The 60,948-nt window shown below is 36.5% G+C and overlaps 1 protein-coding gene across 8 annotated transcripts; it reads right to left on the reverse strand.

Annotated features, from left to right (window-relative positions):
* Window positions 1–10,688: 10,688 nt before the first annotated feature.
* On the reverse strand, window positions 10,689–60,417 carry TMEM144 (transmembrane protein 144). Of its 8 annotated transcripts, none has more exons than XM_019441149.2 (16): window positions 60,305–60,417; window positions 51,299–51,356; window positions 49,447–49,597; window positions 48,987–49,128; window positions 48,631–48,764; window positions 45,094–45,265; window positions 42,606–42,728; window positions 40,519–40,618; window positions 38,490–38,570; window positions 32,312–32,393; window positions 30,323–30,399; window positions 28,009–28,127; window positions 25,336–25,455; window positions 24,119–24,216; window positions 20,746–20,799; window positions 10,689–14,785 (listed from the first exon to the last, which is right to left on the reverse strand). In XM_019441149.2, exons 6-16 carry the CDS (start codon window positions 45,200–45,202, stop codon window positions 14,702–14,704), a joined length of 1,047 nt encoding a protein of 348 aa, XP_019296694.1. In that variant the 5' UTR covers window positions 45,203–45,265; window positions 48,631–48,764; window positions 48,987–49,128; window positions 49,447–49,597; window positions 51,299–51,356; window positions 60,305–60,417; the 3' UTR covers window positions 10,689–14,701. The 8 variants fall into 8 exon arrangements, with proteins under 8 accessions (XP_019296694.1, XP_053757144.1, XP_053757146.1 ...); XM_053901169.1 differs by having other exon boundaries at window positions 60,139–60,407; XM_053901171.1 differs by lacking the exon at window positions 60,305–60,417 and adding an exon at window positions 51,464–51,479.
* Window positions 60,418–60,948: the final 531 nt, after the last annotated feature.

Raw genomic sequence — 60,948 nt, forward strand, 5'->3', positions numbered from 1 at the left:
AGAGTTGATTAATTCTGCTCACAAACTAATGCACACTTAGACACACTTGGATGTCTAGATGCCATTTTAATCTAATCACACTGGGAAATAATTAAGAAAGTGATAAAAATCATTTGGGCAGTGTGTAGAGAATCTGTTAGCAGGGTTAAAATATAGTTACAACTTTTGCTGAGCATTATGGGAATATCTATCAAGATTTAAAATAAGATAGATATCTTATGATACAATAATTCTAGTAGGAATAAACATACACAAAAAAGCACAAAATATATATGTATAAACATTAATAGCAGCATTTAATTAAATTTTTTAGTAACAAATATAAGAGATGATGTCTAAGACCGTGTGTGTGTGTATGAAAGATAAAAATTGAGAGATAGGGAGAGAATGAGAGAATCAATCAGGTGCAATTTAATTTTCAGTTTTATACTTTTGTTTTTAAATTTTTTAAAAGAAACTTGTTTTATTGGTAAGCCAATTTAAACTACATCTTTGTCCATTTCAGTGAGAATGTACATGGGCATCATAATGTTAAAAAAACAACAAATTCTCGTTCTATAAAAAGTTTTATTTTTTAATTAATTATTTTTGTTTCTAAAGTTTATTTATTCTGAGACAGAGAGAGAGAAGGGGGGAGAGAGAGATTGAGAGAGAGAGAGAGAGAGAGAGAGAGAGAATCCCAAGTAGGCTCCCTGCTGCCAGTGCAGAGTCCGACATTGGGCTCGAACCCATTAATGGTGAGGTCATGACCTGAGCTGAAATCAAGAGTTGGACGCACAACCAACTGAGCCACCCAGGCACCCCTAAAGAATTTTCTTTTAGTGTAGTTTAAACCTCAACCAATATGAATAACAATTTATGTTGATGAGTTTCTTGCTTTCCCTTCTTTTCTCTCTCTTTTTCTCTTTCACACACACACACACACACACACACACACACACACACAACTAAACTTCATAGGAATGGGGCCATTTTGGCCCTTTGGATTTCTGAGAGACTTTTCTGAAAAGTTTGCCTGAATGAATAGTAGGTCAAACAGCTGGGGCTGCAGAACCCAGTAAAACCACACAAAAGCTGAGGGAAATTATGTTTTCTTCCTTTGATTTATGATCTTGAAACATCTTTTCAGGAGGAGAAATCAATCCCACAAAGCACTGAAGTTAAGAAATAATTAGGCATTTTGAATTTTTCAACAGCCACAGAAGAGATCCACATTTACATAAAATAGTGTAGCATGTAGAGAGAGCCTGGTTTCTGCAGAAAATCCCTCCTATATGGAAGTGTTCAATTCCATATTGCCTTCCAATTGCTCCTGCACCTCCCAAATAAAATGCACAAAAATCTATTGGAATATATTGTGAGATTTAGATTTTCATATATTTTCTTACCACTTATTGAAGAATATGTCACATTCCCATATTAAAGTTGATGGTTTTATTACCAAGACAATACATATATGTGATTTTGAATTTCAGACCTGAGGTCCTCAATAAAAAGTATCACAATTAAGATGATGCAAGTGAAGAGACAGGATTCTAAATGACTTTGTTGTGTAAATGAAGAGAAATGAAGAAGGTTCTGGAAAATATCTCAGCTTATGATCTGAGTATTTTAGACATGTCCAACTTTCCTATCTCCATGGAATTTGCTTCTTGGTAATTTTCCACTAAGAATTTCAGTGCTGAAACAAACAGGATCATTTGGTACCCCACTTTACATCAGACGTTTTCCTTAGTAAAACATCATTCTGAACCCAGGAAATAGGAACTGAGGACACACATTTCTTTAGCCAGTCCACCCAGTGATGGTAAGAACCCATAAGAATCCATATCCAGAATCTATCCAATTACAGCAAATGATTACTTAATAGCCTATTGGGAAAACATTTCCGCCTCTGGGTTGCAAAAAGGTCTTCAAAAATAGCAGGGCAGATAGTCCCAGGTCTCTGTGACCTAAAATGTCTAATGAAGCTGAAGAATTATTAGAGCATCTTAGAGAAACCTGAAGCCATTCAGCCTAATGATTTAGTAATGATGTCTCTGTCATCTGGTCAGAGAATAATGTGGCTTCTAGCTTAGTATTTATTCAGCCACATTTACCAGTGCCAGTAGCACTGGCTTTGAGAAATTTTCTATGCCCTGGATATTCTCAGGCAACACACTCTTCTTGTTAAATAACTCTAGAAATGGATTTATTTTGTGATGTGTTCCACTTCTAGGAAATTAAATGATGAAGTCTAACTAATAAAGTCAAATGTAATAAAGAACCAAGACTGAAAAGCAGACATCACGCTGAAAATTCGACTTGTGTGTATGAGGTATAAGAAAAGTTTTTTCTTACTTCAAATTTAAAAAATCCATATATGGCAAAGTACAATCATTTCAGAGGAGAGATGCAGGGAAGGGGGAGAAAGAAAGGAAGCCCAAACTTAAAAAAAAAAAATCTACATTTTTTTTTAAACATAAAGACTATCACAATTAAACCTGCACTGGCCTCTGGTGGTCAAAATGGAAAATGTATTTGTACAGATGGATTACATGAATGACTGTTTAATATACATTAATAACTAAAGGTGAGACAACCAGACATTTCACTTTGAGTAAATACTTCATTTTAACCAACTCACTTGGCTACAACATTTCTCCTAATTATTAAAATTGAATGATTCCTCTTAGGAGAGGTTTCAGTTCTAAAGTTTTCGACTTTAATGCAGGCACTATAAGCAGTAAGTTGATTGGCTGACACCACTCATAAACTTGGGATATAAGTATTCACATGTGTTACAATTTATGTATAGGAAAGAACATTTTCCTGGATTTCTTAGGCTACTTCATTTTAGGAAAGTAGCCTATGAATTATTTAATGCCTTATTTTATCATGCACACTAAAAGAACACTATTAGGAACATAGAAACATACATGATTGTCAAAGAATATAAGGATATAGAATCTTATCCCAGCAACTAAACTTAATGCTTTTTTAGTGGTTACTGTATGTAATATTAGAGACATCTTAGAGTACTGATCCTTAAGCAAAACAAAACAAAACAAAACAAAAGATGTATAATTCATTACAGCTCTAAGAAATATAAGATTTTTAATTCCAAGCTTACTTAGAATATTAATTTTTCTATTTCAAGAAAATTAAAGCCTGCATTTTCCTGGCTGTTTACTTTAACATCTTCTTGGATAATTTCATGTGGAAGCCAACAGATTTTTTTACTAATATGTTCCTTGAGCTTAAAAAAACCCACCAAAATGTATAAATCATTTTATCTGGCTCCTCTTCTTATTTTAATAGCAAGGCATGTTTTTTACAAAGGAAGATATGACAGAAACTGTGTTTTACTTTTGTTCTTTCCAATAATTAGAACATTTAAAATGATTTCCTGTTAAACTTTGTAAATTGTATCTACTGTATTAATTGGATATGAGCTATTATTAAAAGACAGCAGCAACACAGTGAAATTATAAATGGTCTTGAATTTTAACATCTTAAATTTTCTCAAATAAACTTATCTCAATATAAAACCTAAATATGTGATAGAAGATAATTTTAGCACCAAACAAGGCCTTTGGGATTTAGCTTATTTCAATTCATTCAATAAACATTCATTGTGCACCTATTTTATAAAAATATTGTGTCGGCTACTTAAATCAGTGAAGGAAAACTACAAAGATAAAAATGTATCTTGAGATTAAGATGCTTGTAGTTTTTTAAGTTTATTTATTTATTTTTGGGAGGGAGAGAGAGAGAGAGAGAGAGAGCGAGCCAGCGGGGTAGGGCAGAGAGAGAGGGAGAGGGAGAGAATCCACTGCTCTTAGCGTGGAGCCCTACATGGGGCTCATTCTCACAAACTGTGAGATCATGACCTGACCTGAAAGCAAGAGACGGACACTTACCAACTGAGCCACCCAGACACCCCTGATGCTTATAGCTTTGAGGAAAGACAAAGAGGGTTTAAAGAAAGTGAGATTGTGAAGTGAAATGTGAAGACATGCATTGTATCAAAGAAATGACACATAGCACACTTAAGCTGAAATAAAGGCTCCTTTGAGGAGAGGGGCAGATGATAAACTAGAAAGAGGAGCATTATTTACAATTTTTAGAGAGATAGAGACAGCAGCATTTAAAAAAATATATGGAATGGGACACCTGGGTGGCTCAGTTGGTTAAGCGTCTGACTTCAGCTCAGATCATGATCTCCCAGTTCATGGGTTTGAGCCTGGTTGTTGGGCTCTGTGCTGACAGCTCAGAGCCCGGAGCCTGCTTTGGATTCTGTGTCTCCTTATCTCTCTCTCTGCCCCTCCTCTCTACTTGTGCTGTCTCTCTCTTTCTCTCTTAAACATAAATAATAAAAAAAAATTTAAAAAATATGGAATACATTTAAACCAGAAGAAAAAATTAACAATTTAATAGTGATATGGGTGATAGAAGCAAGGCTTTAAAACTTGATTTGTGTGATGGCAGGTCAAATGTACAACTTTGTAAAAATTTATCAGCATGTGCATTTATTGCATATAAATTGTGCCTCAAAAAAGTAAGGGTCGTATTCAATTAAATGTTTTCTATTAGTTGGGCTCTTATTATTGTCTCTTCAACTCCTCTTATCCATGTTCTATCAACTTGCAAATTTCATAAATTGCTTCAAATAAGTGTAATCCTCAAAGTTCCCTCAAAACTTCTCTGTCTTACTAAATCATAGTCTTAACATGTTTTCCCCTCAAAATTTATGGAAGTTTATCACATAATAAAACATTTTATGTATTTTTAAAATTTATCATGAATGAATTGACCACCAACCTCATAATGCTGTGCCCAGTCAAGTAAATGACAACTTACCTTACTTCTTCTATTAAAAGAATTCTTTTTGTGTTTATTCATTTTTGAGAGAGAGAGAGAGAAAGGGAGATGGAGAGAGAGAGAGAATGACAGAGTGTGAGTGGGGAAGGGGCAGAGGGAGAGAGAGGGAGACATAGAATCTGAAGCAGGCTCCAGGCTCTGAGCTGTCAGCACAGAGCCTGATGTGGGACTTGAACCCATGAACCGTGAGATCAGGACCTGAGCCAAAGTCAGATACTCAACCAACTGAGTCACCCAATGACCCCTACTGCTTTGATTTTTAAGAGGTATATGTTGGGTTTCAATTTAGAGATACATTATATATGTGGAAAGAATACATTGAGTTTCCTTCCTCAGAGTGTATATAATGATTTATTTATTTATTTATTTATTTATTTATTTATTTATGGGAGAGTACAAATGGGGAAGGGCAGAGAGAAGGGGACAGAGGATCTGAAGTGGGCTCTGCACTGAGAGGCTGACAGCAGCAGCTTGATGTGGAGCTTGAACTCACAACCCCGAGATCATGACCTGACCCAAAGTCCATTGCTCAACTGACTGAGCCACCCAGATGCCCCATGCATAACGTTTTTAAGAGTTGGAACCATATTTTTATTAGGCTCCTTATCGCTACACTGCCCCCGACCCATGCTTTTACTTAGTTTGACTAGAGCTTACTTTGATTTCAATAGAAGTGAGTGAAATTCTAATGTCAGACTAGGTACGACCCAGAGGAAAACTTCCTAAGAATTGCATGTTCTTTTGTGTGTCTATAATAAACAAGGTTTTACTATAGTCTCAGACACATTCTAAAACAATTTCCACAAATAATACCAAGGAGTGTATTTAAGGGTTTAAACTCAAATTCTTTTTATGGTTGAAGAGCTAATTACCACAAAATGGCCTACCATACATGTGATGGTTGATTTTATGTGTCACTTGAATGGGTCACAAGGTGTCCTGATATTTGGTTAAACATTATTCCTGGTGCGTGTATGTGAGTGTTTTGGGAAGAGATTAACAATTGAATTGGTAGACCGAGTCCAACAGATTGCCATCTGCAATGTCAGAGGCCTCATCCAATTCATTAAAGGCTGAGTAAGAGGGGATTCACTCACAGTCAGCCTGACCGTTTTTGAGCTGAAATGTGGGTTTTCTCCTACCTTTGGGGGACCTGGACTCAGAGCAGAACTTAGAGCATTGGTTCTCCTGGTTCTCAGGCCTTCAAACTCAGACAGGAATTTAGGAATTTACACCATCAAGCTCTCCTTCTCAGGTTTGTGACTCGGATTACAACTATATCATGAGCTCTCCCAGGGCTGCAGACTGCCAACTGCAGATCTCAAGACTTCTCAACCTCCATAATGATGTGAGCCAATTGCTTATAATAATTTTCTTCATATATATATATATATATATATATATACACATTTATATATATAGGTTCATATATATATATACACATATATGTATACATATGGTTCATATACATACATATATATATAGCTTCATATATATGTAGGTTCATATATGTATAGGTTCCTATACATATATGCGTGTGTATATATGTATATATATGTATATATGTATGCATATGTATATATGTATATATGTATACATATGTATATATGTATATGTATATATGTATACACATATATACATATACACATATATATTATATATATATATTATATATATATAATATATATATATATAAAGCTTCAGTGTAAACAAGTGATAAGTAAGTCACAGCACACATATTGAAATTCTCTGTTCAATTTTATTTTTCACTTTCCTCAGGATGCTTAAAAGATAGGAGTTTAACTGTCGTCCAGAGAGTTTGTCTTCAACAGGAGAAAAGTGAGATGACTTCCACATAAGGAGCCCAGTAGCTAAAAAAACAATTGAGTTAACTCTGATATCCTTGGTGTGCTAGAAAAATCTTACTGTAAATATCAAGAAAGTTAATAAAAAATCCTACTCTTTTTCTTATCTAATTCCTGTCACAGCTTTTTCTACACAGAGATGTGTGCCTAAAAGGCTTTATACAACATTCCAGGTCATATGATTTATTTCTTTCTTAAAAATAAAAAAAAAAACAAATGAATATTACTTGACATATTCTACTTCATGGAGGAAGAGAGTATGCCCCATCCTGTACTATCTAAAGATGAAATGCTCAACTTTTTGAGGCAAAAAAAGCCACTTTTTGAGATCTTCACAACATGTAATTGTTCTACTTATTCTATGTTTGCTTTGTAACTCAGCCAATATCTTTATCTGAGCAGTAGTACTGCTAGGACTAAAGGTTTTGGGTTGCATTTGTGCATCTTATTTTGTGCAATGTCTTGTATGCTCATTGGATTAGTTTCCTAGGGATGGGACAGCAAATTACCACAAACTTGGTAGCTTAAAACAACAGAAATTTATTCTCTCACTGTTATAGTGGCTAAAAAGTCTGGCAAGAGGGTCTGAGGGAGAACTCCTTTCTATGCCTGTCTCCCAGCTTCTAGTGGCTTCCTGAAATCCTTGGCATTCCTTGGCTTGTAGTTCCATCACTCCAATCTCTGCCTTCATCTTCATGTGGCCCTCTTCTCTGTGTCTCTGTGACAAATATCTCTTTCCTTTCTCTTATAAGGATACTGGTCATTGGATTTAGAGTCCATCCAAGATGATACAGAGATCCTTAATTTAATTATATCTGTAAAGACCCTATTTCCAAATAAGGTCATATTCACAGGTACTGGAAATTAGGACTTAGACATATTTCTTGAGGAACTATATTCACGCAAGGATAATGTTTAATTATTCTTTGGTGTTGCTGTTCATGAAAATGTGACAAAAGAGAAATTGAAATTAAAATGTAACAAAATGTTAATCAGAGGATTTATGCTTCTTCCAAAGATGGAGTAATAAGAACCAGGCGAATCCTTCTACATTAAAGAAACTGCAAAATGGGTAAAATATATGAAACACTGGACCATAGGCAGGACAGGACTATGATCCCTGTTAGAAGGAGAAACAAGTTGAGCCCTATTATTTTTCACTTTTACTGCCTAGGTAGAGTTTATAGGCTGCAGTGCAGTAAGGGAAACACAAATAGAGCCCAGAAGCCTTCCTGAGTTGAGTATATAGTAATAAGAATTTGGGAAGATCAAGGCAGGTAGAATGTATGTATATATAGCTGGAGATTTAGAAAAAGAGGGAGGGGATGGAGAATCAAAGCAAGTTAAAAACTTATAAGAAATAGAATAAATAATAGAGAAGAACACAAATCAATGAAATAGGAAAGAAAAACATAATAGAGAAAACTCAACTAAATCTAGAGCTAATTTGTTGAACAGATTAATAAAACATGAACTTTTAGCTAGAATGTTCATAAATAGAAAAGAAGAAAAAAATTACCAATATTAGGAATGAGAAAGGGACATCACTACAGATCCTACAGATATGAAAAGGAGAATAAAGAAATATTACAGCGGCACCTGGGTGGCTCAGTCAGGTAAGCATCCAACTCTTGATTTCACCTCAGGTCATGATCTCGTGGTTTGTGAGATTGAACCCTACATGGGGCTCTGTGCTGACAGCGTGGAGGCTGCTTGGGATTCTTTCTATACCACTCTCTCTGCTCCTCCCCTCCTCATGCTCTCTCTCTCTCTCAAAATAAGTAAACATTAAAAAATATTATAAACAATATTGTGCCAATAACGTCTCCATGTTCACGAAATGAGTAAATTCCTTGGAAGACATAAATTAAGAAAATTCACTCAAGAAGAAATAGATGACCTGAATCACCCTATATGTGTTAAAGAAAGCAAGGCCTAGATAGCTTTACTTTTGAATTCTACCAAACATTTAAGGAAGAATAGTGTCAATTCTTAGTAAATGTTTTAAAGCTACTACCCTGATATTACAGACCAATATCCCTCATGAACACAAAGATAAATCCAGCAATATATAGAAAGGCTAATAAACAGATCATGACCTAGTAGTGTCTACCACAGGAATGCAAAATTAGTTTAATATTTGAAAATCAATCAGTGTAATTCACCATATTAACAGAACAAAAACAAAAAGCATGATCATCTCAAAAGATGCAATTTTTCCCCCCACAAAATATAGCATCATTTCTTGATAAAAAACTCTCAAGAAATTTCAAACAGAAGGTAATTTCCACAACCTGATAAACAGCATCTGGGAAAAAACATACAGCTTATATTATATTTAATGGTGAAAGATTGAATGCTTTTCCCCTAAGATTGGGAGTGAGATCAGGGTGTCCCATTTTACCACTTCTTTTCAAAATACGGCAGAGGTCATAGCCAGGCCCACAAAACAATGAAAAGAGATGAATGGCACCTGGATTGAAAAATAAGAAGCAAAACTCTTTATTTGCTGACATCCTGACTGTCCACATAGCAAATCCTAAGAAATCCATTAGAAACCTATTAGAGCTAAGAGCTGAGTTCAGCAAAGATGCAAGATACAATCTGTGCTCTTTATTTTTTTTATTTTTTTTTAAATTTAATGTTTTTATTTATTTTTGAGAGAGCGATAGACAGAGTACGAGCAGGGGTGGGACAGGGAGAGGGAGACACAGAATCTGAAGCAGCCTCCAGGCTTTGAGCTGTCAGCACAGAGCCAGATGTGAGGCTTGAACTTGTGAACAGCAAGATCATGACCTGAGCCAGGACGGATGCTTAACTGACTGAGCCACCCAGGTGCCCCTAATCTGTGCTCTTTTAAAAAAATATCAAAATAAAAAAGCTTTCTTATAATTCTCTTGGTTTCACTATGAGCAATTAATTTGGTTAAGGGCTCATTTTAAGGATTATTTTTCACGATCGGTTCCCCTTACTGTATTCCCTCAAAGTACCCCCAAATTTTCCTTCACAGCCCTCAAAGATTTTTACCTGATTTCTTAGGATTTTCTGATTAAGTTCCATGGCTGCTTTATTGATGTGTTTCAATGCCTAGCCTGTGCCTCAGCTGCAAGGAAACCACTCACTAAATATTTAAGGTATGATTCAGTAAATTTACTAAGAATGTGTTTTAGAAGAATCATTGGCTAATAAATTTTGGACTGTGAATTAAAGATATTCTTCAGGGTACAATGCAAAAAAGTTATTTTTTTTTCTTGTGTGCCATGCATTGTGCTAAGTCCTTGAGGTATAAAGATAAAACAACTGCTCTCAAGGAGTTCACAGTAATTTTAACCATCACATGCATATAAAGCCAATATAATTCTCAAATATTTTTGGAGGAAAGGGAGACAATATAGTCTTCTCTGTTGGAAAGAATTACTTGAGTAGAGTTTTATAAATCAAAACCTTATGGTGTGTATGAAAGATTTATAGACTTTTATTAATGTGAGGTATAAATGAATTAGAAACAGTGCTTATAAGACCCTGTTGGTAAGAGAAAAAATATAGTCAGTGTCTTAGAAGGTTCTTCAGAAGATCATATGAATGCTTTAAGTTAGGCTCTAGTTTACAGCCTACTGTTTCTATCCTAGAAACTATTCTCATCCACCTCTCCTCTTCATTTCAGTGATTTATTTCATTAGGTCTTGTTGGAAATTCTCCATTTTGAAATTGGGATTTTTGAGTGTGTGTGTTTGTTTTCATGGGATTTTGTCAACATGAATTATGTTAGAGATTTTGTTACTGGAGAAAGATATTATTAACCTGCAGAATCTGAGTGAAAACAGACTAGGCCACCAACCTCAGAGATAATTTATGTGGAAGGTAAGTGGTTTGACCCAAAAAAGAAAAATAATATAATGCTCATTTATTATTGCCATTGTTTTTTTTTTTTTTTTTGCCAAATAATTCCATTTAAACAGATTGGTTTTATGCATTTTATTTTTTTCTCCTAAAAGTCTGCACAAAATTAAATGGATACTTATCTTTAAATTTTCTCTCTCTTTTTAGGAAGGAAAGACAGAATTTTGTTTTACCTTTTAATAACCTAGTTCTTTGAAATCTTTTAAAGAGTAAAGTATAAGTCACAAATTCAAAAATTTTGGAGCACAAGTATGATAAGAATCACCAGGAGTATTTGTAAAAATGCAAATTCACACTTTCCAGCCCTGGAGATTATAATCCATTTACTAGTTGTAGGAAATCCAAGATACGCTTTTTTTCAACATGTAGAAAAGGTAGGTGATCTAGTTTAAGCAGCTTAATATTTTACATCCCCTCAAAAATAAACATTATACACTGAAGATGGATTCAAAGAGTAATTGAGAATTTTTCTTAACTATACTATTAATTTAAAACTGAATTTCTGGAACAAGACACATCACATACTTAAATATAACAATTACAAATGTTAATCATTTTTGTTTTAGTTGTTATTTTGAATACACATGTATGCTTTTTTCCACTAGGGAAAATAATTGAGAATGAATTATAATTGTTTTAGATCATAAAAGTAGATTAAAAATGGCTGTAAGATAAAAGGAATCAGACACAAAAGTGTACATACTATATAATCCCATTTATATGAAATTTTAGAACAGGTAAAAGTAATTCAGAATGACAGAAAATAAATTGGTAGCCGGGGTATGGGGATTAACTACAAAGGGGCATAAGGGAACTTTATGGGTTGCTGGCAATGCTCTATATCTAGGTTGTAGTGGTGATTACATGAGTGTATATATTTGCTCATAACACTTCCACTTAAGCATTTTATTGGATGCAAACTATACCTCGTTAAAGTTGATTAAAATAGGCTATATTTGTGAGGTTATTTTTTTTTAATGAGGGTAAATTTCTGAAGCAAGTGTTTTAGGTAGCTCACATGATCTCCAGCAGGACCATAAAACTGACCTTGGAGGCTACATAATCAGGAATGTCACATCCTACTGCAAGGAATTCTGGAAAAGTGAGTTTCTGGATTCGACCTTTAGAAGGTGGGATTTTTAAGTTGGGTAATTTTCCAACTTTGTCTTGATCCCTGTCTTCTTTATTTGTGTGCATGTGTGTGTGCATGCTTTCTTTGAAATTTAAAAATATTAAAAAAAATAAAGAGGAACATAACATTCATCCATATTCTCTTTATCTAGACTTAATTACTTTAACATTTAGACACATGCTCTGAGCTCTTTTGCTGTTGATTCTTTAACACATATTAAAGAACCAATGTATGAATTCATTGCCATAAAAATTAGAGAATTACAGATAATGCTCAAGCTGACATTAACCCCAGAGTTGCCATTTTGATCTCATTTACCCTCACTAGAAGCAAACATTATTATGAGTTTTGTGTATTTTTTCTGACTTTTTGCATATATAGGCATGCATAGAAAAATATATATATTACTTTGATTTTTGAAAATGTACCTAAATGGTATCATGCTGTGCACATGGTTCTAGAACTTGCCTTTTTAACTCAATGTGTTTTTCAGTTCTACCAATATCGATACATATAGGTTTAGCGGTTAGCAACTCTAAGTGCAAATAAATGAGCACAACAGGAACAAATGTAGATTTGGTAGCTCAGGATAAATACTGTACTATTAACTCCATAAAACTCATTAGGAATTTTTAGGAATTAGGAGTTTTTATTCTGCTAAGAAAAAATTTTAATAATCTGGGTGCCAGCCTCACTGGTCTCCTACTTCCCTACTTCAGGTGGTACCTTCTCTCTACACAGAGACAGCCAAGCAATAAAGAGTTAAAACACAACAATCTGACCATACTAGATAAGAAAAAATAAAGCTGCAAAACTTGGAGAGAGACATTAACTTCCTAAGTTGAGCAAAGAAAGTGTAGAATTGGCAATTGCCTGTTTATTTATTATTATTTTTAATGGTTATATATTTATTATTTAATGTTTATTATTATTTTCATTCTTTATTTATTATTTAATGTTTATTATTTATTTATTTTAATGTTTGTTTTATTATTTTTAAATGTTTATTAAGTAATTTAATGTTTATTTATTTTTAAATGTTTATTTATTATTTTGGGTGCAAGCATAGGAGGGGCAGAGAAAAAGGGACAGAGAGAATCCCAAGCAGACTCTACACTCAGCACGGAGCCCCACAGCAGGGGCTGATCTCACCACCATGAGATCATAATCTGAGCCTAAATCAAGAGTTGAATGCTTAACGAACTGAGCCACCCAGGTTCCCCAGTAGTTGCCTATTTAGACTAACCTGTATACAATGAGTTTTTGTATGGTAATTATTTTGAAAAGCTTATTTTTCCCCACACTACTCTAACACTAAAGGCATTGTATGGTAGCAGAAACTATATAGTGGTAATAAGATTAAAACATTTTTTTTCTTCTGCAATTGTTTAATTTCACATTTAAAACTTTGCATATAAATTGGCAATCTCAGCTAAAGAATAATTATGTTAATTTATATTTAAAGTTATCAACATAATTAATGGTATTTCAGGTTAAAGTTAAAATGAGTTTTGGTAAGGTGTGACAATTAAATGATTCAATAATGAAATCGAGACTCCAGTATCATTTTTAAAAGTGCACTCATAAAAAGGAATAAGTAGTTGTTTGGATGGGCTGGCGGTGAGGGCAATAGCTCTTACAAAATATTCTCCAATCTACAGACACATTTGCTTTCTCAAACAGCACATAATAATAATAACTAAGAATTATATAACGTTTGCCAAGTGCCAGACACTCATGAACACATGGTACAGATTTTAATTAACTTGAACCTTGCAATAATCATCATTATCACTATTTTCCATTTTACAGATGAGGAATCTGATATAGGAAGCTCAGGAACTTGTTCAAAGTCATACAATTAAGATGAAGAACAAGTGAGATTTAAACCCATTTGGGTTAGCTCTAGAGTGCATACACTTAAGTAGAATGCTATTCTGTCTCTTCTGAATACACACACACACACACACACACACACACATATGTATAAATAACATGTCCATTATTTTCTTTAATCTAATGGAAACCACCAGTTAAAACAGGAAGAAAGTCTCCAGTTTAAAGAGAATTTTACAGAAGTTTATTTCAGAAAAAAATAATAAATTATACATACAAAGAAGATTTTGGTCCCTCTAAATTCTCATTCTGATAAGCTAGACCCTCACTACAGCAACTCTAGAAATCCCCCTACATACATACATATGTGTGTGCATTTATGTATGTGCACTAGTATTTGTTTGTATATGTATCATACATATAATCCCAACGGTGGGAAATTTTTCTTCTCTGAAGAGAATTTTATCTGGAGATAATCAAGAGCATTTTGAGCTAAGACCAGTGGGTGATGTAGAGTTGGGCAATATTAATTTGAAGTAAAAATAAAGTTGGGCTAAAAATAATGAAATGGCCTTTTTAACATTCAGTGACCAACCGTGACATTTACCTTTCTAGCAAAGGATCTAAATATCTTTGGAATTCCATTATAAGGTGGGTCTTCTATTTCTCTCCCCAACATTTTTCTTCCTCTCTTCATTAATGAGGGTAACATGTTGGAAACTTGGACATATACAAAATTCTTTGTGTATATGAACTCCATACTGTTTTGTAGCTTATGCAACAAGCATAAGTTGCCTTGCCCATTGAGTCCATATTGTGGTAAAAGGAGCATTCAGCTGTAGTGCTGTGAGAATGCAGACATTGTAGTCACCCAGGAAAGTCTTCCCTTCATAAATAGTTCATTAGCAGATTTTTTCATTTTTACACTTGACTGAAACTTAGTTTTCTTTATTTTCACATTTGTGGGGAAAAAAATCATTTACCCAGTCCAAGACAAGTGGAGATCCATTTGCTGTCTGAAAATGAACTCTGTTCTTGGCATATTTGTGGAGTCCCGTAGTGGTGTTCTCTTACCCACTGCTGCCATCTGCTGGTCTTATGACTGTTAGATTTTAGAGTAAGCCGTGCATAATGCTCCAGTCAAGATGATGCAAAATGCAAATATCATCAATAGGTAGTTTTGTAGACCCTGAATAATAAAAAAATGTAACTGTAATTAAGAAAATTTGAATCACACATGCAGAAAGCACAGACTCTTAAGATTGCTAGGGACCTTGCTAACTCTCTGCTCCAGCCACCTGCATGCTTTTTGCTATTCCTCCAAGCAATCATTCAGATTCTCTTGAAAACCCACAAGAGCCTTGCTAATTCACCCACTCAGTAAATACATGTGGACATCCACTTTGCATCAACATGTGCCGGAGTTAAAATGGTGAGCAAAATGTGCCCTTATGCAGATAATTATATAATATGGCAGGCAGAAGTTAATCACAGAAAAGAATGTTACAAAGTGAGAGGAATGTTAATAAGTAAACAAGCATGATTGTTTCTGAGGTGTGTTACAAAGGAATCTCAATGAGGCTGGTTTGGATGGTGGAGAATTAAGCTTCTAACTGTAAGTATCAATTAATTGGGCAGGGAAACAGGTAGGGACTCCAGGTAGAAGGAATTTTATGTGCAAAGCTCTGTTGTATGAGAAAGTATGATACTTGCCAGGGAAAGAAAGTCAGTGTGACCCATGCAATGAGTTAAGTGGATAAAAACCAGGTTGGAGGGCTATGGCCCAAACATACATGGGGCTCATAGGTCATGTACAGTTTGAGGTTTTATTTTTCCAAGTAATGGGAAGGCAAAGACATAGGCAGCTGGACATGGTGAAAAGATGGGATTCACATTTTATAAAGCCCACACTTATTTGTGGATGGTGAACAGATTGCAGGGGTCCAGAATGGATGCAAGGAGATCATTAAGGAGGCAACTAAAGTCTGCTTGGGGACAGATGACGAGGTACAGATGGAGAGATAGAGCTCGATCTGAAGGATGAGAAAGAAACAGAGAGACTAAGTTTGCCTTGCCCAGCTATGGGTAGGTCCACTGATCTTAAAGATGGGGAACACTGAGAACCACTTCCCAATGTGGCCAGTCCATCTCTGATTAACAAATATCTTTCTGTGTTAAGTAGAAATATTTTATTTACCATAAGTTCTATCTATCTCCAGGGTTACAGATAGATCGATTCTAATCTCTCTCCCACAAGATAAACCCTGAAACATTAAAAAATAACTGTCTTATATTCCTGAAGCAATTTTTTTTCCCTATCAGTATTTTAGCTCTTTTGACCATTTTTCATATGAAATAGTTTCAAGCTCCCAGGCTATTCCCATCTGAATACTGGCCAGGCTGTCTATATCCCACATTAAATATAAACCCTGGTGCTCTAAGGTAAGGTTTGAACATCATGAAGTATAACAGGACAAGCACCTCCCTAACTTTAGATTTTCTGTCTATGTTTAGACTTTATGTCTAAAAGTGCACTGAGATCTCCTGACAGTCAAATAATATAATATCATTATTAGCTCTTATTAGGATTAATGCCAATTAATACATAGCCAAAATTCCAAAAAGCGTATAGTCTCTTTCTTCAACCTAATAAAGAATTGGGAGAGAATGGATTAATTGACCCGTATTTGATGATGAGAGAAGTCTTTGTAAGTTGAGTTGGGGACAGCTGAATTTTCTGATTCACTGTGAGTAGGAATATTACCCAAAGTCCCTCTAATACAAGTTCCACAAATGAAAACAGCACCACAAAGCCTTGCTAAGTACAGAAGAGCTTATTAACACACACACACACACACACACACACACACACACACACTCACACTCCTGCTAAGACTTTAAGGTTCCCTGATATCTTGTCAGTGTTGAAGACTGCAACCTTTACCTAGATACCTGTACTGGTGGAGAGCAAGCACTCAATACCTATTTGTTCAAAGAATGAATACACTCAGGTGATTTCCAAATGTCATTTGTGAATTAAACGGTTGATACAATTACTTAAGTAAGAAAAAACAACATACGGGGCCCTCACTTATCACCATTTTATAAACTGATTATGGGACTAAGCTCTCTGATTATTTGCTAAGCTCTCTCCTTTATTGTCTATGTAGACAGAAGAATAATGTTCTCAGAGAGTAAAATATTTTTCCCTTTAAGGTGAAGAATCTGTTCAAACTTCCCAGTCTCCTAGAGAAAAAGACCAATTATATTTGGGCAACAGCAATTGTTTCCCTTCATCAAAGGTGAATATTAGCACTTAAAAGATCATGCTAACATTCTCCCCAAAGCAAAAGTTTTTAACTTGGATTTCTGAAGCAGTTACTAAGGTCACAAATCATCTCATCCTTTATCTGAGATTAGCTACTGACCTATAAATTGTTGTAACGATAATCTCCTGTATTTCTGTAGACATTGTGGCTAATGTGTGTTTCTAAAAATAATAATTTATATCTAGCTTAAAATAGCTAAATATAAAATTCAAACAAATTTCAAACAAAACAAACTTCCCAAAGAGGAACAGATAGCAGATATAAAAGAACACTGGAAGTGGAAAATATCCAACTGGTGCCCTATGGCATTAAGATTAAATGAAATCATTAAACCCTTTAGCACAAAAAGTACTTGGATCTCAGATTAAGTTCTTACTCCTGCAGGTTGTAGACTTTCCAATATGTGTCTTTGAGTACTGCTTCAAGACATAATTGGTAGGGCCTAAAATCATAGAGATACATGTGTTGCTTTTGTTTTCCTCTAGGGTTTTATCTTGTTTCTAAGAAGAATAATGTTTAAAAATTCTGATAGGATTTTGGTGTCAGTGTTCAGTTGACAGCTCTTTCTTAAACTTGGTGGCATGTAAAGTATTTAAAACTTGCCTTTAAGCCACCCATTAAGAGGCAGTTAGGCACCTGCATTGAATGATAAGCCTCACTGGATACTTCTTAAATTTTGTTTGTAGACAGATTTGTAAGTTCTTCTTCTGCTTTTTTTTTTTTTTTAATTCCCAGAAGGTCAATAAAAGTCACTCTCTGCTTTCATCTTGGCCCTCTCTCTCTCTCTCTTTTTTTTTTTTTAATTTTTTTTTTAACGTTTATTTATTTTTGAGACAGAGAGAGACAGAGCATGAACAGGGAAGGGGCAGAGAGAGAGGGAGACACAGAATCAGAAGCAGGCTCCAGGCTCTGAGCCATCAGCCCAGAGCCCGACGCGGGGCTGGAACTCACGGACCGCGAGATCATGACCTGAGCTGAAGTCGGACGCTTAACCGACTGAGCCACCCAGGCGCCCCTGCCCTCTCTCTCTTTATTTTTACATACATACTTGGCCAAACTCACTCTCAAAATTCCAGAGACAACTGCGTTGGAATTTTGTAGAAATCACACTGAATGTGAATTGGAAATAACTGTCTACTGACAGCAGTGAGCTGCTCCCTCAGGAATACGGTGAGCTTCCCCATTTGTTCTGATATTATGTTTTGTAGGAAGTTTTTGTGGGAAATTGAGTGGTTTTATAAATCTAGCATGTTTCTTGCTGATTATTTTCTTATCTTTTAATAATTTCTATAGCTTTCAATAATATTCATTTTCCACTTTTTAATCAGTTATTGGTATTAGAAAGCTATTGATTTTATATTTATCCTATATTTCAGCATGTTACCAAATAATCTTATTGGATCTCAAGATTTTCAGCTGACTGTCTTGAATTTTTAACGAAGATAATGTTACATGCAAATGACAATTTTCTCATTTTCTTTCCTACATCTATGTTGGCTCTTTCTTAATTTTATTTTATCACACTGGCTAGGATCTCCAGAAAATATTGAATAACAACAATAATGGAGAAATCTTTTGACTTCCAATTTAAAGAGAAGACCTTTTGTTTTCAGCTTTATTGAGGTGTAATTGAGAGAGAACTTTTGTTTAACCTTAGCTATTTGTTTGCTATTGTTTTTTGACAGACAGCTTTCTCCTATTTGAACATTTTGAAGAGTTTTTTTTCTTAATTAAAAACTGATTTTTAATTCTAGCACATGCCTTTTGAAAAAATATTATCACATAGCTTTTCTCTGTTTATCTAACATTATATTACAGTGATTAATTTGCACATTATAAACTATCCTTGCACTCCACAGTTAAGCCCTACTTGGCCATGGCTTTTCATTAAAAATTTGGTCTGAGCTGTCGTTTTAAAGGTGTCCATAAGCAACAAAAAAAGCTTTCTTTGAATGTCTTTAGTTCTTTTTAGAGGACTAAGGAATTAACAGTAGGCTCAATGGTTAGGGTTTCTCTCTCCCAAGAGGTTCTTGTAACTAGAAAAGAAGATTTTTGATTCAGTTACATTATTACTGCAGTAGTAACTAAGGTAATTTTCAAATCCTTTATTTTAAATTTATTTTTGGTTTGTGCTTCTTTTTAACTATAACTGCAAATAAACTATGCTCACTTGTGATTTTCTAAGGCTTCAGTATGTTATACTAGATAATAAACACCCAATTTTTAAATAGAAATCATGGGGCACCTGGGTGGCTCAGTCGGTTGAGTGTCCGACTTTGGCTCAGGTCATGACCTCATAATTCGTGAGTTTGAGCCCCGCTTCTGGCTCTGTGCTGACAGCTCAGAGCCTGGAGTCTGTCTTCAGATTCTGTGTCTCCCTCTCTCTGCCCCTTCCCCGCTCATGCTCTGTCTCTCTCTATCTCTCAAAAATGAATAAAAATGTTAAAAAAAATTTAAAAAAATTAAAAATAAATAAATAGAAATCATTACCCTGATTGGGGCAGAGGAAATACTTGCAAAGAGATTATGACATGTTTTGGACATAGAACTACTTTTTGTGGAAAGCAACCCTAACTAAAATAAATGAGAAATGTGTATGAAAGTAATTTATGGCTCTATAAATGTTTTAAGTTGTCTTATGCATAAAAAAAAAAGATATTGGTGCATATATTCCAAACAAATTTATTATTTTTTAAATTTGAGAATCTTGTACTGTCAAATTATGGTTTTCTAAATCAAAACATTTCATTTAAAATACAGGAAATGATATTTTATATCTAATATTGAATAATCAATCATTTTAAGGATCATCCAGGTATATGGGTCGCCTTTTGGTTCCCAGATATTAGTAACATCAGATTGTCTTAGAACCAGAAATTATTTGTTATAGCTGCAGATTAAGATAGAAAATATTACATCTCTGATGCCTTGACAGAGTGTCTCTAATTTGTATAAATATTTTTTAGTAAAAGCTATTACAAAAATACTATTCACATATGTTCCTCAAATTAAGGTAAATGGGAAAAATTCTGAAAACAATTAAAAAGTATTTTTTTAAGATTTTATTTTTAAGCAATCTCTACACCCAACATGGGGCTTGAACTCATGAGTACAAAATCAAGAGTCACATGCTCCACTGACTAAGTCAACCAGGTGCTCCTCAACAATTTTTAATGAAAACAACAACAACAACAACAACAACAACAACAACAACGACACACACACACACACACACACACATCCTAGAAGTATTTAATAAATGCAATTTTAAATCGCCATCATTTACACTTGAAAGAGAAGTGGTAATAGTCCCTTGCTACCCCACCATTTTCTTATAAAGTTGCTGGTTTGCTATGGAGCCTTTGAGAGACATGAGAACCAACAGAAAAATCTATTCCCAAGGTCCATTTGCCTCAGGGATATTTTAATCTTAGGATAAAAAAAATCTTTCATCTTGTTTATCTGCCAGATTTTACATTAAGTAAAATTTCCTTCTCATCATATTTTATTGGTTATTTAACCAAAATCTCTTAAAGGAAAATAAAGCCAACTAAAGCATTTTTGGACTGGGGGCTGGGGTGGAAAGAAATATGTTTCATAATAATTATCACAGCTTTAGTATTTTCTTTCCTTGTTAGGGATGATAACATTTTGAACATCTTCACTTGTTAAATCCTTTCATGTGTTTTCTGCCCTGGGCTTAGGAGTCACATACAGTTTTCAGAAAAATAACAGAAACATAGTATTACACATAGTATTAAATACCTTTCTTACCTGGACCTACCTCTGTTTTCTAAATCTGCCCTTTTCTTGTACATACCTGTATTTCCTTAAACTTGAAGACACCCCACATTGCAGCTATAAATCCTGGACCCTTAAATAAAAAGAAAAGTTCTAATTAGATTAGTTATTTTTCTGTGACGTGTACTCTACATACAGTAAATTGGAGAGATGACCTTATGCTTTGAGTAACTTTTTGCCATGAAAACAATACAACAATATTGTCAGCTTAAACTATTAATAATCTCAGCTCTAATTCAACATTAACCAAGGTAGCATTAGGCAAAAAGTAAAGATTTTTTTGTTTCTTTATGATTTTTGTATTTATTGTATTGATGATGCTGTAATATTTTGTGCCATGTAATACTTTTCTTTAATGTTATCTACTTATAATATTTTAATAAACAAATAGTTTATGTTTTTCTAACGAACTTAGGACAATAGAAATAGGATTAATAGAAGTAAGTGTAGGAACCACTGATAACTTTTTTGGGAATGAGGCAATCTCATAATTGAAGAAACTGTAGTATGTTCTCTGAGACCCAGCCAATAATGTACTTTAAAACATTTCTTGTGGCGCCTGGGTGGCTCAGTCGGTTGAGCATCCGACTTCAGCTCAGGTCATGGTCTCACGGTTCGTGAGTTCAAGCCCTGCGTTGGGCTCTGTGCTGACAGCTCAGAGCCTGGAGCCTGCTTCCGATTCTGTGTCTCCCTTTCTCTCTGTCCCTCTCCACCCCATGCTCTCTTTCTCTCAAAAATAAATAAACGTTAAAAAAAATTAAAAAAAAAATTCTTAAACTGATACTATTGCACGGTGATGAACTATGTCTAACGTTAAATCCCAACGAATGCTAATGACAGTATTATGGAGAGATACAAAAGCCATGTAAATATAAATAAGCAATAGGTTTATTCAGACAGGAATAAAATAATATAGGAAAAGGAAATGAGAAGAAGTAAGGTAGGAAGGATGATACTGCAGTTTGAAACTTTTAGCTATTAAAGTTTATTAACTTTTTATAGCTGAGAAGGAAAAAAAAATTGGAATTTGGTCTTTGTGGAGAAGGTGTATTGTATCAGCATTTTTAGGATTCCTTTTCAAGCTCTGCACAAACTCTGGAAGAGTTTCACATAAACAATTCCAACATGTTTTTCCCCTTCCACTACTCCAACCATCTACACAGCTGGGTCAGCAAAGTTGGACTCTACTCCCGGTATGTAAGCGAAGCAATAAAAATACATTACTCTGTTTATCAGCATCTGGAAGTTTCAACATCAAAAGAGCCAGAGAACTAGGTCAAAGGAACTGTCTTTTATCAGTGACGTAAGGTCCTAAGCCTCAAAATCCAAATCAAACAAGAAGCATCTGCGTCCTTCAGGCAATTCCACACTGACTTGGGACAGGATAAGAGGAAACAATAGAATGGGGGATATAATATTAATGTTATCATGCCAATCACTCAAGAATTTTATCCTCTCTAATCTGAAAATTTATATCCATTCAGAGAACATAATAGAAGACAATGCCAAAAGGTATCATTGCCCTTTGAGGCTTTTTGGGTGATGATTTCCTAAATATTAGTTTAGACGTGGTCTAAGGGTTATTGTAGGGAGTGATGTGGTTATAGGAATGGTGCTTTGCTAAACATAATGCAAACACAGTTCAAAGTGTGGACATCCTCTTTGATTCAGGCAGAGGAGAGCCAGGTAGGAAGGAGTTTTGGATAAGAAATATAGCTGATTTTTTGGCAATTGGGATTGCATATTTTCCTTCCATAAAATGAATATAAATTGCACATTTGTAAATCAGCCTTTGAAAATGAGGTGAGCTTGAGCTATCTTCAGAAGCCGAGCTTCTGAATAAACTGATTCAGCTTTTAGATTAATCAGAGAAAACTTAGAGCAGAGGGAACAAGCTTGCTCCTGCTACATGGGTTTTTTTTCTTCTGTTTTCTTCCCTCCCACCTCCCTCTCTCTTTTCCCTCCTCCCTCCTTTCCTCCTTTCCTCCCTCCCTCCCTTCCTCCCTCCCTTCCTCCTTCCCCCCTTCCTTCCTTCCCTCTTTCCTTTTTAATTATCATTTGCTAATAAATAATATAGATGCTGCTTTCAAGAAACTCACAATCTAGTTACCAGTGAGTACATAACAGTGGAAATATATGTATCTGGGAAGAACAGTGCTCCCGGAATTAAAAAAAAAAAAAAGTGCTCTTTTGATAAAATAAAATTGATCATATTTATTATTGTTGAAGCTGGGTAATGGGTATGTTTGAAATTTTCCACTAAAAAAAACGTTAAAAAAATCTAGTTCTCCCAAGAAATGAAATAAAGAAAAATATGAGATCCTTGAGGAAAAGACTGAATCTTGTCTGCATGTGGAAAAGGTTGTTTTTGACTAGAATAATGAAAGTGAAACCAAACAAGAACCTAGTAGTAATGTTGCTCAATTCCCTCAACTCCCAGGAACACCTGTTTTCCCCAGGTAACAAACCCCAGGCACCAGAGGAAGCTCCACCTGGTGGGTGAGAAGACTTTGCTTATATCACGGTGATTCGAGAACAGTCCTTCAGACAGGCAAGTCTCCAAAAGCCACAGTGATTACTCCCACTGACCATCTGCCCATACCTCACCTACCTCAGCAATTTATTTCCACTGAATTAGGCTTTAATGTTTTGTCCTAAGTCTTTACCATAATTTAATACAAGAAAGAGTGATAGAAAAACCAAATCTCTGTCTACTGTAAATTTGTTTGAGGAATATTATTTATTGTTACTCAGTGTCCTCTGTAAAAGGCCCCATGTGATACATTCTATTAAGAATTTAGTGCCAGAAAATAAATGGTCTCTTCTGAGGAAATAATATGTTAAAAAGAATTAGCTACCCCATTAACTCCCTTTCGTAAGCACAGCGCAAAACTTGATGTTTAATCATATAACTCATCCAGAGACAGTAGTTTGCTTTAGCACTTCCTGAAAGCCTTCTTTAAAAAGTACCAGATGAAGTTCCACATGAGGAGTCTGAAGTACTTTCTGTCTCACAAGGTTTTCATGAGCTTCAAGTGCCAGAATATACACAAGAGCATTTTTAATTTATAAACTGTCATCTAGAGATAAATATTGTTATAAACAGCAAATTACAATGTATCCAAAATAACATTAGGTAAAATGACCAGACAAAAACTGCAAGGATATCAACGATTAATAAACCTGCTAAAATGAGGTTAGCAATGTTCCCTTAGTGGTCAAGGACATGAGACCAGAGGCTGCTGGTGAATCCACATGAAACTATTATACACATCGTACTCTTAAAAAAATCAAACTCCATGACAGTCCTCAGTGATTCACTAGGGTTGCTTCAGAAAAATCAGATTTACCTTTAAAAAACAAAACTGGGGAAAGACGAGTTAGCTACTTACAGCAGTGATTATTGGAAAACTGACCACAGCACTGAGAGAGTGGTTAGCTATGAACCAACAGCAGGTAGCTATTGCCCAAAGAGCTCCTGACAGGAAACCTGAAACACACACAAACAGTGCACACTTACAAGCCACGTTCCTCTCCTGAAAAATCCATGCTCTAGATACAGCAGGAATATTAAGTTGCTCATATCAACGCATTCCCATTGACATTGTCGGCCAACATGGATTTTTGAGCTGTGTTTTATGATAATTTTGGAAACCAAGTCATTTTTTTTTTTTTTTTTGCTTTTGATGGCTGTGGGTATAATTATCAATTTTTTCACTTTCTTGACATTAAATAAAATACCTAATGTTGTGGTTGAGGTAAAGATTGGGTAGTGGAGAAGGACCAAGGGACGATACTGGATCTGAGCATGCTCTGTGAACACCATTTATGCTAAACTATAAACATAAAGATGCTTACAGCTAAGGGGGAAAAAAAAAGCCTCCTAGAATTTGAAAGAAAATACCAGATATAAATTTCAGGATAGTTTAGCTAAGTGTTCAGTACATATCTTATCATTTTTTATAATGGTATAGCAGCACACATTGACTTTACTGAATCAGGTATTCAAAATGAATCTCTGACATATGTTTTATTTTGTTCTTAAAAAAATTTTGCTTGTGGACTTATGTCCCAAATTGCATTATGGCAAACTCTAAAATAAGTGAGAAAGTGTATGTATTTTTTACCAACAATGCCAAATGGATTAAGCCCAAAGCATGCGATTCAACATATGCTTTTTTCAAACTCTAAAACGGCTTCTTCTTATTTTTCAGAGAAAATGTTTGTTGACCTAAGTGACTACAAATTTCTATTTGTTGACACTTTAAAAAAATAGTCATAGGACTCTGACTTTTAATAAACATCCTGAGGTAATGAAGAAGAAATAATAAAGTCTGATGGTAAATTTACAAGGTATGCTGGTGTAGGAAACCAGTGGATCTTAGATTCACTGCTCAAGTTTCAGGTTCTGTGATGACTAGTATTTCATATCCAGTTTCATGGCTTTTAAATCCTTCATATTTAGTTGTGAGTTGGGTCAAAGCGATTAGGGAATGAACATATACACAGACACACACACACAGGATGGCTTGGTTTCCAGACGACAATTAATCAAACTAAGTGAGTGTACTCTCACAGAGTAAGATTTTTTTATAGTAAATATTCTTACCTGGCAAGACTGCTTCAGGATATAGCTTAGGGTTATTTTTCATGGCTATACAGTAGGCGAAAAAGTAGACTGTACTTGTAAGAAAGATGCCACTGAAGTGTGCAAAAACATAGTCTAAATCTGAAAATACATATTATAAAACTCTCAAATGTGTCATTCATTTCAAATATATTTAAGGTTCTAATAATAAAACAAATCCACCAAAATTAACCTTAAAAGTAAACAGTCATTAATTATATTTTATTATCCTAGTTTTCTACATGCTGTTTATATGGAATTAAATTAACATATTTAAAACTTAGAAATATAAAGTGGTAAATTAGTTATTATAATCAAGTCTAAAAGACTTTTTTATGATTATCTTGGAAAGATAAATAAGAAACTATAAACATTATGTGAATACGATCTTCTTTTTAAGAATTGTATTCAGACTGGGGTGCCTAGGTGGCTCAGTCTGTTAAGCATCTGACTCTTGATTTTGCCTCCCATCATGACCTCATGGTACATGAGACTGAGCCCTGCGTTGGGCTCTATGTTGAGAGTGCAGAGCCTGCTTGGGACTCTCTCTCTCCCTGTCTCTCTGCCCCTCCCCTGCTCACACACGTGCTCTCTTTCTGTCTCTTTAAAAACAAATAAACATTAAAAAAAGAATAGTATTCAGACTTAATTTTATCAATGGCTATAGCAAATCTCCAGGTAGACTGTATTTGGGGGGTGCGTGTGAAAAAATTACGGGAGTGCTAATTTTATATGGTGACCAATTTGGAGACCAGCATCTCTGTTGCAGATGACGTTATATGGAAGGATATTCAGGAAGTTATCCCAAAGAGAGTTTTATTCAATTATCTATTATAAATCTCATTACATTATGGTGGCCCAATATCTGAGAAACTGCAGTTCCACTGATTGTTTGATTAGGTTGTACTCTAGTCATACAGACGGGTGTACTATAACTTATTGGCTGGGAAGGCCACATTGGATGTTCCTCTCAACTAAAATTTTGACAAAGATGAGTGGCCATGTTTAAGGAGAAAAGCTTGAACATCAAAGAGTTTGTCTATTCTTCTAAAATCTTAGACCCTACTTCTGGATCAACACATCTATGGACCACCACAAGAGGCAACATAACACAGTTTTTAAAAGCACAGACCACCTGGGTGGGATCTTCAATCCACTACTTGCTAACTTTGAGACTCAGACAAATTACCTAATCTCTCTCTTAGTTTTCTTAACTGTAAAACAAGGATAATAATGGCATCTAACCCAAAGGTTGCTATGAGGGTCAACTGAGTTATTATTGTAATGTGCTTGGAACAGTGTCTAGCACAGTTCGTGTACTACTTACGTGTTTGTTAAATAAATGAAATAAAAAATTATACCTCCATAGGATTATTTTTGAATAAATTGGAATAAGGTGTATTCCTACCAGACTACATTAAAATTGTCATAGGATAGATCCCTAAGAATTGATTGTACTTTTACATAAAGAGATTGTTGAGTACATTGTTTATTACGTCCCAGGACCAAGAACAACTGTACTCCTGGGTAATTAGTTCTTTTTATCTTGCATTCACTGATTTGTGGGACTGATCTGATTTCCCTTGTGTCTATAAGAAACCTTAGAGCAAAATTTATGGTTCATTTCTAGCCAGTGTACAGATGTGTCACAGAGTTTAGACTCATTCCTGGTTCCATTTTATTTTTTCACTCTTTTTTCTCCTCTTTTAATTTATCCTATGTTACTCTATTTTTATTGTTTTTTTTCCTTTACAAATGAAAAGAATAAAAACACCAAAAGTATTGTATAAAGTCTTATAAAAAAGACAGAAGTTAGTAAAAGATTTGAGTGGTGTTCATGGGGCTGAATATAAAAAGGAAGGAAGAAACAACGGTCTTCCTTCTTCACTCTATCCATTCAATTAACGTTGTCCAAATACCAGCTTTTTTTTTTATCAGTCTTTCCCTCATGACTTTTGCCCTTCAAATTTTCCCTTATCTGAACATAGATCACATTCATTTTCAGTACCATCTAATTTAGAACTTGATTACCCACAATCTCATTCTTTTATAATTTCATTGATGGAAACTATGCTGTAACATAATGATAGGACTGCTGCAGTAGACACCCTTTCATCTCCTGATGAGTCTGTACAAGGCTATTTCATATAGTGTTAAGTTTATACCAGAGAGACTAATTCTATCACTAGAAACTGAGATAACTTGGGAGCCTATGTTGGGCTTTTCAATGCACTACTTTAAGCTTTAAAAACAATATCCTCTAACGAGGCTATACTTTGACCTTTAGTTCATTTTAAAGTGATATGTACCGCACTTCAGTTTTTTTTTTTTTTTTTAAGAGAAGAGTACATATTTTCCCAGAGATTAACTAACTGGAAAATAATCTCTAAATCTTACTATAAAGCCAGGAACCATGTGTTAACATCCAAGTAGCTGATATAAATCCTGACTAAAGTTGATTATATTTATATTTGATGATCATGTGAAAATACTCAAACAGTCCTTTATTACTTTTAATCTTTAGTGACCATTTACAATGAAAAATATCAAATCTATGTGCCAGGATTTACTACGTAATCACATTCTTTTTATATTCTTAAGTAGAAAAACAGGTGTGGAGTTTATTTATAAAGTAAAATAATGTTTTACTCTTACCATACTGGCTTGCCCCTGTGTATATGCTATCATTTCTTTTGCTGTGGTCCTTTATATAAATGATTGGCACAAACGTAGACCCGTAGAGTATTCCAGATATCACTGCAAGACTGCAGCCCCTTAAAAAACAAATACATCACTGCTAATCTTGACCCACAGCAGTATTTCTGACAAACACACAAATGGAATCATAACAAAAGCATGCTTCAGAGTATAAATCACAAGCAGTTAAGCAGAAATCACTCATCTATCTCAAGCTCCATGACTGTCAAAAGTCAAAGAAATACCCTGCAGGGTCAGAGCAGCATCAGGGTACAGACTGAAGCTTTGGTCCCCCACTGTTTAATAGTGGACGTACACAATTTACAGAAGTTATAATGGATTATCATTGTAAATTGTCATTACATAGATAGGACAATTGCCATCATAATAAACTTGGCTCTCTAAATATGAACGATTTGTGAACTGATGCTATGCCCTCTGCTTCTTTTTTAACCAATAACACCCAGCACAGGGCTAGGATAGACAAAATACTAAATGCATGGTTGTTCAAAACAATGATGGAAATCCACAGACTTGCCTATGTCAACTATGCCTTAGTCAACTACGGCATGGTCAAGAAATGGTGATATAATAAAATAATTTGGATATTTGCAATAAAACATTACTTTTTGTAAAAAGAGAATATTTCATCTTAGCACGGGGTTCATGTTGACTCCTCAGACTTGTGCCTTATTCACATGAAGCAAGTATTCCCAATAATCTTAAGGAGAGATGATTAATATTTTGGAACAATCCCTTTAAGTTAATACAAAGGATAATGGCATGAAACAGGAAAGTTTTAGGCAAAAAAAAAAAAAACCCCAAAACCAAACAAACAACAAAGCCAAACAAACAAAAACCAAACCCATTTCTTTCCAAGCTTAAAAACATATTCTTAAAGTTTATTTTAATAGGAGCTCACAGGGCCCATCAGCTCTATCCACACTGGAAATCCCTGTGTCCTGGTGAAGCCTGGAGCACACAGTCCTGAAAGGAATATCCCAGGCACAGACTGGACTAATAGATCAGGTCTAGCCAATCATGAGACAATCAAAAATGGTCAGAGAAAGACAGGTATCACATGATTTCACTCATATGTAGAATTTGGGAAACTTAGCAGATGATCATAGGGGAAGGGAAGGAAAAACAGAGAGAGAGGCAAACCATGAGAGACTCTTAAATATAGAGGACAAACTGAGGGTTGATGGGGGTGGGGGCTAAATGGTGACGGGCATTAAGGAGGGCACTTATTGGAAGGAGCACTGGGTGTCATATGTATGTGATGAATCACTGGATTCAACTCCTTAAGCCAAGACTACACTGTATGTTAACTAACTTGAGAATTAAAAAATAAATATACATTAAAAATGGTTTTCTTAACAATCCCTTAAGAAGGGAGAAACTTTGCGAAAAAATGTGCTTTTTTTGAGAGACCGGTTTTACTTCGAAGCAAAAACAGCAACATGTTCATCTTCCAAAGCGTATTTGTGAGCTCATTCTTTCATTCACTCAACTGATTTAAACATTCATCGAGCATTTGTTATGCACCAGGCACTGCCTCTTTCCCACTGTGAGAATAGTGTACATACTAACAGAGGAAATGCTTTATATTCTTAAAGTGCTTATGTGTGTCACCACAGAAGGTCCAAAACAGTCATTGACTAAATCGCAAGCTATATGCTTACACATTTTCACATTGCTCTGCGAATCCAAAAACGTCCCACAAGAAACTCTAAAACACAGGGGCTGATGGTAAGCCAAACTCTCTCAGTCTTTATGATTATGGGGGGTAGAACTACATGGACCCAGAGTATACTACTATATTTGAAAATGAATATCGTGAGATTATAAAATCGTCTAACACATGAGTGTAGGGACTTCCAGCGGACGGCAGGCCTCCTGGGCAGTGCAGTATTAGAGAAGTGTATTGCCTAATTCGACTGTGATTGCTGAGAGCATATCGGTCACTCTGTGCTGTGGCCTATATTACCTCTTTTACTTTAGGCACAAAATTGTTGCAAAATGAGATTGCTTTAGTCAGCTTCTTATTGGCCAGAGATACTGCAGTAGCTTAAGAATTCCATGAAACACTGAGATCAAGGACCTCTGTACCTAAAAACTCAGCAGAGGACAAGAAGGTCTCTCCACCATCAAACTACAGGAGTCAGAGCTTATGTTACCATTTTCTTCTTGAACTCAGATGAGTATCACTTCACTCCAGTAATCCTTGCTTTACCCAAATATGAAAGAGAATAACAGAACCTCTTCTTACACTATGCGCTGTTGCAGTGTAGAGAGTTTATCCACCCAGGAATAGTCACGACAGGGATCTTGAATTTTGTTGATCACCTATTGAAAATATTGGCATGAACCAAAACAAAAACAGCATTCCTTGATAATCATATTGGTGACAAAAAGATTTTCAGTGTTTTTCTCTTCTTTCCCAAACATACTTTAAAATATGAACAATTGACATTATGCATTCTGATTCTGTGGATATCTCCAGACTCAAATGTTTCTGATTCTGTTCCTCTTTCATTCAGAATGGTTTGGCAGTTGGCAACTTCTCTGTTTAAATTTTTTCAGTTTAATACATGGCTACTTTGATACACCTATCAAAAGTAACAGAAGTTAACAATGCTTGTGTTTCTTTTGCATATTTTAGTAATCTGTTAAAAAAATTAGAACCAAGGAAAACTCAGACTCTTCTACGGAATACCTAAGATTGATAGGCAGTTTTCTTAGTTTTTGTTTTTGTTTTTGTTTTTGTTTTAACTGAATTAATAAAACATGTCCAGCCATGTTTCATGATTAGGTTAATATTCTGAGTCAATAAAAATTATAGGCAAATTTATAATATTTATAATATTGAATAGGATCATCTTTGCCTTTTGGCTAAAGTTTACTTGATGTAATACTCTTACTGCTCTTGTAAGAGATAAGAAGTAAGATTTGAATTCTTTATCATGTGTTAAGTCAAGTTTTCCTTTGGCAATACTGCTTTCTTTTGTGATGAGGAGTTCATAATGTATGGTTGTGTAATACCCAATCATGCTGCTTATGTATCTTTACACTTGGTTTGCTCATATCCCTCCATCTTGCTTAGGAAAATCTAAGGCAGTTAGCCTACAATTTATCTTGTACCAGGTGGCATTTCTTTTCTCGTTCTCTCCCTTGGCTTGAAGAGTGGTTTGAAGATTCAGGAGGTATCCGAATCCATAGGGTAGGCAAGGAACATGGGAATGCTCCTTCACTCAGTCCCAATTTGTCCCTTCTCTCTGTGACATTTTCCAGAATAGAGATGTCTATGGGTTAGCAAATCTCTTTCCCTTATACTTCAGCTAATTATTAGTTAACTTTTTCAACCTAACTAAGGGTTCAGTCACCTTATTTGATGAGGGTTTTGATAGGGGAAGAGGGAAGAGAGAAGAAAATGTTAATTTTGAAGTAAGGAGTACAGGGAGCACCCTCAGGGAGGCAGTACGTCAGTGGGGGTGTGGGATTCCAGTTTCAGAGGGCATCTGGATAGCAATGGAGCCATGGCAGCTAGGAGAGCTACTTGAAATAGAAAGGACTAGAGTCTGGGCTCATGGCAATGGGGGTTCGCCCTGAAATCATTTCTGTGTATGTGGTCACTGGAACCTGTCTTCTGTCAGGTCTCTTATAAATGTTGTCCCTATTTAATCTAGATTTGCTACTCCAGACTCATTTAGGTTCTTCAAACTCAACCAGTGATTTGTTACATCTTTCTTGTCTTTATCTTTGAGTGGAAAAGGATGTGGCAAAAAGAGAAAAAGGAAGAAAATCAAGTCCTACTCCAACTTCCCTATGACTTGATTTATCCTTTCACTGGCTGCCTTTGATCTATTTCCCACTACTCTCTCAGGGCCTTACTTTCAGACCTCCTTCCTCTCTCTTACTAAAGTAACTTTCACATTCTTCTTCAGCCTTTAGGGTCTTCTTATTACAGAAATCCTTAAGCCATTCCAAAATATGGGCTTGTTTATACATCTCCCAGTTGGGATCTACCAATAATAGATAGAAGTAGGTCTCTGTGATTGGTGAAAAGCTTTCCTATGGCAATCTTGATGGATCACTACCTAGACCTAACTATAATAAATATGTAATATGAAAACATATTTTAGACAGCCCGGATGAAGGAAAAAAAGAACTACTTTCCCATCTGTGTTTCAAATCTATGCACTTCCCTTTTACCTTAATTTTATGTTTCAAATCATATGGTTTTTCATATTCTACTCACATGCTCTGTCATTAACGGTGTGGTGTCCACAGAACTCGCGCTACTTGGTATTTCGCTTTTGATGAACAAAAATATGAAAGCACTGTAACAAAAGTAAATTTTAGTGATGGTTATCATAAGCCTGGTTCATATCAAACTGCCTGCATTTTATGAGAAAACAGCTTAAATCTAGTCCTGATGATATGATTACTTCCAAACTGCCTCTTCAGTGGCCCTGCCATTTCTCTAGAACCGCCATTCTGTTTGACATCTCTCATTGTCCTTAATTGCAACAAGTTAGAGGCTTAACTTATAAGATTTCCCCTCAAATCAGATTTTTCTCTTGATTTTATTGTTTCAGCCAATAGCTGCATCTTTCTTTTAATTCTTACTTAACTCTGGAATCACATGGTAAAAAATTACCTTGAATGAAAACCACCTTGAATGACTATTTTGCACCTATGATGCCAACAAAACCCTAAAAGTTTAAGAGCATCCTCAGGTGGACAAACAATAGAAGACAGATAACCACTGATGTGAGTGCAGAACTATACAATCCTCACTGAGGAGACTCTGGGGCCCTAGAACACGGTACACCCACACTCAGGTGAGGCCACATGGTTACACAATGGGATGCTACATGGCTACAAAAAAAGAAATGAGGCTGACCTCTGTGCTCTGATATGGAAAGATCTCCAGAGTATATTTTAACAAATAAAACACACACACATAAGCCTGATGATTTTTTCCCGTTTAGCATTCTCTCATAATGCATTGTCTGTTCACGTCAGTATCTTTGCAACAAATGTTTCACTTAACATTGACTTTTGAACCATGCAAATACGTTAAAATGTGTTAAAATACTGAATGAACTTCAGAAAATTGACACCTTTGGTATACTTTTGGCATTCCTTTAAAAATTTTTTTTATGTTTTTATTTATTTATTTATTTATTTATTTACTTTTGAGTGAGAGACAGAATGCAAGTAGGGGAGGGGCAGACAGAGAGGGAGACACAGAATTCGAAGCAGGCTCCAGGCTCTGAGCTGTCAGCACAGCGCCTGATGTGGGGCTTGAACTCATGGACCGTGAGATAATGACTTGAGCTGAAGTCCGACGTTTAACCGACTGAGCCACCCAGATGCCCCTTGGCATTCCTTTTAAAAACATGCTTGCATTGTTCAAAAGTTAAGACAAGATAAGCTTTCAAAGTACATATGATGCTGAAATAGTGTAGGTAGCTAAGTGCACAATAGTGCATATAATGTGTTATTTTTTAAATACAAATGAACATTTCTTAGTTTCCTTAGTTCAGTCTCTCACATGCTTTAAAATCTTGAATGGTTCCATATTCTTTTCGATTGCAAATTTAACTTTCCTTTTTGAATTTTATTACTCTCTGCATTATGTTCCTTACAACCTACTTGACATAGTTCTCCACATGGACTTTCATCCCTGACTGGTCCCTGTTTCAACTTCTCTTTCACCCTCTCCAACCACCTGCTCCTGCTTGTGTTTCTTCCTTAGCTAGACACACCACGAACTCCCCTTTTCTTATCCAAACTAAAGAACTGAAGTGCTGAACTTGAGAAGAACCCTCCTCCCTCCCACCTCAGTCCTCACAGAATCTTCCTCTTCTTTGAATCCCCACAACACTAAGGATAGTCATCACGTAATCCAGACCATTTACCACAAGTCCTTGTAGACTTTTTTCTCTACAGGTTTTCTAATTCAATGGAAGATGTGATATCCTTCAAAGTTCTCAAAGTACTTAACACTCCGTAAAAACGAATGCATAAAACCTAATTAAATGTGTATTTCTTAGTTAAACATGTGCTTACATACATGTTAATTTGCAAAGCTATCATTAGACATTTCAACTGCATTTTCCTCACAAAGTTACAGTAAAAACCCTCTACTTTGTATCGACCAGTGTGTCTTCGTAATAACAATACAGGATGGTAGAAATACTTGAAGGGTACCAGTGAAAGTCTTTGAGTGTTTCTTCAAACAACTGTATGACTCGGCAACAATTCCATTAGCCTCTCTGACCCTCAGCTTTTTTTATCTAAGGAAATGGGGATGTACCCACTTTTTCATCTAAGGAAATGGGGGTGTACCCACTTAATTCTTTATAGAAAAGAATTCATAAAATTTTCAGTGTACTTTTTGGAACATGGTAAAATCTCAAAACAGGTTAGTAAATAAAGAGTCTATTGGACGGAAGAGGGAGTTTTGAGCATGAGAAAAAAAAAATCAAGACTAAGCAATCAGTGTTCTTAGCTTGTGTGAGTAGTGTTTGTCATAAAATAGGTAAGTCATCTCGATTAGATCAAGAGGGGGTACAGGGCACCAAATTAAGACAAGGTAATGACATTTAATTTATGTATGTGAACATAAAACCAAATAGATCACAAGGTCTTTTGGGCTACAGACTTACAGAACTTGGTACAGTGTGCCAGACACAAAGTTTCACGATAAAGTCTATGAATATTGTCAAAAGCATGGGAAAAAAATCAATATGTTTCACCTAGGGGTGCTTCTCTAAATTTTCAACCTTTCCAGTTCCCCTAGATTTGTGACCCTATACATCTTACTATTAGTAAAACTGGTGTATTTGTTTTTACACTCACAACTGAATTCAACAAACCTTTATTGAGCAGCTATTAAGTGTCAAGCACTGTGGCAAAGTCTAATGGTGATGGTGGGAGAGATGGTATAACAGAAAATAACAGACTTTGCCCTTCAGGATCTCGAAGTTCAAGGATAAAGGAACTGTATGAATAATATAAAACAGACCCTGAGAATTTCCGTAATAGAAGAAATACAAAATGCAGTGGAAGTTTAGGAATGACTCATTCGAATTAGGAAGAAATCAAGAAACACATAAGGTGGAAAATCTCCATTGATGTGTAAGGGTGGCCACAGAGGCTGAGGAAAGGGTCTTAGGGCTGAGGGAAATGTCTGCAGCATGTTGTGCTAAATAATCCTGACTCAATGACTTGACAATACAGGGACAAGGCTGATCTAAGAAGGGTTGAATCTGTAACTGTGGAGGACATGCCAGATTAAGGAGACAGATTTATTCTGAATCCAATGGGGAGTCTTCCAAGGTTCTTAACCAGAAGAATGATGACTGATTTGATAGCAGATACGAGCAAGTTAATCCGGCAATAGGAAAAACTGGAATTAGGGAAAGTAGATGTGAGAGATTTTTATAATCATATATAGGTGGATATATCATAGGGAATTGGTGGAAAGGAGAGGAAGAGCCTGTGAAACATTAAGAAAAAATTTTGCAGCAGGATTAGATACAGGATGGGGTATGAAAGGAAAAAAAACTCAAGATGACTAAGGTTTTGAATTTGAGTAACTGTGGCTAATACATTCTACAAGAGGGGAAACACAGGAAGAGGAAAGAGTCTGCAGGAAGGGTAGAAAAAGAAAAGCAATTCGGACTGCGAAATACTGAAGGCAGAGAGAAAAGAACTAAAAGTCTAGTGTTTGTGGAATGCTGACCATGTGCCTGACCCACCAGGGTCCTCTTCCGTGCCTTATCTCACTTCAGATTGGGTGTGAGGGGTGCCTGGGGGGCATCTATGTAGAGATAGAAATGTATAGCTTGGTCCATAGTTAGATATAAGGACTGTGGCTCTGAAGAAAAGTAATGGCCAGAAACAAAAATTGGATTTCCTCACAACACGACTCTCCAGGATAAGCAAGTTAAGTGAGAAAAAAACAGGGAACAGACTCAAGGATAATCCAAAGCATTTTTAATTGGAAAGGAAATCTGCTTTTTTATGAACTCTGACTTCTGGATCTTCATTAAAGTTTCTTAGTTTTAGCTCTACTCCCATCACCCACCCTTGTATATTCTCTCCTGAACCATGGATACTAGAAGGCTGAAAACTGTATCTTCCCAAACTGTATTAGCAGTTAGGTTTGCCAAGGGGAGGCATACAGATAGGCTTAAAGGTTGGGGGAAGCCATTTTGTTTTGATGGTGGCTCTGGTGGTTTCAGGAGCAGTGGCAACTCAGGGCAGAGGTAACCGTATTGATTGGAGAGTGAGCCCCAGGGCTTTGGGAAGAGCCCCTTCTCCTTCTGTTTCACTGGGCCTTATCACAATTTTGTAAAAAAATTCCCTATGTGAAATCCTCTGCTGTTTAAAATACACAGAGTGGTTTTGGTTGTAGAACCTGACTGATACTTACCTTACATATAGGAAAAATGTAAGGTTAGAAATAATCTAACCAATCCTTTAAAAACTGGACTGTATAGACAATAGGAGCAATGGCTTCAGTTTTAAAAAGAAAAGCAATATCCCAAACAAATGTGACTGCATTCCAAATTTCCTTATACTGGCCATGAAACTCCAAGATTTTTCAGTGGATGCCCTTTGAGATTTAACTGAGTTAAAATGATGAAATGAAAGTTTCCAGAAGGGCTGCTTGGTAAAGAAACATAGAAGGGAGCTGGAATGCACTGCAGGAAGAGAGCATTACATTTCTGTACCACAGACCAAGCTTCAAACCAAGCCGCGTGATCCCCCAGGTGCACTGACTAGTTTACCACAGAGTTGAACAACACATGCCCACGGGGAAAACAGTGATTGAACATGAACTAGTTATTAATAAAAGTATGATTATTATAATAAAAATTACCCAATTTATAGAGGATTAGCCATGTGTCTAGCAATATACAAAGCACGTAACATATTTCTATTCATTTCCTCTACAAAATATCTGACAAAGCTGGCACAATTATTATCCCCACTTTAACACCAGATGAAGAAACCAAGGCTTGGAGAAATTAAGAGATTTGCCCAAGGTCATACGTGTAGAAGTGGTAGAACATGAATAATTTGCAATTTTAGAGAATGTGCACTTTCTAAAGAAAGAAGAAACATGGAGAGAAACAATGCCTGATGGACTGAGTAAATTGGCCTGAAATTACCATTAAGTCAAACCTAAGGCCTGCTGCATTACAATTTGGGGGTGTAAAGAAATTGTTTTTGAGAGAGATGTTCAAAGCTAGTATGCTGTATGAATTGTACAAAATACATAAAATCACCTCTAGCCAAAAATGTCAGGAATCTGCTATTTTAGAATAATCTATGTTATTTCTTCTCCAATTGGCCTGGAACCACTCTCTTAGGCAACATTTCAATGACAAAGAGATTGTTCCTGAATGTGGCTGGGGAAAAGCCATCATTGCAGGAGGAAGAGAAATATAGTGTTCTGTCCCTGAAGAATAAAAAAGTACTAAAATCTTTCCAGGCAGTGCCATCCATTATGTGAAGCACTGACAGGGTATATAAATGGAGTTGAGAAAGGAAAGGGGACTGAATTTAAGGTGACCTAATTCCTGTTGGAGTTTTATTGATTGACCACTGCCATATAGAGATTTAAAGTCATTTTCATCCTCATTCATATAGTGCATACCACTAGATACAGATACATCCAAAAATACATATTTATATGAGTATGTGTTTTCATACATGAGACAGTAGTTATCTAACTGGGGTAAGAAGAAGAGATTAGGTGGCAGGAATGTGGAAACTCGGTGGCAAAGAATAAGCAAGTAATGCTAAGAAGAGAGAATCAATGGCTGTTCCAGGGGCATCATAACATTTATTAATATAGTATTTAAAAAAATTCTAATGTTTATTTATTTTTGAGAGAGAGAGAGCAACCGAGTGTGAGTGAGGGAGGGGCAGAGAGAGAGGGAGACACAGAATTTGAAGGAGGCTCCAGGCTCTGAGCTGTCAGCACAGAGCCCGACGCAGGGCTCGAACTCACGAACTGTGAGATCATGACCTGAGCTGAAGTCGGACACTTAACTGACTGAACCACCCAGGCACACCTATATAGTATTTTTTAGTTTGCAAAATAATGTGCCATTTGATTCTAATTCATGAGCTATGTACTGTGATTTTTCTAAAAAGTCACAGATAATGAAAATGAGCTTCAAAGCAGCTGATTTTCCTGAAGTCTCAGGGCTTTTGAGAACTAAAACAGGGCCTGTGACTCCAGACATGACCCTTTTTGTCCTCAAAATCTGTGAATATAGATAAAGAATCTGAGGACAAATCATGTCACTTTTATGAAATGCAGGCTTAAAAAAATGTAAACACACTGAGATCTCTGAAAGATATTCTAGATGTCTGGAAAAACGGTTAAGTTAGAAATGACTGTGTACCTTACTACCGATAATCCAGCTCCAATGTAATTTAGCACTGGTTTTGACACTTCTTCTGCATCCATTCCAAACCAGCCAAACCTAGAATTGAGAAAGTTACATCACATTTTTTTGAAAATGTGTTCATCATAGTGTTTAAGAGCATGGACTCAGGGTCAGATTCCTGGATTCAAATCCTAAATCCCTCTCTTACTAACTGTGACTTGAATAAGTTAACTATGTTTACTGTGCTCAACTCCCCATGTTAAAATGGGGTACCCATATGGTCGGTATAATTATTATACATATACCTTCCTTCATATGAAGATTCAATGAGTTAGTATATGTAAAATTGGATGTTCTTTTCTTATTAAGACTAAGGAAGAAGGAAGACAAATAAATGATTGAGTAATTGAATGCCGATTCATTGGCTGCAATTTTGTATAGGGTTTATTGAAACAGCCTTTTTTTTTTTTCAATATACGAAATTTATTGTCAGATTGTTTTCCATACAACACCCAGTGCTCATCCCAAAAGGTGCCCTCCTCAATACCCATCACCCACCCTCCCCTCCCTCCTACCCCCCATCAACCCTCAATTTGTTCTCAGTTTTTATGAAACAGACTTTTAAATAACTGCTTGGTTAAAGATCACTCCTTTTTGGCATCACCTTAATTGTTTTGTTTTGTTTTGTTTTGTTTTGTTTTTTCATGGCTTGACTTTATAGCGATGATTACCAACAATCACTGTGAACCATTCAGGGCAAGAGTGAAAGAGGCAATAACAAAAAGCAAAAGAAAATAGCACTTGTAAGGTTGGAGGTCAGTTTGTTTTGTTATTACTGAGGTTGTTATAATGCTTTGAGAGGGAAGAGGAGAACAAAAAGTAAGGTAAGGGTGACATCCTCCCTGCTTCTTCTTTTTTTTAAGTTTATTTATTTATTTTGGGAGAGAGAGAGAGAGAGGGAGAGAGAGAGAGAGATAATTCCAAGCAGGCTCTACACTGTCAGCACACAGCCCGATGTGGGGCTCGAACTCACAAACCATGAGATTATAACCTGAGCTGAAACCAAGAGTCGGATGCTTAACCGACTGAGTCACCCAGGCACCCTGACATCTTCCCTTCTACTTGTCTTCCCAAACTCCACTTAAGTGTTCATTTTAATGCTTAACAAGGGCAGCACAAATAGAACTTTCTATGATGATGGGGCACTTCTACTGGTGCACTGTATACCAGGGTAATTTCTAGCCATATATGGCTATTGAGCTCTTGGTATATGGGTAGTGTGGCTGTGAAACTGAATGTTTAATTTTATCAAATTTTAATTAATTTAACTTTGAATATAAATGGACACATATGGCTTCTGGTGACCCTGTTGGACCCCTCTGGAGCTGAGGTTGGCATACTTTTTGCTAAAGGGCCAGAGAGTAAACACTTTAGGCTTTGGGAGCCAGATTGTCTCTTGGGAGCCAGACCGTCTACTCAACTCTACCACTATAGTGTAAAAGCAGTCATAGACAAAACGTAAATGGATGGGTTTGTTTGTGTTACAAGAAAACTTTATTTATAAAAATGGCTGGTTTGGTGACCCTGACCCAGGCTCTAGAAAGAAGATGTGCTTTAAGACTAGAAGGTCTGGATTTGAAGCATATCTTATTCATTCTGTGATATTCAGCAGGTTAGTCAACCTCTTTGGTGGCTCTCTAATAAGGTAGTGCTCACCTCATCTTTGTAAAAATGAGAGGAGAATGATGCATATAACGTGTCCAGCAAATTGTCACACAACAAAAAGGGAAAATAAACACCAGTTCCCTTCCTCTCTTCCTTTTTCTGTTCTAAGGAGATAATTCTTTACTATATCTTAACCAATATCTAGACCAGATATTAGAACTTAGAGCAAAGAATAATTATAAGTAGCATATTTTATGTGTGTGGCTTACCAGCTATAATCTCTGTGAGGTTAAGAACCATTATTCCTCTCAGCTAGCCCAATCCCTACGACTTGTCTTACATGAGTGTAGAGAATCTTACAGAAATTGTTTTCTGTTACCTTGAGCTTGCCCAGCCAGTTAAAGCATTAAAAGATCCCCAGATTAATATTCCAAGGCCTAAACCAATGGTTTTGATAATTGGGACAACAGCAATATTCCCTGTAGATGTAACATACAGAAAAAAATATGTTATTTCTAATAGAAAAAAATACATTTACAAATTGAATTAGTTTTTAACTTCAACTGAAGCTTATGAGATTTTGACAAATTTAGTAAAGTACAATTCCTTACTTTTTAAATAAAATAACTACATTTTTGGCATTGAACTCATGGTTATGATTGCTAAAAGAAATAAACATAAGACAAAATCTTACAAAGAAAAATATCAAATTAGCTCTTTGCCTAGTAGCATCAATGCTTTTTATCCTTAACATAGGTCTCTATTCTGTAACTTTTTGCAGAAGCTGTCAATGATAAAATTAGTGTCAACAGTAACATTAGTCTTAGACTTGAACCAGGGCCACCACTGGTAGAAGTTTCTGGCCCAATATGGCCCCAGACTTTGCTCTTCCATGCTCACTGACTTGTCTTTTGGAATCCTGCATTCATTGCTTTGTGCTCTGGAAGGTCACTCAAGGCCAAATGCATGATTGTTTTTTTTGTTTTTTTGTTTTTTTGTTTTTTTTTTTTTTACAATTCTTAACCTTTCAGCAGTCTGGCTTCAGTCCTGCAATCGCCTTTTAAAAGGTTTCCTCTCGTAGCTTCCAAGATGCCTTCATTTCCTGATTCCCTCCTCTCTCTCTTTAGCTCTTTCACTGTTTGCTCTCTCTCGGCATATTTTCTGGATTTAGATGCCCCTTAAGTATTTTCCCCTGAACACACTCTTCTTCTTGCTATATTCTTCTTTGGGTACTTGACCTAATTTCAGGATTTCAGCTGTCAGTTAGAGACACATAGTCCCAGTGGTACTGTTCTAGCCTGGACTTGCTCCAGAGTTTTAGTGCTATGCTCCCACCACTATGAGAGGCCTCCAACCAGAAGTCCTCCACTGTGGGAATGTCAGGAACATCAGACTCAAAAGGTCCTAAGCTGAACTGTCCTTTTTCTTTTTGGACACATACCTCTCTGTATTTTCAGCACTCATGTCAATGGTACCACCACCCTCCTCATCACCCATAATAAAATCCCTACATCATCACTCGTTGCTCCCTTTCCTCAACTCCCCATATCCATTCAGTTACTATGACCTATTTCATCCACATCTGCAACATTTCTCAAATTATAGCCCTCTCCACTGAATCCCAAAGGAAACTGCTGGGTGATTATAAATACTATAGTTGTGATAAAGATCTGGAGGATAGATGGATGCTTTCTCTCTTGCCCTCTCCCTATTAAACATAATAAACATGATCATGTGAATGGAAATTTAAAAGTGAACTCTTTTGTCCTCCAACTCATGAACTTCACTAAATCATTTAATTCTGAAGAGACTCAAAATAAGTGGGTACCCAATACATTGTTAACATTTTAGAATTTATTTGCTTTTAATCAAATTAACCCCTGAAGAGCCTTGATACTTTGAATTCGTTTTGCCAGATGGAATAGAAATCTCCTGGGATGTATTTATATTAATGGAAGAAAACCATCCTGACTGTCCAAGCAAAGGTACACATTCTTATATAGTTTCAGGAATTGATAAAGCAACAGAAGGAATATTTTTGCTTTTATTTTTTTGCCAGTACTTTTGAAATGATAATGTGTGCCTGTTTGCCTACATTTAAGGACAAATCTTAAAAATATATATTAGTAGAGGCTACTATTAAAAAAATATTTTCTGATAAACATAGAGAAAAAAAGGCTGGAGCACTTAAACTAATATATGAGTTATGCTTGAATAGATAGGGAACAACTGAAATATGTTTGCTATAATTGTCTACCAAGAACTAAGAAAGAAATCATTAAGAGGAAAAAAGAAATGCACCCAAAACATTTATGCAGCATCTGAATGAAAGAAACAAAATTAATTTCTAGTATCTATGACTAAGGATTGCTCAGAATTGCTGTTGATGCTATTTTCTTTTACTATGAATCAGAGTCATTTTGATCGGTATTAAATGATTAAAGAATAAATTATATCATACATTACCTGTTGCCCAAATGCAGCCCCCAACCATTGCAAAAGGCCAAAATTTAGGGCAATGTAGTATCAGATTGACCGCCAGGGCAATCATCCATATGGCAGCACAAAGTACCCACTGGAGAAACATTCCTGGAAATAAGAGAAATTGGTTTCTGTTCAAACTGATTCGAATAAATTTAATGGTTGGAAATATCAAAGAGATATTATTATAGGAATAGCTGCAACTTATCGAATGCCTGTACGTGGGTACTTCGCACATTGAACTTTTACAACTGCTAAGCATCATAATTAACCCTAGTTTGAAGATGGAGAAGATGAATGTGAGATGAAGCAACTTGGCTAAACAGCTAATGGTTTGTAGACCTTGAACTTAAACCTAGGCTGTTGACTCCGAAGCTTACCAAATACAGTGCATTCCTGCCCACGATTCTTTTGTTTGTTTGTTTGACCTGTTAGATACATCAAGAATTTTCTACCAAAGAGTATCGGCAAGACCAAGTCTATATACGTTTATTCAGATGCTGCACTTATTGCCACCTCTCACCAAAACACAGCATTAAGAATTACAGAATAGCATAACAGTAATTTAAACCTTCAGGGATCATTTGTGCCACCCTTGGGATAAAAATAAAGCCATGTATGGCCACACATAGACCTCTTACAGTTAGCGTTGAATGCCTGTGATAAGCCAGACATTACAAACTTGAGAATAAGCGTTCTGGGTCAGGGAATTCTCTTTCTGGGCTCTGGGTTGCCATTTGCTGCCAGTTATCCGAAGATGACATGGAGATATGAGGCATATCTCTACCTGACGCCTCTGTACCATCAAGCGTTTAGGGATTAAAAGGTTAAAGAAAAAGTCTACACTGGAAGAAAGACTAGGGCAGTTATAACTCAGTGTAGCTCCTCTGACTCTAACTGGGGAAGATTTTTGCCTATTTCCATTCAATTTCATGTTGGGGGAAAGAAAAAAAAAATGGCTGTTAACCTCTAAGACAAAAAAGGAAGATCGCAGAGATGAGAGGGAACTTAATTTGACAAGTTCTTCATTTCACAAATGAGAAATTGAGAACAAAAGAACTGATGAGACTTGCCCAGGATCACACAGTTGTTGAGAGACACCTAAAAGCCAGTTCCTCTACCCCTTCAAATATATTTTGTTCTTCTTTTAGTAGTTTCCATTTCCATCCTAACTCCAAAGAAAAAGAGAAGAAAGGCTCTGGAAGAAAAAAGATTTGTAATTCTATTGTTTAATTAAGTAACAAGGTCTAAGGAACTGAGGGGATAACACAACTGCTTCCCACCAGGCGTTCAGTGTAACATCTCCAGTTCTTTCTCCTGGCTACAATACGGGGCATCTGGCAAATATGGGACATCTGGGTGGCTCTGTCAGTTAAGCCACCGACTTTGGCTCAGGTCATGACCTCATGGTTCGGTTGGTAGGTTTGAGCCCCACGGAGGGCTCTGTGCTGACAGCTTGGAGCCTAGAGCCTGCTTCGGATTCTGTCTCCCTCTCGCTCTCTGCCCCTCCCCCACTTGTGCTCTCTCATTCTCAAAAATAAGTAACCAAATATTAAACAAATAATAAAGGCAAGTAGATTTTTAAAAAAGGAAAAAAAAAAACCCTCTTGCTTCTCCTTCCCTGAAGTTCACATTACTGTCAAGTCGACTGTAGTGTGCCATGTCTAGAAACACTGAACTATGCAAGGTCATATAATAAACACTACAGAGTTTTTATGAGAAAAAGGGTACAAAACTCAAGTTTCATCAACGGATATGAAAAGCAAAGACAAGAACCTAATAAAAATGGTAGTACAGTTTTACACTGGCTAAGTGGTGAAGAAATTCACAAGTATTACAATAAACGTGGCACTTTAACTTGAAAAAGACTTGAGGTTTGCTTATAGAAGTGGGCATTGCAAGTGTGGCAGCTTGTGAGCTTTTGTGAAGTTGGTGGATGGGGGGGTCCTAACACCAGACGTGAATGGGTGTGGTGCCGATGGAGCTGAGGGATGTTGAGGAGTGCGTGGGCAAGTGTGTCTTGCGCCTTACCGTGCATCTTTATTTCTCTGGGTGCAGTTTTCTGTGTTCACCTAGTGTTGTAGCAGAGTCGAAATCATACCTAAGCACAAAATTCATTTCGTGCTCAAACTGTTCTCTATCATACGAAGCTTGTTTGAAATTCGTGTTTTCGAAACAAGTGTATGTTAGTAGCACTAACTTCCTTTTTTTGTAAACATAAGAGATATGGCTAAAAAGCCTTCCTGATGGTCTCTCTCCTAGCTTTACCGTGACACACAATCTTAAGATTATCCTATACTGACTAAATCTCAGATCAACTGGCATGAGCATTATCAAATGATGTATCTTAAGCTCTATTCATTTGGCACCAGGTACAAGAAAATTGGTAGCCATCATTAAAACAAAAGACTGAAAAAGGGAACTTCACGTTTGAAAAGAATATAAAGTTAGCGTATTAAGGAAAAATAATTACCATCACCAGTATCATATTTCTTAAGTGGTACAAAGTTTGAGCCAAACAAAAGGACAGCCACAGAAGAGGAGATGAAACCAGTGGTTAAGTCTGTTCCATTATTGCTCATGGTTCCAGTACTACCCAAGAGTGAGCCGGTTCACTTTAGACTTGATGTACTTTTCAAGAGCTTCTGAAATAAAATAAAAATAAGACAACTAAGAAGTTGTGAATCTGTGAGCAAATTGTGACTTATATGTGATATTTATTGAGCTTTTCCAAAGCATGCTAAGATTCCTTCCTCCAAATAAAAAGTTAGGACGTTATGAAATTATGTATTCTGTTTACACTCCATGTTCATTCATCTGTTGTTTTGTTTATTTTACCAACAGATACTTTTTGATCACTAATCTACAATTAAAAAAAAAAAAAACTTTGGGGGCGCCTGAGCGGTTCTCAGTAGGTTAAGCGTCTGAATCCTGATTTCAGATCAGTCATGATCTCACGGTTGTGAGATCGAGCCCTAAGTCAGCCTCTGAGATGGGCATGGAGCCTGCTTAAGATTCTCTCTCTCTCCCTCTGCCCCTTCCCTGTTCATGTTCTCTGTCTCTCTTTCTCTCAAAAACAAAACCCAGGGGCGCCTGGGTGCCTCAGTCGGTTGAGCGGCTGACTTCGGCTCAGGTCATGATTTCGCGGTCCGCGAGTTCGAGCCTCGCGTCGGGCTCTGTGCTAATAGCTCAGAGCCTGGAGCCTGTTTCAGATTCTGTGTCTCCCTCTCTCTGACCCTCCCCCGTTCATGCTCTGTCTCTCTCTCTGTCTCAAAAATAAATAAACGTTAAAAAGAAAATTAAAAAAAAAACCCAAAAGAAAAACTTTGTTTTCAGAGCTCGAAAACCTTATTTCTTCCAAAATCTGGAGACAAGTCTTATTATATTATAAAAAAATTTCTCTTGTGTAGGCTGACTAGTAAAATGAAAAGATTTGTGGGCCAGGGCTCAGTTTACTTCAGTTAGTTGTGTGACAATCAAATGAAAGAGCACATGTGAAGACTTTCAGAACTCTCAGTGCCTCAAAAGCAAATCGGAGCCTGAGGACACATTTAGGTTCTATTGCTGCTACATACTCAGGATCACCTAGAGGCAAAGGCACTTATCAGTAGTGCCCTCATTGTCTGTATTTGTTTAAGCGATTCATGAAACTTTGTATCTTTCCGACTTAAAAAAAAAAAATGAACAGATAGAAGAATCCTTGAAAGATCTCTTCAAGAATTTCTTAAGTCTCTTCAAGATTTCCATCCTTGAAGAATCCCTTCAGGAATCTCCTACAGTATAAGATGAACAGTGGTATGATGCAAAATAGCTTCACCTGGTCGGCAGAACTACCTGTGAAAACTGGTGGCCACTAGCCACATATAGATAGCTAAATTTTCATTAAAAGGAAGCAAAGAACATTCAGTTCCTTAGCCAAGCTAACTAAATATCAAGTGCTTGATAGCCACAGATAGCCAGTAGTTACCATTCTGGGCAAGGCAGATTATAGAACATTTCCACCATTGCAGAAAGTTCTATTGGACTGCACTGCTAAGCTTATTAAAAAGTTCTGGTTCCCTTGGGGCGCCTGGGTGGCTCAGTCGGTTAAGTGTCCGACTTCGGCTCAGGTCACGATCTCACGGTCCGTGAGTTAGAGCCCTGCGTCGGGCTCTGGGCTGATAGCTCAGAGCCTGGAGCCTGCTTCCGATTCTGTGTCTCCCTCTCTCTCTGCCCCTCCCCCGTTCATGCTCTGTCTCTCTCTGTCTCAAAAATAAATAAACGTTAAAAAAAAAATTAAAAAAAAAAAAAGTTCTGGTTCCCTATGATGAAAAGGACCAAAGCCACAAATACCCAAGAATCAGATATTTTTCATAACATTTGGAAAAGGCTATTGAACGTAATTCACCCTTTTAGTTGTCGAGGTTATGTGAGAAAAAAATAACACAAAAAAGTCATTTTATCACAGGAGGTAATCAGTCTTTCCACAATACCATTTTGAAATCACATTTTGCACCTGACGTTTTGGTTCACCTCACCTCTTTAAGCCCTTTGGAATAGAATTTAAGATAATCCAGCCTTTCTTTTCCTCCAAACTTAATGCTGTGATGACTTCTTGTGGATATGTATGGAATAAAGTATATCTGAAATCGACCTTCCTTGATATTTTATTTTATAGTGATAATATTTACTTTAAAGGTGTTTCATTTTTCCATCTATTGTTCCTTATGTGTTCTTGCAGAGAATATTAAAAAAAAAACCCTACCAACAATATATATATATATTCTTTGGCATCGTTACAGATAATTTCACTGAAAACAGGGATAGCTTCAAAACTGCTCAATGAATCTTAGTAAGAAAAACATCTATTTGAAATTGTGTGTGCTTTCTTAAAACAAACCCAAACAAATGCTGGTAAGACAATCTCTCCCATGGGGATGTAGTTGAGGAAGAGATGTTGAGACATACAGAAACACGGACATAGTAACACTACTTCAATAAAAATAATAGTCTTACTGTGAAGCGCAAAGAAAGTTTTGGCCCTGCAATGGCTTACACGGGCTATTGTTCAAGAGTCAAGCAGGTGGATTGCTGCTAAGATGTCAGCACAGTAATAGGTCAGAGGAACTGGATATCAGGGGGCTGAGAAGACACATGGTTTGGTGTTATCCAAGAAATTAGTTTTTTTACCCCCATTTAAATTGAAACTAAAACAAAACAAAACCTTTACAAGCACACTGATAAGAAAATGCCTAACTTTCAAAAGTGGAAAATTATTTCAGTGAAAAGATGCCTTTATGAAAGCTTATAGACAGCCCTAAACCTCTTAGGTTTCACTCCAGTTGAAATAATTTGAGGAGCTAATCAGAGTGCATGAACTGCATTTTGAGTGCTGAACGAACATTGTCAATGTTAATTTACTTAAAGTTATTACCTGCTGATAAATGAAATTTATTGCATACAGCTCTGGTATGTTTCAGAAAGCAAGTGATCTAATTTCAAAGAGGATTGGCAATATGCACTATCTTTATCTAAATCAATGAAATTTATGTGAAAAGGTAAAACCACATCACGTTTAGCACATTATTCCCAATTCTTTTTAATGCGGACATGTTGAGTTAACAAGTCTCAAGCCACTTTTAAACAAAAGTAGTTTTTAAATGTTTATTTTTCAGGTGTCCTCTGATATTTTATTAAACTACATTCATTCATTTGTATTTTTAGTACCTTTGTTTCATTTATTAGTGAATACTTTTTTTTCTGTTCATTTCGCTTGTCAACTTAAACTTCTATTGTTAGTATTTGGCACGTTCTGATCAATAATTCTTCAACCAAGAGTTCAGTTTTAGTTTCATGTTAATTTCCTCAACTCCCCTGGCAAGCTCCGCCGGCATCGTGGCTAACATTCGCAGCGCCGGAAAGGACATATTCAGAGATCTGATCTTTTCTTTTGAATCATCAGCGCATTCTGAAAAACCACGAGACACTCCACTGCAAAGCTACTGGGTTTCCTTTGATTGCGTGTACTCACTGCGCTCAGGGCTGGCGCTGAAACTCCCTCCAGCACAGCCCCCGCTGAAGCCTCCACCGCTCGGCTGCGCCCGCCTGCTCTCTCTGCTGCCAGCGCGGCCAGCCTTTACTTCCTGCTGGGACAGTTACCTGTGGCTGGGCGGGAGAAGGGAGGGTTCTAGCACCTATGACTCAGAAGTCTGTTGCCTCGGCTCGACCTGACTGCCCGGCCAGCCACTACTTCCTGTGGGGACAATTACAGACAGACCGACGAGTGGAGGAGGAAGCGCTCTAATAAAAGAGACCCGGAGGCAGCCGAGGGCAGCAGGTTAGGAAACACCTTCCTCCAGCACCGGAGTGCAAGGTCTTGTGACTCACGTGGCTGCGAGAAGGCGTCCTCAGACCATCTGTCAATCAACCAGCAAACTAGAAAGACTTTTGTGTATTTTAGGAGGTGATTGCTCAGGGAGCTCTTTGTGTGTCACCCTTTAAATGTCACGGGGCTTGGTAGTATCTTGTACTGTTCATGGATGAAACAAAAGGCCAAGGAATTTCACACAATCGTAAAAGGCTATGTGAAAACTGAATTTACTTTCACTATCAAGAAATTCATCTCAACCACTAAGGTCACTAACATCTCGTGACATCACAAGATATCACTTGTAATCAGTATAATCAGTAATCCTTTGTAAATGCACCCAGACCATTTATCTGTATATTTCTCTAATAGGTACTGAGTACCTTGTGAGAATGTATGTTCTGTATCTCTTAAACTTGATTGTGTGTTACAATCACTGAGGGGGTTTTCTGTTTTATTTAGTTTTTAAAATACTAATACCTGGACCCCATGGCCGACCAGCTGAAATAGAATCTCTGGGGATGTGGATTAAGGATCATTTTCTCCTCCAGGTGATCCTGTTGTGAAGCCAGCCTCGAGAATCATATTCTAGATCAATAGTTGTCAAATTTTTATTGCTGGTAACAATTACCTGGAGAATGAGTTAAAGTACAGATTCCTGACATCTCGATTTAGATTTTGAGAAAGACTTCTCTAGTCCTCCACCATCTGATATGTAGCCATTAATTGCATATGGCTATTCTAATTTAAATTAAAAATTCAGTAGTTCACTTGGACACTTCTTAAGTGTTCAGTAGCCACATGTGCAGATTATAGAACATTTCTATCATTGCAGAAAGTTCTGTCGGACAGCACTGTTCTAGACTCAAGAGCCCTGGGAGTGCAGCAGTGGCCTAGGGAGACTCTTTCCTTCATGTAGATTCCAGAATAGCAAGTGACATAGATATGAACAAATAAGTTCAGAAAAGGGAAAGGGGAAGTGCTGGGTTCTGTCCCAGTCGAAGAGATCAAGGAAGTCTTCTCTGAGGAAGTGACATTTAACTGAGACAATTCAGTGGTTGGTAATGATTGCAGAGTTACAAGTGGGAGAAAGCATAAGGCCTGCCCAAGGAGGCCTTATCCTGGAAGGAAATTCTGCTTTAACATTATTCACTTTTATAAGTGATAGTGTAAGAAGCACATGGGAAGGAAAAGCATCATGTCACTGAAAGAATTAAGAAAGCTAAGGCTTCTTACCTAAGGGAAAGGATTAATTTAGCGGTTCAGAAAATTTTTGAGGAAATGAGTTCCCCTTTCCTCACAAACGCTCTCCCCCACAAAATATAGGGCCGAAAGCCAACCTAGAATTGTTTCACTTCATGATTGCAAGAGACCTCAATGATCATGTGCTTTATCCTTGCTTCGGATTTGCATTGAGAAACTGAGACTCACATTGTTGTGAATTCCCTAAAATCTTTTTTTTTAATTTTTTCATTGTTTATTATTTTTGAGAGAGACAGAGAGACAGAGAGCAAGCAGGGAAGGGGCAGAGAGAGAGAGAGAGAGAGAGAGAGAATCAGAAGCAGGCTCCAGGCTCTGAGCTCTCAGGACAGAGCCCGATGCGGGGCTTGAACTCACAGACCCCGAGATCATGACCTGAGCTGTAGTCGGCTGCCCAACCAACTGAGCCACCCAGGCACCCCCGAATTCCCTAAAATCTTAAAGTGAGTTGGGGGCTGAGTCAGGCTTGAGGACATTTGTTAGAGGATGTTCCCAGGGCCAATACTTTTCACATCATGCCACAGATCCAACCCAAACATGGATGATCCTCTATTTAAACTCAAATTTTCCTTTGAGGTTGTTTCCTATGCACTAATGTCTAAACATAAAGGTCTGTGTTGAGGAGCACTAGGAAGTCCAGGTTAGCTTCATCTACTAGCTATTTACCTCTGGAAAAGTCACTTAATCTCTCTAAACCTGTTTCCTTTTATATATTATTACTAACACAACGAGATCTGTGTACCTCATCCTTTTATGTGGTCAAAGATAAAATGCATAAAAAATACTATTAGGACTTCTGGTTTCTGCCATGGCATTTAAAGATCTCGGGCATTATCACTTCTGTCATCAGGACAAGAAGAAGGCTAAGCACACTGAAAATCAAGAACTCTTCTTAGATCTACCAGATCATTGAGATCACAAGGTAAATCACCTCCCTGAAAAAACGGTAGAGGTAGGTGAATGCAGAGAATTGCACCTTATGAGCCACTAGAGCCAGTAATGGGTAAGGGCTCTTCAACAGTAGTGGTGAGGACCCAGGGTCAGGGGAGCACGCACACTGTAATGAGTTTACCTTCAGGAGTCCTGCCAGGTTCTCTCCATGAGGATCAGAGAAAAATTCCCTCTTGATTCTGGCAAGGGATCAAGAAGGCAAAGGCGTTATGAAACACGCCCAGAGCCTTCTGCTCTCTGAAATAAAAACTAGCCTTCTAGGTAAGCTTCTTTATTAGAACTTTACCTGACTTGGAAGAGGAGCAATTGGGTGATTTAAGCCCCTTTTAGTCTTCCTGTGTCTCATTGGGGGAGAAAGAAAAGAGGGTCCAGGGATTCCGGCTCCCTAAAATTAAGGAGTACATAAGATTAGAGTGCTTCCACTCCCCAATATCTTATCACCATGTTAAAATTGTTCCGGTTCAGTAACAGTGGATTACAAGTGAGAGAGCTGGAAGACACAGACACTGTTTAAGAAGGAGTTTCTGGGGCGCCTGGGTGGCTCGGTTAAGCATTGGACTTCTGCTCAGGTCATGATCTCGTGGTTCCTGAGTTCGAGCCCTGTGTTGGGCTCTGCACTGACAGTTCAGAGCCTGGAGCCTGCTTTGGATTCTGTGTCTCCCTCTCTTTCTGCCCCTCCCCCACTCACACTCTGTCTGTCTGTCTCTCTCTCTCTTAAAAATAATAAAAATTAAAAAAAAAAGAAAAAAAACGGGAGTTTCTAAGAAAACACGAAGGCAAAAGAAGAGACAGAGGAAGGACATTAGGGGAAATTGAAACCCATGACAACTACAGCTGTAGCAAATATTAAACACAGCCTAACACCTGGTTATGTAAAAAGAAAACCTCACACTAAAGGCCTGTTTACAACAGTGTCTATTATTTGATACATCATATCTAGCTTATAAAAAATTGCAAGAAACAGTAAAAGGCAAGAAAAAAACACAGACTAAAGAGATAAATCAAACCTGAGAACGAGACTCAGATATGGTAGACATTTTGGAATTTTCAGACTTCAGATTTAAAATACCTATTATTGTATACCAAGAGCTCTACTGGAAAAAGTTAACATACAAGAAAAGATGTGTAATATGAGAGATGAAAACTTTACGAATCAAAAGAAAATGCTAGAAAACAGACACACTGCAACTGAACCAAAGAATGCTTTTTTACAGCTGAGAACGTCAGTGAGCTTAAAGATATATCAGCAGAAAGTTTGTAAACTTAAATGTAAAGAGAACATAGCATTAAAATAAAACACAACAGAATATCCAAAAACTACGGGAAAATTACAAATATGTGTCAAATATGGGTAATGAGAGTACCCATAGTAAAAAGAGAAAGGAACAGAAGTATTTGAAGTAATATTGGCTGAGAATTTTCCAAAATTAATGATATATGATACCAAGTCACAGATCCAAGAAACTCAAACACCAACTAGGATAAAAGCAGAAAATATCTGCATGTAGGCATGTCACATTCAAATTGCAAAAAAAAAAAAAAAAAAAAAAAAAAAAAAAAAAAAAAAATCAGGCAAAGAAAAAAGAGAAGGAAAAGAATATAGTTCAGAAACTTGGATTCAGATAAAGAAAGGAAGGACATTAGGAAAGAAATTAAGACAAAATAAGACCTTTTATTTTTCATTCTTAATTGATCTAATAGATAACTACAAAACAATAAGAGCAACAGTGTATTAGGTGGTTACAGATTATGGTTATAGCTTATATGGTCATATAGATTATAGCACAAGTGAAACGAATGACAGCGATTTCAGAAGTGACAGGAGGGAAGAATTAGGAATAGTCTATCTCATAAAGTACTTACACTATCTGTGAAGAGGTAAGGTGTTATTTGAAAGTGAATTTAGATAGGTAGTAAATGTATACTGCAAGATCTAAGGCAATTCCTAAAAAACTTGTAAAAAGAAGTATAGTTGATATGCCAAGAGAGAAGAAAAAGTGGAATCATATAAAATGCTTAAATGAAACCAGAGAAAGTAGAAAAAAAAGGGGGGAGGGGGAGAAGACAAAGGAAACAAAGAACAGGTCAACAAATAGAAAATAGTGTAGGGTAGGTATTATTCCACCTTAAATGTGAATAGTCTGAATACAACAATTAAAAGATAGAGCAAATAAAAACAGAACCCAACTACATGATGTTTACCGGAAACCCATTTTAATTATAAAGACACAGATTATATGGGGTGGAGAAAGCTATACCATGCTAACACTAATCAAAATGAAGCTGGAATAGGTATTTTAATTTCAGATAAAGAAGACTTCAGAACAAGGACATTATCAGGGACAAAAAGAGGCATGACATAATGATAAAGGGGTTAACTCTCCAGGAAGACATGACATTCTTATGTGTGCACATCACAGCAGAGTATTAGAATATATGAGGCAAAAACCGTTAAAATTGCAAGAAGAAATTGACACAAATTCACTGCTCTAGTTGGAGTCTTCAACACCCCTCCATAGTAATTGACAGACCAAGCAGGCAAAAAAAAAAAAAAAAAAATCAGTAAAGATATAGTTGAACTGAATAGCAGTATCATCTTCTGTATCTAATTGACAGTTATATAATATTTCATCCAACCACAATAGACTACACATTCTCCTGAAGCTCACATAGAGCACGGACTAAGAGAGACTACATTCTGGACTATTTAATATATCTTAACGAATTTAAAAGAATAAATATCACAGAAAGTATGCTCTCAGACCACACTGAAGTTATACTAGGAATAAATAATGGAAAGAGAGCTGGAAAATCCCAAAATATTGGAATATAAAAAACACATATAAGTAAGTCATGAATCAAAGAAGAGCTCTCAAAATAAAATATACTTCAAACTAAATGAAAGTGAAAATATTATGTATGAAATGTATGACATGCAGTGAAATCAGTGCTTAGAGGGATAGAATTCATATATTAAAGAAGAAAGCTTTGGAATTAATAATCTAAGTGTATACAGTAGGAAACCAGAAACAGAAAAACAAATCCAAAGTAAGGAAAAGAAAAAAAAAAAGGCTAGAGTATAAATCAATAAAATTGAAAAACAGAAATCAATAAAGAGAATCTATGAGACAAAAAGCTGGTTATGTGAAAAGAGAAATAAAATTAAGAAATCTCTAGCCAGGCTAATTAAAAAAAGGAAAAAGAAGACACAAATAACTATTAATAGAAATGAAAAAGATGCCATCACTACTGATATTCTGGATGCTAAAAGATAAGGAATATTAAGAACAACTTTATACCCACGTATTTGATAACCTAGATGAAACAGACCAATTGCTTGAAAGACACGATCTGCCAAAACTCACTCAAAGAGAAATAGATAATCTGAATAAGCCTGTATCTATTAAAGAAATTGTATCAATAATTAGTAGCTTTATAAACAGAAAGCATCAGTCCTAGAAAAGTGCACCAGTGAATCAAACATTTAAAGAAGAACTTATACCAATTATCTACAATGTCTTCCAGAAAACAGCAACAGAAACACCTCCTAACTTATTCTGAGACCATCATTATCTTAATACTAAAACCAGATAAGGAAGTTACAAGAAAAGAAAATAACCGACCAATATCTCTCATGAACATGGATGCAAAAATCTTCAACAAAATATTAGCAAATATAAGCCAACAACGTATAAAAAAGTATTGTATGCCATGATCAAATGGGATTTATCCCAGCTATGTAAAACTGATTGAACAATCAAAAATCAGTTTCTGTAATTTATCATATCAATAGCTTAACAAGAAAAGTCACATGATCCTATCAATAGGTACAGCAAAAACATTTGACAAAATCTAATACCCATTCATAATAAAAAAATACTCAGTAAACTAGGAATAGAGAGGAAACTTCCTCAACTTGATAAAGAATATCTACAAGAAAACTACAGCAAACATATTTAATGGCAAGAAACTAGAACTTTCCCACTAAAGTCAGGAGCAAGAGACGGGTGACCCTTCTCACCACTGCTTTTTAACATTATACTGAAAGTCCTAACTAATATAATAAGACAAGAAAAAGAAATAAAAGGCCACAAATTGGGAAGGAGAAATAAAACTGTCTTTGTTCAGAAATGATATGTTTGTACATATAGAAAATTCCTAACAATCGCCAAAAAGAACTGAAACGAATAAGCAATTATAGAAATGATGCATGATACAAGATTAATATAGAAAAGTCAATTGTTTTCCTGTATAGCAACAATGAACAATAAAATTTATAATTTAAAACAATTCCATTTACATTAGCATTCACCAAAATAATTTGGTATAAATCTAACAAAATATGTACAAGATCTATATGGGGAAAACTACAAAATTCTGGTGAATGAAATCACAGAAAGACTAAATAAATGGAGAGATATCATTTTCACGAGTAGAAGACTTAGTAATGTTAAGATGTCACTTCTTCCCAAGTTGGGCTTGATTCAATGCAATCCCAATCAAAATCCTAGCAAGTTATTTTGTGAATGTTGACAGACTGATTCTAAAGTTTATATGGAAAGTCAAAACACCCAGACTCACCAACACAATACTGAAGAAGAACCAAGTTGGAGAAATGACACTACCCAACTTCAAGGCTTATTATCCAGTACTGCGATGAAGACCATGTGGTATTGGTGAAAAAATAGACACATAGATCAGTGGAATAGAAGAGATAGCCCAGAAACAGATTCAAACATATATAATCATCTGTTCTTTGGCAAAGAAGCAAAGGCAACTCAGTGGAGAAAGTATCGGTTTTTCAACAAATGGTGCTGAAAGAATTGGACATCCATGTGCAAAACAATGCTAGAGGCAGACCTTACACTTCTCACAACCGAATATGTACCATACACCGAAATGTAAAGCACAAAACTTAAAATCTTGGAGAAGATGACATAGTACAAAATCTAGGTGAACTCTGGTTTGGTGATGAGCTTTCATAAACAACCCTAAAAGCACAATCAGTGAAATACACAATTGATGAATTGGACTTATTAAAATGGAAAAAAAATGTATGCTCTCCAAGACAGTATTAAAAAATGAAAAGACAACCCTCATACAGGAGAACATACTTGCAAAACATATATCTGATAATAACTTCCATCTAAAAATATTTAAAACTCTTAAAAGTCGGGGCGCCTGGGTGGCGCAGTCGGTTAAGCGTCCGACTTCAGCCAGGTCACGATCTCGCGGTCCGTGAGCTCGAGCCCCGCGTCAGGCTCTGGGCTGATGGCTCGGAGCCTGGAGCCTGTTTCCGATTCTGTGTCTCCCTCTCTCTCTGCCCCTCCCCCGTTCATGCTCTGTCTCTCTCTGTCCCAAAAATAAATAAAAAACGTAAAACTCTTAAAAGTCAACAACGCAAGTTGAAAAGTGGACTAACGGTCTGAACAGATCTCACGAAAGAAGATATAAAAATGGCAAATAATCGTACGAAAAGATGCTCAAAGTAATATATCATTAGTCAATTGAAAATTGAAACCGCAATTGCGAATTAAATTGCAGTTTAAAACCATGTACACCTACTAAAATAGCTAAAATCCAAAAATCTGACAATATAAACAGACAGTAAGGCTGTGGAGCAATCAGAACCCTCATTCTTTGTTGGTTAGAAATGGAAATGGTATATAGTTCCTTTCGAAGACAGTTTAGCAGTTTCTTATAAAACTAAACATAGCCTTACCATATTATCTAGCTATCATGCTTCTAGGTATTTATCCAAATGAATTAAAACTTAGGTCTACACAAATGTTTATGGCAGCTTTATTCATAATTGCTGAACACTAGAAGTGCCCACGATGTCTCTTAATAGGTGAATGGATAGACAGACCATAGTACATCATACGGTGGAGTATTATTTAGAAATAAAGAGAAATGAACTATTAAATTACAAAAAGACATGGATGAATTTTAAATGTGTACTGCTAAGTGAAAAAAGCTAATGGGAAAAAGCTGCATACTGTATGATTCCAACTCCATGACATTCTGGGAAAAGCAAAACCAGGGAGATAGTAAAAAGGCCTGTGTTTTAGAGTTCAAGGAGAGGAGGGGATGGATGAATATGTGAAGCACAGGGATTGTAAGGACAACAAAACTATTCTTTATGACACTCTCGTGGTGGGTATATGACATTCGACATTTGTCAGAATCCACAGAACTATGCAACCTAAAGAGTAAACCCTAATATAAGCTCTGGGCTTTAGTTCATAGTAATGTATCAATATTGGCTCATCAATTGTAATGAGGCAACGCATCATTAATATGCAAAGATGCACACTAATGAACCCGTTCATAATAGGGGAAATGTGAGAGGGGAGAGATGGGCCGTATTTGGATACTCTGTCCTATCTGCTCATTTTTTCTGTAATCTGAAACTGTTCCAAAAAATAAAATCTACAGAAATATTATTATTTTGAGTTTGTGATTATTTTATAGCAGCCACACTCTTTTCCTCAGTCAGGTGAAGCATACCAACTACATTAAATTTAAAATACAGTGGTATATATGTGTATACACACACACGTGCGCGCTATTTATCTTTTACAACCATTCACTAAATATGAGAAATACTTCTAAAGTGAGACTTCTGTCAAGTACTATTTTATTCTTCCCTAAAGAATCAAAACCACTGTTTCCCGTGTGTAATCTCAGAACTCACGTTTATCATTTTACGACCCTTTGGGGTATATATAGATGTAAGAGCTTTAAAAAATCTGTTATTTTCTCTGCTTCCCCTAGTTGCTAAGTGATCCTAGAGGCTCCTATAAGGTACATTTTGAGGATCTCTATAATGAGAAATTACAAATGGTGTGAAGGCAGAAAAAAACCTGCTGATTCATCAGATAATGTAATAATGTACTTTAAAAATATTTTTAATGTTTATTTATTTTTGAGAGAGAGAGAGAGAGAGACAGAGAGTGAGCAGGGGAGGGGCAGAGAGAGAGGGAGACACAGAATCCAAAGCAGGTTCCAGGCTCTGAGCTGTCAGCACGGAGCCTGACGTGGGACTTGAAACCATGATCTGCAAGGTGGTGACCCGAGCTGAAGTCGGATGCTTAACTGAGTCACCCAGGCGCCCCTGTAATCATATGCTTTAGTGTTTAAAAGAGCTCTTCCTGGTTCTTTGGAAAAGATGGAATCAATTTAACACGAATAATTTTCAAGAAGAGTTTTACTACAGAATGAAACAAAAGTTTCTAAGAATAATTTGAAATTATTAGGTAATATTAGGTAAAATACACTATGGTACTGAGTGTTGTTGACTTATATTGAGATAGATATTCCTATCTTGATCCAGAGCATATTTTTCATGTTAAATATTTTATAATAAAGTTTATCGTGTTGAATAATAAAACTATTACCTTATGTTGACTTTTTAGAAAGGTTCACAAAAATTAAAGCTTTGTTCCTTAAAAAGTTCACAATTCTGTAAGTATGCTAAACCAGTGATAGTTTTAATCTCCTGAGTTTAAGAAAACACAAACACTATTTGCTTGTTTGTTTTTTATTTATATTAATTTTATAATGTCTTTAAAGCAGTGTCGAATGAGAACATAAAATGAAATAGTTAAGAATAAAGGATAAAAAACAGGGAACTTGTGGCTTGCCTGGGTGGGTCAGTGGGTTAAGACTCTGACTCTTGGTTTTGGCTCAGGTCATGGTCTTATGGTTGGGTTCATGGGATCCAGCCCCCATCAGGCTCAGTGCTGACAGTGCAAAGCCTGCTTGGGATCCTCTCTCTCCTTCTCTCTCTGCCTCTCCTCCACTTGTATGTGTGCACTCTCTCTCTCTCTCTCTCAAAACAAATAAATAAACTTGAAAAAAAGAACAGGGAACTTAGGAAAAAATCAAGATAAAACAAAATAAAAGGTACAGATCCTAAGGACTCATATAACTACTATAATTTAATTTCAATTTTGGTCTGAGTTTCACAAAGAAAAAGGCAAACAATTGGTTAGGATAGTTTGCCATTTAACTGCTATTTTTGAATTTTTTTTTTAATGTTTATTTAGTTTTGAGACAGAGAGAGACAGAGCATGAACGGGGGAGGGTCAGAGAGAGAGAGGGAGACACAGAATCCGAAACAGGCTCCAGGCTCTGAGCTGTCGTCATGGGGCTCGAACTCATGGACCTCGAGATCACGACCTGAGCCGAAGTCCGACGCTTAACTGACGGAGCCACCCAGGCGCCCCTTAACTGCTATTTTTGTAAAACAATCATTCAGGAAAGAAAGGTACTAACAGCACATTTTAGAAGCAGCTTTATAAACTTGGAATGGGTCACAAAAGGTCTGTGTTTGAAGCATTTTTAATGTTACTATTAATTGAATTTTCTTATATCTTTACCATTCATATGCTCATTGGATAAATCTTTATGAAGTATGTATTATAATAAATCAGGCACTGCTCTAGAGATTGGAAGTAGACAAAAATCTCTGCATCAAGTAAGCTTTCACCTTAGGAGAGCCAGATAATAAGTGATATATATAGTATATTAAATAGTAATATATGGAAGGGGAAAAAAGAAAAACAAAGGAGGAAGGAAATGCAGAATGTAGTTGGGTGTGGGTGTGCGTAGGGAAGCTACATTTTTAGAAGGGTAGTCAGGAAAGGCCTCACTCAGAGAGAGACATTTGAGTAAAGGCATGAATGAGGTGGGGGAAGGGTGAGGGACTGGTGAGCACAGGCCCCGAGGCATATTTGAGGAATGGCAAAGAGGTCACTATGGCTGGGACTAAGGTGGAGAGAAGGGAGAGTGGTAGGAGATGAAGTTAGAGAGGTAATAGTGGTGAACAGGATGGAAGTCATCGAGAGGACTGGCTTTCTTTGGGGAAAATTGGGAACCGCTGAAGTATTTTGATCACAGTGGATGTATTAGTTATCCATTGTTGCATAACAGATTATCCCAAATGTAGTAGCTTACATAACACTTATCTCTCACAGCTTCTGTGAGTCACGAATTCAGGAGTATCTTCGGGTAGACTCTCACTGAATGTCTCATAAAGTTGCTGTCAGATGTTGGATGAGGTTTCAGTCATCTGATGATGTAGTTGGGCCTAGAAGGTCTACATTCAAGTTGCTTTACTCACATGCCTGTCAAGTTGGGTCCAGCTAATGGTTGAAGACCTCAGTTCCTCTATACATGGGCTTCACCGTGGGACTGCTTGAATGTTCTCGTGACATGGTGCATTTTTCCCTAGTGTGAGAAATTAGAAAAGGTGGAAGTGTCATTGTCCTTTATGACCTAGCTTCTGAGATCACACACCATTGCTTCTGCAGTATTCTATGGGTCACGCAGTTCGTCCCTGATCCAGTGAGAGAGGAGACTACGTAAATGGCATGGATACCAGGAGCTGAGGATCACTGGGGGCTGACTTAGATGCTGATTGCCAGGGAAAACGGGAAGACAATTACTGAAATAATGCCCTTGCATGGGCACAAGCACATGGGATCTAGCACAGAAGCAGAGGGAATAGCCCTTGTTAGGTGCAGAGAAGTCATTGATAGGAACAGTGTATCGGTGCAATTGCAAAAGGGTGAGAAGTGGGAATTTGACCACATTCTTTTCTGGCTTTTTGTTTTTTTCTGCTTCTCAATGAGATAGAAAACAAGGTCATAGGCCAAGAATGAGGACTGGGAAGAGGTTTTTGAGGTTCATATTTCAAAGTTTTCAGTGTCACTCAAGTGATATGGTGGTCGTTGTCATATTACTTGTTTCATTATATTAGTAAGA

This window comes from Panthera pardus, unplaced genomic scaffold (genome assembly GCF_024362965.1).
Source record: "Panthera pardus isolate Hobbes unplaced genomic scaffold, ASM2436296v1 HiC_scaffold_13, whole genome shotgun sequence".
Classification (NCBI taxonomy): domain Eukaryota; kingdom Metazoa; phylum Chordata; class Mammalia; order Carnivora; family Felidae; genus Panthera; species Panthera pardus.

Coding starts and splice junctions, on each gene's coding strand:
- TMEM144 (XM_019441149.2), bottom strand. CDS start 45,202: ATGAGCAATAATGGAACAGACTTAACCACTGGTTTCATCTCCTCTTCT. Junction 38,571..40,518: donor ACTGGCTGGGCAAGCTCAAG/GTAACAGAAAAC, acceptor TCTCAATTCTAG/GTTTGGCTGGTTTGGAATGG. Junction 28,128..30,322: donor ACACTGCAACAGCGCATAGT/GTAAGAAGAGGT, acceptor TTGTTTTTTAAG/GGGCTGCAGTCTTGCAGTGA.